Source organism: Lasioglossum baleicum, unplaced genomic scaffold (genome assembly GCF_051020765.1).
Source record: "Lasioglossum baleicum unplaced genomic scaffold, iyLasBale1 scaffold0151, whole genome shotgun sequence".
Lineage (NCBI taxonomy): Eukaryota > Metazoa > Arthropoda > Insecta > Hymenoptera > Halictidae > Lasioglossum > Lasioglossum baleicum.
In genome coordinates, this window is record NW_027469211.1 from 55,845 (window position 1) to 127,933 (window position 72,089).

The window sequence follows — 72,089 nt, forward strand, 5'->3', positions numbered from 1 at the left end:
ATTTTATCGCGCCCCGTTGAGGGGGGGACGATAATTGTTATATTTTTGCGGAGGCTTCGGCCCCGTCTCAGCAGTGAGACGGAGAGCCTCGCAGAATAAATTCCAATTTTCCATTATCAGGTCGTTCTCCGACGAATCGAAATAACCTCCTTTGTGGATGGTTGCGTATTCCTCGAACGCGTCCATCTCTGCTTCGATTGGGGAACGATATCCTGAGCCGTTTCCGCTCTGTGTTGGTGCAATATTGGGCTGCACAGCTTTATTCTCAGGTTTCGCTAGACCTGTGGTGAAAATGCGAGCGTGGAATTCTTCGAATCCAAAAGCTTTCACTTGTGCTTAACAGCAGTGCTCCCCAACCATTTTATAGCCGCGGACCGGGCAACGTTTGATAATTTTACCTCGCCTCGATGAGGGGGGGCGTTAATTGTTCATATTGTTGCGGTGGCTTCGACCACTTCTCGCCGGTGAGACGGAGAGCCTCGCAGAATAAATTCCTATTATAGCCGCGGGCCGTTCAACGTTTGATAATTTTTCCGCGTCCCACAGTGGTCCCAAAGCCCGGAAACGTGGCCAAAACCCCAAAAATGAATTATGAGCTAGAACGTTTTTACCCATTGGGATGGGTACTCTAATAGTGACTCCGTAGTGGGGTAAACGGTAAAAGGCTTGCATTTTTTTACCTGAGTTGCAGTCGTAGTCGAAACTTCGCTTTCGTTCGACAGGCATTTTTCACGCGCGTGAGCGTACGTACGAAATATAAGTGCAAAGTGTATAAGTTATATTGGAAGCTACTGATTTTTATACTACATAATGGATACAGTTTGTGGAGGTAAGTTCAATCGTTTTTAGTGCTGAATTGTTAATGTTAACCGGTTAACAGTTACATGGAAGGGGAACGTAAAATTTGACGCATACATTTTAAAGATGTAGTGATAAGTTAAAACCTCCACACACCTCCAGCAAAGTTCAAAGACAATTTCAAAACAATATAATAACATTATTTTGCGTTAATTTGTTACCGAGATATAAACGTTTTAATAAGAGAGCTAGAGAGGAAGCGACCTATAAAGGAACAGACAGGTCTAAGTAAATTAATTTATAGAAGTAATTAATTAACTTTTTCATTAATTCTTAGACAAAATGTTTCAAATAGTGATTTCTATTATTTATGTTCAGGGTCTCGTGATAGCGAAATCCGATTGACGAGAAAACAGATTTTTCAAATAATTAAGTGTTACTTGAATAGTGATATTACTATAATATCTGAACACCTTCAGAATCAGATATGCGAACAGCACGGGAAATTAATTGATGTAAATCATGAAACAAAGACCGCATTAGGGATTTTAATTTCTAAAATTAAGACAAAATGGCAAAGTGTAAAGAGAACGGAAGATTCCTTTTTAGAAAGTTTGCTACGTGGCTTAATGTATCTGTTGAATTCCGTATACCTGCAGACAGCGACAATCATGCGAACATCATTGGCCGTCCTTCTTTAGAATTTGAAACCTCCAGCGAAAGATCAAAGCGAAGAAAGACAGCAGATATTCGGGCAAATTTTTCAGATGATGCATTATCGTATGCAACTCAAATGAGTTTCCGAGCATCTCCTTGTGCTTTGTGGTCGCAATACGTACGACACACCTCGCAATGCCAATTTTTGAACAGAAGTAACAATTTTTTAACGTATGCGTTCGCCATATTGAATCCGCCATTATGTTTTTTCGAATTTTGAGTCCAGATTTGTAATCAGCGGACCCGGAAACCATAGTATACTAGTTTTTGAACAGAACTAACAATTTTTTAACATACGCGTTCGCCATATTGGATCCGCCATTTTGTTTTTTCGAATTTTGAGTTCAGATTTGTAATCAGCGGACCCGAAAACCATGGGATACCAATTTTTTGAGAAACTGAAGTACGTTTAGGGGTTTTGGCCATCTTTTGGGGATTTGGGACAACTGTGCGTCCCGTTGAGGAGGGGGACGATAATTGTTTATATTTTTGCGAAGGCTTCGGCCCCGTCTCAGCAGTGAGACGGAGAGCCTCGCAGAATAAATTCCAATTTTTCTTTATCAGGTCGTTCTCCGACGAATCGAAATACCCTCCTTTGTGGATGGTTGCATATTCCTCGAACGCGTCCATCTCTGCTTCGATTGGAGAACGATATCCTGCGCGTGGTTCCACTCTGTGTTGGTGCAATATTGGGCTCCAAAGCTTAATTCTCAGGGTTCGCAAGACCTATGGTGATATTAAGAGCTTGCAATTCTTCGAATCCAAAAGCTTTCACTTGTGCTGAACAGCAGTGCTCCCCAACCATTTTATAGCCGCGGACCGTGCAACGTTTGATAATTTTACCTCGCCTCGATGAGGGGGGGCGTTAATTGTTCATATTGTTGCGGTGGCTTCGACCACTTCTCGCTGGTGAGACGGAGAGCCTCGCAGAATAAATTCCTATAATACTTCATCACGTCAGTAGTAAGGTAATGCCGGTTCTGGACCAGGCTGGTTCCCCCCCATGGTGGAGGGGGTTCCCCCTCCACGTACCCCCCCGGGGGGTATTGCACCCCCTGTAATTGCCCCCCTGTAATTGCCCCCCATGTAATTGCCCCCCCCTGTAATTGCCTAGCCCCCTGTAATTGCCCCCCGGGTAATCGTCCGTTTTTTTTACCCCCCCCCCCATTTTTTGGGAGGTCGTGAGGAAGTGACATCAGCTCGCGGGAAGTGACGTCACCAGAGACGTGTTGGCACTTTGTCGACCATACCGACAATGGCGTTTCGTAGCCTACCGCCACCATCTTCACTGGAACCCCCCCCCCCCCCACCACTTCCGTGACGTCACGAGCTGTTGCGAGGCATACCATCACCTTCGCTGGAACCCCCAACACTCCCATGACGTCACAAGCGGTTGCGATTTTTTTTTTAAGAAAAAAACTGTCTTACTCGAACAGGATTCGAACCCCGGTCTGCCGCTTGGTAGACCATCTCATTAGCCGCTTGATCAACCGACGATCTCATAAACATAGCGAACATTTGGTATATATGTCAAAGAATAACTCTTAGCATGCAAATACTGCAGCGACAGCATATTTTCGTCCAAGACGCTATTGGTGCGACAGGAAGATACTGCGAAATATTATGTCGAACGTGTTATAACTAATTCGTGTTACTTGATCAACCTTGACATTTTTTTTTCCAGTAACTGCAGCATTTTTTTTTTTTTCGTTTGTGACGTTATTTGGCCAGTCTTTGATCGACCATTTTTATGAAATATGATACCCCTTAGGAACGAACAGGAATCGCGGCGCATGCATGGTTGACCTTGATACTGCTTAGGAATTTCGCAAAACTGTGGCGACAGGAAGTCACTGCGAAATATTCTAGGCCAGTCTTTGATCGACCATTTTTATGAAATATGATACTCCTTAGGAACGAACAGGAATCGCGGCGCATGCATGGCTGACCTTGATACTGGTTAGGAATTTCGCAAAACTGTGGCGACAGGAAGTCACTGCGAAATATTATACCGAGCGTGCGACTTTTTTTTTTCATTATATCAAGCGTGCAAAAATGCCATGCTGTGTAAGTGTTTCAAGATATTGATGTATCGCGAGCGAATGAGACACCGAAAAATTAGCAGTCGTTTCTGGACTATGTTTTTTTTTCAACACCGATTGGCTTTTTTTTTGCTGAGTCTGCTGTTTTGGGAGGCTATATATGCACTCCACTAAATTAGTTTTGTTCAGTCACTGATTGTGAGGCAAAAAAAATATAACCATGGAAGAAATTCGGAAAATTGAACACGATTTGTGGGACCAATCTGATCGCCTAAGATTGCATGAAGAATACCTTGTCTGGGAGGAAAGATGCAACGAATGCCTCGAGTTGCTTAAAGAACATAATCGAGCAAAACGTCCTCGATTATCGATCGGTATTCAACAATCATTGATCGCCAGTATCGCCGCTCTTGAGAGTTTAAAATATTCTTTACGAAGACGTTTCATACACGAAGGTGCTGGACATACAAGCACAGGACTCATATGGCATGACATAGACTCGGCTTTCAAGGGTCGCATATTAACAGGTGCCGTTATCAATTCCAATTACATTGAACCTCTCAGCTTTCTCCAGGACGCGAGGGAAATTGTGCTTGAAAAAGTACGGAACGCTTTGGGAAAACATAAGTCTTTAAAAGTGAACGCTGTGTTTAATGGTGAATTTGTGACAGGTGATCAACGCTCACGCAAAAGTGTTGGCACAAAGAACTGTGAAATCGTTTACGCAACCGACCTCGAAGAGATGTACGAGCTGTGCATCGTAGGGCCGATCCTAACATCGTTGGAAGAATTTCAGGAACGTGATAGCGGATGGGCATTGTCGCGAATACTCAATCTTACAGTTGGTATCAACAAATTTAACCCGCTGCATGCAGGATGTCAGATCAACATACCGAGAGAAATAGCGTTGAAGAAAGCTACAATTAATGTTCACTCCAAAGACAATGCATGCTTTGCATGGTCGGTGATGGCAGCTCTGTATCCAGCGACTGCTCACAGTAACCGTCAAAGTTCGTACCCGGAATACACAAATGTTTTAAACTTTGAAGACATCGAGTTTCCCATGCTGTTGAATCAAATTACCCGGTTCGAAAAGTTGAATGATATTTCAATCAATGTGTATGGTTTTGAAGACATCTTCGAGAAGAAAAAAAGGGTAAAATCATTTTTTCCACTTCGTATCACCAATCAGAAGAGGAATCGACACGTCAACTTGCTGTACATACAAGACCAGATCGATAGTATTGTGGGGCATTATGTGTGGATTAAGAACCTATCACGACTCGTTAGTGCACAGTTGAGCAAAAACGCTCATATGAAATTCATCTGTGATCAGTATGTACACATTTACAAAAGTATCATGGTATATTATAACACATGAAAATAAATTTTTTTTTCTTTTTTTTCAGGTGTTTGCATTACTTTCCTTCCAACGAAAGATTGCGGGCCCATGAACGAGACTGTGCAGAACTGAATCGCTGCGTCATTGTATTACCTACCGAGGACGACAAATGGCTCTCATTCAGTAACTATATGTGGAAAGAACCGCTTCCATTTGTAGTGTACGCAGACCTAGAATGTACTCTAAAGAAGATGGAAGATTGCGGGGAGGGGAAACTTCAATCACATAACGTATTTAGCATCGCATACTATGTGCATTGTTCATATGATGCATCTCTATCGATATATCGATGTCGTCGCGATGAGAAGTGCGTCTCATGGTTCGTTGGAGAATTGGAAAATTTAGCATATGTTGTTAAATGTGCTTTATCTAATAATGTACCCATGAAGCAGCTAACAAATGAGCAGTGCGAGGCATTTATCAACGCAGCGCATTGCCACATTTGTGAAAAGCCATTTGAGGGAAACGATATACGGGTGCGCGATCATTGCCATCTAACAGGACGATATAGAGGCCCCGCACATCAAGATTGCAATTTAAATTACAAAAATTCGTTTTGTATTCCAATAATTTTCCATAATTTATCCGGGTACGATTCGCATTTTATTATTGAAGAAATCGCTAATGCATTTGAGGGTAATGTCGACGTATTACCAATCACTAAAGAGAAATATATTTCGTTTACCAAAAATGTTAAAGATCGGGAATCAGATTCGCGTAATTCTATTAAATTAAGATTCATCGATTCGTACAAATTTTTGAATACGAGTCTGGACAAATTGGCATCTTTTCTCGAGACAAATAAATTGACAATTTTACGTTCAGAATTTAAAAATCTTTCAATAGAAAATTTCATGCTGTTGACACGAAAGGGTGTCTTTCCGTATGAATACCTGGATTGCGTGGATAAATTAGACGATCTCTGTTTGCCGCCACTCGAGTCATTTTACAGTTCGCTGACATGCGAAACTGTATCGGAACGTGACTATGCGCATGCCGAGAATGTGTGGCAGCGTTTTAACATAAAGACCTTGGGTGAATACAGCGATTTGTATTTGAAGACTGATGTTTTGTTATTGGCTGACATTTTTGAAAATTTTCGTAAAACATGCATTAAGAGCTATGGTTTAGATCCAGCATACTATTACACGTTACCAGGTTTCACGTGGGATGCTATGCTGAAACATACAAAAATTAGGTTTGAATTATTAACTGATATCGATATGGTGATCTTTATCGAACGTGGTATACGCGGCGGTTTGAGCCAATGTTCCGGTAGATATGCTGAAGCCAATAATAAGTACATGCAGTCGTACGATCCATCGAAACCATCATCATACTTGATGTATTTTGATGTAAACAATTTGTATGGATGGGCAATGTGTCAGCCTTTGCCATATGCCGAATTTCAATGGGTTAACAACATTGAAAGTTTTGACATAAGTAGGGTATATAGGCGGGTTCTAAGCCACTTCTCAATTCAGGCGGTTCTGAGGAACTTTCCAATTCACGGGAGAGCGGTACCGCATTGCACAAGCATTACGTCATCTAGGCCAAGGACAAAGCTGTTAGGCACCGCCCCCTTCTTTCTGACGTCATCTAGGTCAAAGGCAGAGCTGCTGAGTCATACCCCCTTCTTTCTTACGTCATCTAGGCCAAGGACAGAGCTGCTGAGTCATCACTTAAGGGGTGGTACCGCAGAGCGGTATTGCACAAGCATATATTGCATCATATTTTTTCGCGGGGAGCGGGGGCAATCCCTCTGAAAGGTGATACTCCTTTGGTATTGCACAAGCATTACATCATCTAGGCCAAGGGCAAAGCTGTTAGGCTCCGCCCCTTCTTTCTTACGTCATCTAGGCCAAGGACAGAGCTGCTGAGTCATCACTTAAGGGGTGGTACCGCAGAGCGGTATTGCGCAAGCATATATTGCATCATATTTTTTCGCGGGGAGCGGGGGCAATCACTCTGAAAGGTGATACTCCTTTGGTATTGCACAAGCATTACGTCATCTAGGCCAAGGACAAAGCTGCTGAGTCATACCCTCCCTCTTTCTTACGTCATCTAGGCCAAGGACAAAGCTGTTAGGCACCGCCCCCTTTCTAAGAAAATGTAAAAAGGTGGGGGCCAATGCATCCTATAAGAACATTGTATTCCAAGCGTTGCGCTTCAGATCGAGACAATCAACACTAAAAAAGCATGATGTATCACAACAATCATCCGCTCACTGAATGTGATCATTCAAGCATCGAGGAGTCACACAAAAAGAGGAGACTAAATAATATGTAAGTAGAAACATAAAAAACTTGTGAAAAAGAAATTTTGAAAAACATCTAATTCTTTAAAAAAAAAAATCTGTTGCAGGAGTTTTGACAACAGTGACTCCATTTCACAATCATCGAGTAGTTTGCACAGAATCTTGAGTCGAAGATATTCCATAGCTGGCAATTATTTTAAATATCTCGAAATTGGTGTACATGTTGGCGATGATATTTGTGTGGAACTAACTATGGGGGATAACCGTGGTAACGAGATCACATTTTCCCGGGATGCATGGACAGAGTTGTTGCGCACGAAGGAGTGTATTTCCAATTTACTTTCTATGCAGAAACAGTGTAGAAAAATGAGTGATGATTTAACATTGCAAATAGTTAATCTCAATGGTATGAATCTAGTGAAATTGTCGAATCAGTTCACAGCTCTATACATCACGGAAAAAACTATGCGTAACTTGTACAATCTCGAATTCTGCATACACAACATGTATTCATGGCTGATCGGCAATGTCCCCACGATTACCGATAAATTTATGAATTTTGTCATTGTGGTGAGGGATACCAACGCGAAGAATATCGTGAAAGCGATTGTCGAGAGCGAATTTTTTGATCAAAGTTCATTGATTGATTGTGAACTGGTGGCTTCATGCACTAATATCATTGCAGTCGAGGCGCAAAAAACGGATAGGTTAAAATATTAATGTTGTGTGAAAATTGTCTTTTGTAACAATACATTATTTTAAAAATAAAATTATTCAAGAATATCTCTTTTATATTTTTTTTATTACAACATTACATACAATTCCTACAGAGAAATGAAGCAGAATTATCACAATATATAATAAGTATAGTCGTTTTACAAAAAATTAATTATCATAACTAAAAATACAAGTAGAAACATATAATTAAAGTATATTCGTTTTAGATATCCACGAATTATGTGACGCATCCATTCCCAGCCATTTCACATATACTTTATTTCCTTTTCTGCGTAATATTTTTTCAACTAAGTATATGTCAGGATATTTTGCCGCACGTATCTCATGTTCATAAAATCCTCCGGCGATAGGTTTGTTCGTAGAGTCGACCAAGAGATATGTGACAGGATTCGTTCGTTTTACCGCGATAATCTTGAATATTTCAGTTGACCAGTTTGGCGTTTATCCTTTGTTGAATAAGGTTTTAAACTTGCTGACACGCACACGATCATCGACCTTGAATTTGGCAGGACCAGCAATCTTCACGTTGCTGTACACGGTGGACAGAAGGTGTCCAACATTTTTACGGCTCACGTCGACGGGTCGCATGCGGATTGTACGATGTTTTCGATTATTGTAGTCCTCAGTTAACGTGGGAAGCGCATCGATCCAGCGATATTTTCCACTCAACGAGAAAAATTTCCACATGCTATTCTTCAGCGTGCGATTGAAACGTTCCACGATGGAAGCTTTCATAGTGCTAAATGTAGAATAATGGTGTATGTTACGACTCTTTAGATAGTCTTAAAACGTTGTATTGTAGAATTCTTTCCCCATGTCGGTCTGCAAGTTGTTCGGGGCTCTACCATCTTTCTTCAACGCTGACGCGAAAGCTTTGCACACGTCGCTCGCATTTTTACTCTTCAAAGGAACCGTCCATGCATATTTGCTAAATACATCGATTATCGTGAGAATATATCGATGCCCTCCATTGTCTCGCGCATATTTTTGAACTTCAACGATATCGGCTTGCCAAAGATCATCGAATCCTCGCACGATCACACGTCTACGCGGGTAAAAACGTCTCGCCGGAGCATGCAGTTCTTCCACCACGTTTTCTTTACTCATCGTCGTTCTTGTAGCGCTCTCTCATTAACCGATTATTCACTTTTCAATCCAACTATTGAAGCGATGACTGATTCAGCTATCCAACTCGTTGAAAGCGACGCGTATCGTCTCTTGCTGTCGCTACTCAACTCGCTTTTCAATAGAGTCTTTACCTCATATATACTTTTCTTAAAATCTTCAGTTATATTTCCATCCCCCTCATTTTTTTCTCTCAAGGTTTATGATTTTTTATGATAACTTGATGACTCGATAAATGCTACTTAATATTGATAATACAGGTACAGGTACAGACAGGTACAGATACAGCTACAGACAGGTACAGACAGGTACAGATACAGCTACAGACAGGTACAGACAGGTACAGACAGGTACAGGAACAGCTACAGGCAGGAACATGAACAGCTACAGACAGGTATGGACAGGTACAGACAGCTATAGACAGGTATAGACAGGTACAGGAACAGCTACAGACAGGTATAGGAACAGCTACAGACAGGTATGGACAGGTACATGAACAGCTACAGACAGGTACAGACAGGAACAGACAGGTACAGGAACAGCTACAGACAGATATAGGAACAGCTACAGACAGGTATGGACAGGTACAGGAACAGCTACAGACAGGTACAGGAACAGCTACAGACAGGTACAGACAGGTACAGGAACAGGTACAGATACATCTTGTACAGTATGTTCATGTATGATGATTGCTATCCATGGATTCCCCTCAAGGACCGTCGACACGTTTCTTGTCAATATTTCAAACTCGTCTTCTTTTTCCTTTCTCCTTCAAGGTCTCGTTGATATCAGTTGATTTCATATTTTCATTTACATCATATCGAATGCCTTGTATCGTAGCCAGTATTTCAGACTTTATCGTTTCTTTCATGGTTTTCAGGTCTTTGATCAGTTTTTCATTCTGTTCAGCTAATATTTCCGACTTTATCGTCTCTTTAGCGGTTTTCAGTTCTTTGACCAGTTTCTTCACAATCTCGGACTCAAGCTTCACATTAAGCGTGTCCACGTATACTTTGGTTGCAACATGATCGTTTGCTTCAGGATTCGCCACGCGTCCGATCCTCATACCTTTCGCATCATACAATTTAGCATCATCATTTAAACATATAGCATTATCATGCACATAACTTTTAAAAACGCCGGGATAGAAAATCGAAGAAACATTTGACTCGGGTTTGTTCGCTTCGCGAAACACCATACCAAATTTGTCGATAGACATTGTTTCACAAGCTAGTGTTTTTCTTCGCTTATCATCAACTCGTACAACTGTTTGATCTGCTCTTCAATCCACAGTATTCGTTGAAATATCTCATCCAGTTTTATCCATAGACTTTGAAATCTCAAGTTCCAGCTTTCACCGTTATCCTCCCCCGAGGATATTGTTTGATTCGTTTTACAACAATTAAGACGAATGCGCATTCTATCGAGCTGTATCAATTGACATTTCATTCATCACTAACTCAATGAATGCACGCGCTTTAATTTATAATTATACCGGCTTCACGAAGTTCTTCAATTATTGACATTATTTCATTGTTATGGCTGGAATGTCCGGCATTCTTCGAAGCGGTTAACAATTTCATACGATCGACGAGTTCGTTTGGATCATCCCAATGCACGTAATCAATCGGATTGTTAGTCACACGCATAGAAGTTGGAAGTTGTATCCCCTTCCCACCACGTGACGAAAACATCGGTCCTATAATTTTCTTATACTTGTAACCTTTGTTTCTCTTTAGCTGATTCCCGCGTCGATGCGCTTGCGTGAGAACGAGAATTCTTTTGTACACATTCTTATCATCCTCGGTGTACAACTACTTGTCGGGTACTCTGTTGAATATTAATTCATAAAGACCATGAGTCCCCTCGTACCTTACTCCGTTAATGATGATATCGTCGTTGCTGTTCACTTCAAACGCTGAATTTCCTAGCATCAGTTTATTGTCCTGGAAATATACCCCGAACACGTTGTCGGAATTTTTCATTGATCCGGTAAAAAATTTTTCTAAATATTCACGCGCCAAAGGTCCGAAATTCTCAGTTAGATGTTGATTTTCCTCTCGATGAGTTTCTGGATTTTCAAAAATATTACGCATCGAAGATTCCAAAGATACCGTGCTCGGTGATTCGAAAGTATCCTGTTGCGGCATCGTTGACTCGATCTCGTCGTCAGCGAGTGTTACTTCATCATTCTTTTTCTTCTTTATTCTTCTTCTTTTTTTCATAGAGGATGATGGTGTCATTCCCCTAATATCCGAGAATCTTCTTTTTTTTTGTATGGGAGACGGTGGTGGTGTTTCCTTAATATCCGAGAACGTGGTGTCACTATCCGGTTCAACAGTAGATGTATTTTGAACTAGCTGTTTCAACGGTTCGACGATTGGCTGTAAAGTCGTTCGCAAATTCGTCTCGGCCATCATTTTCCCAACTTTCAACGCTAAATACTTTTTACGTATGGTATCACTGGTCTTCGCTATTTCATTCACGACTGAAGCTCGCAGCTTTTCATTCTTTTCCTTTTGAGCTGACATATTGGAAGCGCAAGAGAGATTTACAGCCCACGATACAGCACCAACCACCCTTACTGAGCAACTGTACTCGTTACAGTATGACAAACTCGTTAAATCCACGTCTGTAACGACCGCGATTTGTAGGACTGTCTTTATCGATTACGAGAAATCCATACTTCTTTCGCCAACAATTTGCACATAACGCGCTAAACGTTTCAAACGACATATCGGTATTTACATGATCCTGATGAATGTGACGCAAGTTCATGGTATCCTGTTTGAACAAAACCAGTAGATTGGCATTGTCACGAATTAAATGTTTAGGTATTCTCGCATACGACTGACCCAAGTAGAAGCAATCGACGTGTGAATGTCTACCCATCGCAAAATACTCTCTCATGATATCCTGCTCGTCACACGCCACATCGTCGAAGATAAATATCGAATCGGGCCGTACCTCTGCGGGGGGTATTACGTCAGCGTTGTCTGCGAACGCGAAGTAACCTACATCCTTCCCCACGGATAAGAACAGTTTGCTCAAGTATTGATATTTTGGCTGATTCAGCGATTTTGAGTATACATAAACGTTTGCAAATCGTAGTCCGTTCGCACTCTCCAGCAGGCTGATCATAACGTTTGTTTTACCGCATCCTGACGGACCGCTTATGACACATCGTACATTGTCTGGTAACAATGATCCATGTTTTCGCATCGTCTCGTCGCAATCGTCGAACGCGCGACACGTTGGAACACGAATATCCAAAGATTGCCTTACAAAATGCATGATTTGATTGATTCGATGAGGGAGGGGGAGGTAGTATTTATATGAGAGCTCGAACACCGTAGGTATCAGTCACTCCCCTCCCCCGAACGTGTTCTTTTTAAAAGAGATAGTAGGCAAAATAGCTTATGAATCATCATTCACTCGGTTCGCATACGGGCAAGGGGTTTTTAAACAGAGCTATAAACGCGCTACCGTTTGAATTGCATATACCTGGATATCAATTCTGCGGTCCTGGTACGAAACTGACTGCGCGATTAGCTCGTGGGGATCGAGGAATCAATCCGTTGGATACAGCCTGTCGAGAGCATGATATAGCGTATTCGCGATACAAAGATCTTGAAAATCGTCACAAGGCCGATCACGTTTTGGCTGATCGAGCGCTGCATCGGATAACGTCCGGAGACGCGACGTTGGGAGAGAAGGTGTCCGCGACTGCAGTGTTGGCAGCCATGAAAGCTAAAACGAAATTGGGCATGGGTTTGATAAAGAAAAAAGGTGAAAAGAAAAAAAAAACAACGAAACGAATTCTCCCGATCGCCAAACGCGGTGGTTTTCTACCGTTGCTGTTACCCGCTTTGTCGGCTATAGGCGCATTGACGGGTGGTGCCGCGGGAGTAGTCAAAGCTATAAACGCTGCAAAAGCTGCTAAGAAACAATTACAAGAAGCGGAGCGACACAATCGAGCCATGGAGGGTCGTGGGATACATCTCGCACCATATAAGCATGGAAAAGGTTTGAAGGAAAAAAAAACAACGAAGAAGGACAACACGACGACAGATATCGAATTGATGGTCATGTGTAAAGGATTACCGTATTTTCGTGGAGTTTTTATGCGTGACGATTTACCGCTGCGTGCGTGGGTAAACGAGCGAGGTATAGTCAATCTAGATAATAGTCGTGGACCGGGAACGCACTGGGTCGCCTATATAAAACACGGCCCGCGTGTCAAATACTTTGATAGTTTTGGAAATCTTCGACCGCCGATTGAGTTGATTCACTATTTCGGCGTGAACGTGACAATCTTATATAACCACGAACGTTTTCAAAACTACGACGAAAGCGTGTGTGGTCAATTGTGTGCGAAATTTCTCCGAGAATAAAAGACCCTGGAAAGAGTCTCTCTACACGATGTATGCAAAAAAGTCATTTACGTTTACATTGTCGGGAAGAAGCAGCATACTATCATCAAAGTACTTTCCCCCCATAGATCTGAGCAATGGCGAATATGAGCTGGGATTGCTCGATTTGCAAACTTATTATACGATACCGAACATCAGCGCCAACATTGGAAACAATAGATTCTACTTCGGTGAAAAAGATGAGGAGATCATCATCCCCGACGGTTCATACGAATTGGACGCAATCAACGCATACTTGAGGCGAGAAATATGCGCGCGATATCCTCCAAAAAATGTCGATGAGACTGCCGCCTCAGAATATCCGCTGGTCTTACGGGCGAACAACAACACCATGAACAGCGAAATTAAAAGCAACTATCAAATAAACTTTGCAAAGCCTGGCAACGTGGGATCCATCCTAGGATTTTCCATAGATCGTGTTTTACCACCAAACGTGTGGCATACATCGAACACACCAGTGAATATCATCAGCGTGAATATCGTACGAGTGGAATGTAACATAACCACCGGATCGTACGACAATGGTAAACTCGTTCACACGATACATGAGTTCGCGCCTCAGGTACCACCAGGATATAAATTGTCGGAAACGCCTGCGCGAGTCATTTACCTTCCGATCGTTGCACGAGTAATTGACGATTTAACCATTCGCATAGTTGATCAATCCGGACGTTTGATTGATTTTCGAGGTGAAGAAATCACGGTGCGACTACACGCGCGACGAAGCAATGCTAATTCATAATACGGTATTCCATACATTGAACAACAGCATCGACAACAACAGCAAGAAACTAACCGCAGAAAAAAGGTTGACGATTCGTAAGAAATTAACTGTGGAAAACGCAAAGTATCTACAATCTTTGGGCTTTATTGTTAAAAAGTGAGAGATCATGTTTGATGACATTTTGAACATCTCCGAAGCGCCAATCTTCGACAATCGCATAACGAAGATTAAGCTGCACACATACAATCCGTATGCTAACACAACGTTTGAAAACAGCGATGAGATAAGGATACCCATTCAACAACAAGACCTATACACGCTCCCATGTAAAAGCTTCCTATACGTTGAGGGAAAACTTAGTTTACCAGGAAAACTCGAATTACCGGTTGAAGGAGAATCCCACATCGATACGGTAACTCTCGAGAACAATACTGTTGCGTTTATGTTTGAGGAAATACGCTATGAATTGAATGGAGTGGAAATTGATCGGTCCAGAAATCCTGGCGCGACGACAACTTTGAAGAATTATGTGAGTCTGTCTAGAACGAGAAGCAGCGCATTGTCCAACGCTGGTTGGCTGTATGGTGATGATGGACAGAAGCAGACTGCAACGGCCACGGCTGCAATATATTTCAACTTTTGCGTACCTATGAGTGTTTTATTAGGCTTCTGCGAAGACTACGAACGCATCGTGATAAATGCTCGGCACGAATTAATTTTGATTCGCTCGCGTACCGATGCGAATGCGTTGTACAGTCCTTCCAACAACGCGAAACCTATTCTGAATCTATACAAAATTCAATGGCGAATGCCTCACATCACATTGGATGAAGTACATAAGCTGTCCATGCTACAGATTTTAGACAGCGACAGACCGATCGACATGACCTTTCGATCGTGGGATCTGTATGAATATCCTCTACTACAGACAACTACGAAGCATACATGGGCGATAAAAACGGCTCTACAAATGGAAAAACCGCGATACGTGATATTCGCTTTGCAAACCAATGGAAAGAACAATTTAATCAAAACGGCTACACGATTCGATCATTGCGCATTGACAAATATTCGACTTTACTTGAACTCGGAAACCTATCCATACGATGATCTAAATATCGATTTCGAGAAAGGTAAATACGCGTTGCTCTATGACATGTATGCAAAATTCCAAGAATCATACTATGGAAACGGTGAAGCGCTACTCGATGTCACGGATTTCTTGCAATACGGTCCACTCGTCGTTCTCGATTGTTCTCGACAAAACGAAGTGTTAAAAAATGCTACGGTTGACGTGCGAATTGAATTTGAATGTCGAACCGACGTCCCCCCATCGACAACAGCCTACTGCTTAATACTACATGACCGTATCATGGAATACAATCCACTAACGAACATTGTTCGAAAAATTACTTAAAAAACGCTTGTACAAAAAATATATACTTTATCAAATAAAAAATTATGTGAATGATTTTTTATTTAAAAACAATCCTCATCCTTGCAATAGCGCTGTACCACCCCTCGAGAGAGTTTCTACTCCACTTTTTCAGAGTGGTATAGAGTTTCCCCCTTATCATTTTACCGCATGTATGATTGTACCCTCGAACGTGCTTCATGATTCTTATTCATATCATTGCAAGAGGTGCGTTTCATAATCTGTAACAGCATTATTTCGCTGCTGATGCTGAGTTGTCAAGCTGGGGAAACATCTGAACACAATCCTACATCACCGAGAGAATTTCTACTTCACTTTTTTTTTCAGAGTGGTATAGAGTTTCCCCCTTATCTTTTTGCCGCATGTGGAATTGTGTCCCAGATGTTTTACGGTTCTTATCCATATCATTGTAAGAGGAGCGTTTCATAATCTGTAACAGCATCCTTTCGCGGTTGATGTTGACTTGTAAAGTCTGAGGAATTTTGTCTTTCCTCTATGAGACTTTTCTAATCTAGCAAGCTGCAGTAGTGACATTCTTTAACGGTTTGGAGTTACCAGGCCAAAACATCTGGTCACATCAGTTCTCTCGATTAGCACCGATTGAATTTCGCGAGTTCAGATTTCATTATCTACTGCAACGAAACGTCTTTTCTAATCTCACGAGATTTCATTGCATCTTTTCCGGAGGGGGTACATGTATAAAACAATGGGTGTTGACAATGTCCAAGCACATTTCAAGATGTTATACCTAATTATTGAGGCTGAAGTTTCCCTCAGTGGGTATTTGGAGTTGGTGGTAAGTATAAAGAAATAAATAATATTTTATTAAAGATATTTTAATTAATAAATATTATTACAGATTTTCAACACGGAGGAGGAGCGAACAGCGTTCATCAGGGGATGGCAGTATGCCGTGAGGCATAGTGCTGATGAATGGGACGCGTTCACGTCCATTGATATTCCATTAGATATGGTGCGTAAAGTTTTTTATATTTATTAATAATTAACACTTAAAAATAATTTTTATATTTATTAATTTAAAAACAATGATTAATATTAAAAAACTTTTTTTCTTTTCAGGACATCAATGAGCAATAATCGGTACCATAAAAAAAGGAATCCCTCAACCCATTTTGAAGTAATGTTTTAAAAATTTTAAAAATGTAAAAAATTTTTTATAATAAAAATCATTTTTTTAAAATTAAGATTTATTTAAAAACAATCCCTCATACTTCTCAATCTACTACTCAATCCTACTTAATGTAATAAAATTTTCTTTTTATAATAAAAAGCATTTGAATTAAGATGTATTTTTTATTTAAAAAACAATCCTCCTACTTCCCAATCTGAAGCGCATAGAATATAATGTTTTCATAGGATGCGTCTCCATACTTTTTTTTCTTTTTATAGATAAAATTTCTCAATTGATACTGTAATGCCCCCAAGGAAGAGTATTGATCAAATTATTACAAATATATCGCTTATCGTCGTACGGGCTCAATGCTAATTTTATTTCCGACATCGAATACACCTGATGTCGTACAGACGCTATACAATTACTGCTAACACTCTTTTCCGTATGATTATTAAGACATTCGACATAGTCTTCGAAACTTATATCCCGAGCGGTAACGTTTGTCCTAATGCCTTTGATCTTTTTGGTTTCGCAATCATCATGCACGCGAATCGCATACATTTTCGAACGAAGTCCTACGAACTCTGTCATGATTTTACCGCCATTCTCATCCTTCATCAATCCTAGTTGTTTCTTGTTTGCAATCGGAACACAGTAAACGTTGTTCTCTGTATAATTACTGGTGTCATATCGATGGATATCACGTTTCAGCAATGTCTCATACGCGTCATCGCAAGTGATTTCATATATCAGACTATCCGTGTCCGTGTATAAAATCTTACAATTTTGCTGGAATTTTGGATACATGTACTCGTAATGAAAAGTGTATAAATGAAATTTTGATATATCCAATATGGACATGCCTACGTAGATGGGCTTGTAAAATTTAACGAGCAGCTTTTTCATCTGAATTGCGACGAAGTCTTTAGAAAACACTGTATAACTGTGAAAATTTGGTCTAGCTATCAATCGTTCAACTCCGTGTCTACCATTCCATCGAGAAAGTAATTTCACGATCGCATGATTTCGAACGTTCTCCATCGTTTTTCCAAACACAGCATTGTTCATTAATTTGAACAAATTCTTTGAAAAATCGTTAGTTGCGTTGGTGCGTAATTTTGTATTCAAGTCGATATATTCATGCAACCATCGCGACTGTTGAAACTCTAGAATTCGATGAATTTTCTTCAATTTCAGATTATGTTTTAAACTTCGCTGGAGGTATCGATAATGTATAACGTATCGCTCCTTATTGCGAAGTGTTGCCAGCAACTTTCTTTGACTCGAGCTGGTTGCTGCATCATGACTTGGACAAAATGGAAGATCTGCGTGAGCATCGTGAATTTCGCGTGGATACTCTAAATCAACCTCCAAAATGTATCCTACAGGGCTATCGATTGGAATGGATTCAACGTTGAAATTATCAATATCCTCCACCCATCGAAAGTCTCTGTGCGGTAGAGGTTGCGACATGGCCCAACCATACAGATTATTCACGTCAAAATACATTAAGTAGGTGGATGGTTTACTCGAATCGTGCGTAGACAAATATTTGTTGTTTGCATATGCATATCTTTGAGAACATTGGCTCAATCCACCACGTATTCCTCGCTCCACGAACAAAAGCATATCGACGTCGGTGAACAACTCCAATTCAATCTTCGTCATTTTCAACATCACATCCCACGCGAAACCGGGGAGCGTGAAATAATGTGCTGGATCAAGCTTATAATTCTCGAGACAGTCATCGCGAAAATTTTCGAAAACATCTGCCAACAACAATACATCCAATTTTAGATATAAATCACTGTACTCTCCTAGCGTTTGTATGGTGAAACGCGACCAAACAGTATTTGCATGAAGGTAATCGACGTCGGATATCTCACTACCATTTAACCGATTGTAAAATGCTTCGCGCGGTGGTAAACATGTATCATTTAATTTATCGTACGATGCCAGATAGTCGTATGGAAACACACCTTTTCTGGTCAACAGATTGAAATCATCGTTTGAAAGATGTGTAAATTCACCTCGTACGATGCGTAATTTATTTTTGTCCAAATACGATGACAGCTTGTCCAGACTTAAGTTCAAGAACTTGAATGAGTCGATGAAGCGAAATTTTAAGAACTTTACATACTTTCGTTCTTCACCCGGCTGTCTCTCGATGGAAACGCTTTTTGTGAATGAGATATACTTCTCTTTCGTCAATGGTAACACGTCTATCCGTCCCTCGAACGAATTTGCTAATTCTTTTATGATGAAATGTGCATCGTAGCCTGATAAATTATGGAAAACCACTGGTATCACGTACGAAGATTGATAGCTTAAATTGCATTCGTTATGAGCTGGACCACGATATGCGCCCGTGAAATGACAATGATCACGCACTCGTATATCGTTTTCCTCAAACGTTTTCTCACAGACATGACAATGTGTGGCTGTACGAAAATTTAATTTTTCTGCTTCAGTTAGTGGATTCATTGGCACCGTTTTATCAAATAGCGGCTGTAATTTCTGACTCAGCTCGTACAACCTGTTTGCAAACCATGCAGCGCATCCCGCTTTATCACGATAAACCTGATACTCGCACAGCGATTCATCGTAGCGACAATGTATATAGTATCCTATACTAAACGCGTGGTGTTGTTGATATTGTACGCGTGCTGCACGGTCTTCTCCCTCCTGTTCCTCAGGCAGCAGCAGACACTCCAAGTCAGCATAGATAATGAATGGTGTCTGTTCTTTGTTTACAAAATTTTTAAAGAGCAACCACTTATCTTCGCTCGTTGGAAGCGTCAGAGCACAATCATTCATTCGTTCACAGTCGATTGTATGAATGTTTAATCTCTCCAGCGTAGGGAAATATTGCAGGCACCTGTGGGAAGAAAACTTTTCTTGCTTCAAAGAATTTAAAAAAACAAAAAAAACGTGCAACTTACCGATCACAAATATGTTTATGATTTTTCTTCTTGCTAAGCTGTGATGAAACCAATCTTGACAAATTTCGTATACATGCGAAATGGCCGTGCGTCTTTGCAGCATTCTGGATAAACAGCAAATTGACATGTCTTCTCCGTTTCTTCTCAGTCAAATGAAGTGTTACACATTTCTTGCGCACCCATTCGAACACGTTTATGGAAACATCGTTTTTTCGTTCAAATTTTCGAATGTCTTTGAACAGCATAGGCGATTGAAAACCTTCGGTTTGAAGCACTGTTTTGTGGTGTGGATATGATGATGAACGCGATGGATGTGCCTTGGCCGGATAGAGACCCACCACGACCGCCCAAAAAAAGCATGCCTCATCCTTGCTATTCACGTCCACGACCGCTCTTTTCAACTGTATCGTTCGAGGCAAGTGGGTTTCAGTGGTGCAGCCGGCTTGCAATGGCTGGTATTTGCTAAAGTTCACAATCAAATGCAGTATCTTCGACAGTGCCCACCCGCTGTCTCGCTCTTGAAACTCTTCCAACGACGTCAAAAGCGTTGGCACAACGTCTCTCTGATACCACTGTCGTAGATTGCTTGTCCGAAACAATGCAACGTTTCGCGTGCCGAAACTTTTCACGGAAACCTCGTTGGTGTGTTGCATGAATTCTGCCTCCAACGTCACGCTAGCTTTCAGCGATGAATGTACGTTTAAAAATTCTGTAACGCGCCCTGTAACCATTCGTTTCGCATGTTGTAAAAATTGTTTAGGATCGATATGTTCGACGTTGATAACGATGCCGGTCGATATGCGATTTTTAAACGCCGACTCGACATTTTCCCAACGGAGCGTCGAGGCTCTCGCACCGTCGCGATCATATAAACCTCTACCGGTGTGTGGCGAGGAAATACGTTTGTGCAATGAAACGTTCAAAGTTTTCATACGACACATAGTTGATGTTAAACTAGATTTCATGCTCCCCGACAATTCATCCTTTGCACTGGATAGATAATTGATGCAGCATTGCAGAGACTCGATGTACGAACGATGCCATTCGTGATACTCGTCCATAGTTTTCAGCAGCATTGACATGCTGGTCAAACACCTCAACATTTTTTTCCACGTTTCAATCATCTTGCTACCGCACAGTTGTCAACAAAAATAATCCTTTCAACTTTAATTTGCTAATTTCCAGTTCTCAAAATATAATTGCACTTTGCAATGTAACGGTGGCACCGTTTTTAACTATGAATATTAAATAACTTTTTTTGTCACGGCAAACGTTTGCAAAGACTACAATTCACATTCCATCGTGTCCTATTTATTCATTGCTACCCTTAGAGATAAGGGTGATGTCTAGATGACGTAAGAAAGAAGGGGGCGGTGCCTAACAGCTTTGTCCTTGGCCTCGATGACGTAATGCTTGTGCAATACCAAAGCAGTATAATCTTTCAGAGGGATTGTCCCCCTCCCCGCGAAAAAATATGATGTAATATATGCTTGCACAATACCGCTCTGCGGTACCACCCCTTAAGTGATGACTCAGCAGCTCTGTCCTTGGCCTAGATGACGTCAGAAAGAAGGGGCGGAGCCTAACAGCTTTGTCCTTGGGCCTAGATGACGTAATGCTTGTGCAATACCAAAGGAGTATCACCTTTCAGAGGGATTGCCCCCGCTCCCCGCGAAAAAATATGATGCAATATATGCTTGCGCAATACCGCTCTGCGGTACCACCCCTTAAGTGATGACTCAGCAGCTCTGTCCTTGGCCTAGATGACGTAAGAAAGAAGGGGGTATGACTCAGCAGCTCTGCCTTTGACCTAGATGACGTCAGAAAGAAGGGGGCGGTGCCTAACAGCTTTGTCCTTGGCCTAGATGACGTAATGCTTGTGCAATACCATTAAGTGATGACTCAGCAGCTCTGTCCTTGGCCTAGATGACGTCAGAAAGAAGGGGGCGGTGCCTAACAGCTTTGTCCTTGGCCTAGATGACGTAATGCTTGTGCAATACCAAAGGAGTATCACCTTTCAGAGGGATTGCCCCCGCTCCCCGCGAAAAAATATGATGCAATATATGCTTGCGCAATACCGCTCTGCGGTACCACCCCTTAAGTGATGACTCAGCAGCTCTGTCCTTGGCCTAGATGACGTAAGAAAGAAGGGGGTATGACTCAGCAGCTCTGCCTTTGACCTAGATGACGTCAGAAAGAAGGGGGCGGTGCCTAACAGCTTTGTCCTTGGCCTAGATGACGTAATGCTTGTGCAATACCATTAAGTGATGACTCAGCAGCTCTGTCCTTGGCCTAGATGACGTCAGAAAGAAGGGGGCGGTGCCTAACAGCTTTGTCCTTGGCCTAGATGACGTAATGCTTATGCAATGCGGTACCGCTCTCCCGTGAAAAAATATGATGCAATATATGCTTGCGCAATACCGCTCTGCGTTACCACCCCTTAAGTGATGACTCAGCAGCTCTGTCCTTGGCCTAGATGACGTAAGAAAGAAGGGGGCGGTGCCTAACAGCTTTGTCCTTGGCCTAGATGACGTAATGCTTGTGCAATGCGGTACCGCTCTCCCGTGAATTGGAAAGTTCCTCAGCACCGCCTGGATTGAGAAGTGGCTTAGAACCCGCCTATATACCCTACTGACATATCTTTGATTGCTGCTGATTCACCCATAGGCTACATTCTCGAGGTGGATCTAGAATATCCGCAAAGTCTGCATGATGCTCACGCTGACCTACCATTCTGTCCAACACGTGCTAAACCACCTGGTAAAAGAGAGGCCAAGTTGCTTGCAACGTTACATGATAAGCAGCGTTACGTGATACACTATTATAACCTGCAGCAGTGCACACGCCACGGTCTTCGTATTACAAAGATTCATCGCATCCTCCAATTCGCACAGTCACCGCGAATACATAGAATTAAATACCCTGTTTAGAACAAATGCCAGTAACGATTTTGAAAAGAATTTGTACAAATTGATGAACAACGCGGTATTCGGTAAAACTATGGAAAATGTTCGGAATCATGTAGACGTAAAACTCGTGACACATTGGGATGGGCGGTATGGTGCAGAGGCAATGATCGCGAAACCAAATTTCCACAGCCGCTGTGTATTTTCCGAAAACTTGGCTGCTGTGGAGTTGCGTAAAGTCATGGTGAAATTCAACAAGCCAATCTATGTGGGTATGTGCATATTAGATATATCCAAAACCTGCTTGTACGAATTTCATCATGAGTATATGGTTCCTCAATATGGTAAAACTTGTAAGGTAATGTACACAGACACCGACAGCTTAATTTATCATATTATGTGTGAGGACATTTATGAAACCATGAGGCGCCATATTAACCGTTTCGACACAAGCGATTATCCGATAGAGAATAAGTATAATATCCCACTTGTAAATAAAAAGGTTCCCGGCTTGATGAAAGACGAGAACAATGGGATGATAATGACAGACTTTGTTGGGCTAAGAGCAAAAATGTATACATTGCGTGTTGATGGAAAATCTGATACAAAAAAAGCAAAAGGTGTAAAGACTAGCGTTGTAAGGACAACCATAACGTTTGATGATTACATGCGATGTTTGCAAGATGAAATTGCTATGAGTCGTACACAGACATGTATACGATCGAAATTGCACAAAGTGTATACTATATCAGAGCGCAAAATTGCTCTCAGTCCATTGTGACGTGGCAGCTTTGCCGACGTCTGTCCGAATCCTCTTAACCGAGACCGGGTCACTCGCGAGCCGATACGAATCGAAGCGAGCGTAGCGATCGATCTCCCTGGAGACAACCGGCCTCCAGCGGCGGAAAATTTATCGCATTTGAATGTCGCGCCGCTGGGCGCGACACGAAGTTTCAGGACCTGCTCCCTTGCAAGGGGAGCCGACACCTATCCGCAGCTGCTAATTGGCGAAAGCCATTACGGGAAGACGCCCGGCCGACCTATCACGCAACGGCGCGAACGAGGAAGACAACGGGGATTGGACCGAGCTCGGATTCACCAACCCGGAGATGCCGACGAGGAAATGACTTCGTAGGGACGTTCACCTGCCCAACCTTGCCGACTCTCACCCGGGAAAAGCCACGAGAGCTCACCTGGAATAGCTCGGGTCCATCCCATCGCCCCCGCAGCGTTATCGGACGCGGCCCCGGGAAAATGAACAATTGTCGGAGGCCCGGGTCCGAATTCCCTGAATTCGGCCCTGTAGCGAGGAGCCACGCGATAGGTCCGGCCGTCGTAGCGGCGAGGATAGATGAGGAAGTAGTGGGGGACGCCCCGTTTCCGCGTACCGAGCCGACGCGAAGTGTGTCACTAGGACGAAGGACCCGGTTAGCATCACGTGTTCTCTAACCGCGTTGTTGTCAAAAAGTTCTGTGCTACGACCGCCATTGTCGGGCTTGAGCCGTGCCGTTTGGTAAGTACCGGTCATAATACTGCGACTAAAGTTCTGTGAGTGCTCGTGTTGGCTCGGGACGTCGTTTGGAAGGTTCTGTAACCTATTTTGCGCGGGCTAAGTGCTTCGGCGCGTCCGGGGTCCGAGACGAGTGTTCTCGTGCCGGCGCCGAAGCAGTGTGTCGTAGCGATCCCGAGTGGTTTTGCGGGACGTACGAATTTCGATTGCGGCCTTGTAGATTCACGATCCTCGGAAGTTCCACGGTGGGACGACGCGACGCGCCCGCTTCGATCTCGCTACGTGTTTGCCGTTCTCGCCTAGTCTCTTCGCATTGCGACGCGTATTCTATCGGGGCTCGGCGGAAATCGTGCCTTTCCAGGCTTGTATCATTCACGCGGAATCCTGTGACCGCCGAGTCCGACGCGAACCGGGAATATTACGCGCGATCGACCGAACAACCGTCGAAATCGATCGAGATCGCGCCGGCAGCCATCTTGTTTGCCACCGGCTCTCGCCGGTGGCCTGTCAACGTTAATTCCCGAGATAATAAACGATCTTTGTCTGCCGTAAATGTCTCGATTCATTCTTTCCCTGTGAGAAACGTTCCCGTCGCGGGGAATGCCCCGTCCTTCATACCACGTGTAACCTTGGGCCCTTCTACCGCTATCCCAGGTCGCGCAATCCTCGTGTGTTCGGAAAAGTGATCCCTCGGGTTTGAATCCCGATTGCTATCGTGTGGCACGTGTGCGTGCCTGGCGCCCGTAGGTTCCATTTCGAACGCTCGAGGGAGGACGATTTCGAATACGCGAGTGATTCTTTGTCCCGGGAGGACCACGTGTCGCGCGACCGAGCGTGGCCCGGCCGTCAGGCCATAATTTCCCGAGTCCGGTCACCGGTCCTGTCGAGAAACGGTGAACGGCGTGACAAATTGGCGCCCGAACAGTTCAAATCTCTCGCAGAAGAAGCGATTTGAGAAAAGGCTTGTTCGTGGAGACACGGGGAGAAGCGCGGGGCTCTCGCAGGAGAAAATATATTATCAGCGAGGAAAGGCGAATCGCAGAGACGAAGCGAGCCGCGGCGTAATAGAGACACGCGACCCGTGTAAACATTTTTTTTCTCTCTCGTTCATTCAGTCGGGAGAATCGAGCCAGCACGGAATTGTATTACAATTTGATATTTACTGTCTGCAAGGTTCACCTTGTAATTGTTTCGTGTGCCATTCCAGCGGCTGAGCGTAAATACCGGGTGACCAAAATTACATTGATTAAATATTGGATTATTTAACAGATTACTATTTTGGGAAATTTAATAGTTTATGGATCGCAGTATTTATTTATTTAATGGTTGAATAAGTTATTTATTTATTTATTTATCAATTTATTTATTTATTGTAAAAGTTCTAGTCAGTTAATTTATTCAAATTATTTATTTATTAATTTATTTAATAATTTATTTATTGTAGACGGATTTTATTATTTATTAATTTTTTTTAACGTCTCCAAAGAGGTTTAGGGGGGGCAACCTTCGTAGTTTGTGGGGTCTCGCGGTCGGTTGCGTGGTACGGGCGACTATCGCACTTGCTGGTACGGGACGCGCCAACGAGTGCGACCCACCAGCAAGTCCAGGGTGCCCCTCGCAGACCGGCACGCGGGATATAGCACGCGGAGGTTGTGCCGCTAAATCTCGCCCGAGGAGACACAAATTAATCAAACAATTATTTTGTTTTGTCGGGGTCACACGCTAGAAAGGGAATTAGTTATCGAGGCCCGGAATGACACACGACTGAGTTAATTGATGAAAAATTGATTGAAATTTACTGTGTATTTTCCCCATAAATTTTGTCGCCCACCCACATGTTTTTTTTTATGATGTTTTTTTTTATGTGTGGTGTTGGGGGAAAGTATGGTGTTTGAGATGTCAATGTGGTAGCCTAGACGAGTGCCGTCTTAACCTCGATTAGATTCGTTCGGGTTGTATTTGTGATTATCGAATTGAATTGGCGAAATATCGTACACCCCTCAAGTATGGATTACGACGGCTAGCGCTGGCCGAGAAAAGGAGGAGGGGGTACGACGGTTAGTTACAGAAAACGCGTATTAACACTGTCGACGGGCAGTAGAACGCGATTAGATTACTCGATAGGAGACTTACTCTTTCCTGCCGCGAAGATAAGAAAGATGAATTGCCGGGGGAAGGCCGCGTAAAGAAAATCGGATTTTTCGCTTGCTCGCGGGTACGAAATAGATACGCGTTCTCTCTCTCGAATAATTTCCGCAATTAGCGGGGCGGTCATTCGTGTATCGCGGCCGGCGAACCCGATCCCTATCCATCATATCGTACGATACACCCGCAACCAGAGTAGTCAGGTACCGAAACCCCGGACAAATGAGAAGCCTACTTAATATACCGAAAAGGGAACGGTCCAACTCGGAAGAGCGATCAGTTTACGGAGACGCGATGGAACAGGAATGGGTATCCGAAGCGGGCCCCTCGGGGTACGTAAGGGGCAACAGAGAGAGGTCACCCCCCCACGAAGTAATCCTCCCAGTCCCCACATCCCGAGTACCGAGCGGAGCGAGTCCTCGAGACCTTTATTACCAGGGAACACCCATCGTCGACATAATGCGACGATGGAAATTGAAATTCACCGGAGAACCGGAAGAGGACCCTGAGGAGTTCTTAGAAGATCTAGAGCTACAACGGGAGTACTGTAATATCGCAAGAAGCGATTTGTTACGTTGTTTAGCGGTATGTCTCGGGGGAACCGCAAAGCATTGGTACAAGGAGGAGGGGGCGGAGTGTACAACCTGGGAGGAATTCGCGGAGGCTTTTAGGGAATTTTTCGGGGAAACGGATTACCAGGACACTCTGGTACGCAGAATAAAAGATAATTATCAGGAGAGGGATGAACCGGTGCGCGAATACATTATGAAAATGTCGGTCTTGTTTAAGAGATTACAGCCACCGTGGCCGGAACAGAAAAAAGCGAAGCGGTTATATTGGGGCGCGAAACCATCCCTGCAGCGTTCCGTAGCGATCGGTTCGATAGCTACGGTGAGAGAACTGCGCAAACAGTTAATTGAAGCTGAACGGGAGATAGAGCAAAGGAACAAGAATGGGCTGAAATCCTCGCGGGAGGATCGCCCCGGTTCCGCTTCAGATTCCCCCCGATACTCGCGCTCTAGATCGGAAACGCGGAATAGATCAGTCCGTTTCGAGTATGCGAACGCGGTAGCAACCACCAGCGGGGACGAGACGGGAGATTCGGACGCAAGTTCATTTAAATCTGCCGGGGGGAGCTCGAGATCTGGATCGGGAACTCGCGAACCCAAGGCGGCGCTTAGGAAGAGTTTTCCACAAGCCACGCCGAAGGGAAACGAAAAATCCCGACCCGGTAAAACAGCACGGGACCTCTCGCGTGAGCCCCGCCCTCGTGCGGCGGAGATGACCGCAGCCGTAACAACAGACCAATGGGATTCGCACGATAAACAACGTGCGAGCGGAGGGATTCGGCTGCAATGTTGGAATTGCCGTAAGACCGGTCACCTCTCACGCCATTGCCGAGAAGAACGTCGGTTACATTGTTACGGTTGCGGGGCGGGAGGTGTCACGATGAAACGTTGCCAAAGGTGTCGACCGCGATCGGGAAACGACAGGGGGAGTCAATCGGAGCGGCCGGAGAGACTCCACCCGAATTGATATCGGCCCGCGTAGTAACTGTCGGGGACAAATACCGCCCTCCTTTGCTAACCGTAGACGCGTTTATCGGCAAAATGGCTACGCGCGCCCTAATCGATTCGGGGTCGTCCCTGACATTTATTAGTCGGGACGTCCTCGGTAAAGTTAAGGGCACTAGTATCGAGCTCATTAAAGCAGAAAAACCGTGCTATTTCCTTCTTGCCACGGGGGCTTTAGATCGTGCCGAAGACGAGGCACATTTTCAGTTAAGAATAGGCGAAGAGAGACGCGTGATAGCCGCGAAGGTCCTAGACAATCTCGTGACCCCCCTACTGCTAGGTACGGATTCGATAGCGAAGTTCGGCATAATAGCGGAATACCATAACGCTGTCTGGTATTTCGCGTCGCGGCCCGGTGATAGGTTCCGTTTCGAAGACACCCCCCCTAGCGCGGTATGTTGTGGTCTGCAGATTTTAACGGAAAGCGAAAAGAGTCGCTTAGACGCCTTCCTCGAGTCCACGTTGCCGGAATTTGACAAAATGACGGGTATAACGGACTTGATCAGCCACAGAATCGATGTGGGTGACCATCAACCTATTAAACAGCGATATTATGCCGTCTCCCCGAAAGTACAGGAGGCCATATACGAGGAAGTAGATAAACTACTGGCCGACGGCATAATAGAGCCATCGCAGAGTGCCTGGTCAAGTCCGATAGTGATGGTCAAGAAGGCCAATGGTACGTACCGCTTCTGTCTCGATTTTCGGAAAGTTAACGAGGTCTCGAGGAAAGACGCGTATCCGCTGCCGCTCATGACACAGATTCTCGATAAATTACGTTCGGCGAAATACATTTCGACAATCGACCTCAGTCAGGCGTATTTTCAAATTCCCCTGGAAGAGAAAAGCCGGGAAATAACAGCTTTCACGGTCCCGGGGAAGGGCCTATTCCATTTCCGCCGCATGCCGTACGGACTGTCAGGCGCTCCCGCAACTTTTCAGAGATTATTAGACCGATTAATAGGGCCGGAAATGGAGCCGCACGCGTTTTCGTATTTAGACGATATTATTATCGTCACCAAGACGTTCACGGAACATCTCGTGTGGCTCGATAGAGTGTTGAATAAGATCAAAAAGGCTGGTCTAATAATCAATGCGAAAAAGTGCGAGTTTTGCCGACAGGAAGTCCGGTATTTGGGCTTCGTGGTGAGCCGAGAGGGACTAAAGGTAGATGCGGAGAAAGTGCAACCCGTATTATCGTTCCCTCCGCCGAAAAAGGTGAAGCAGGTGCGACGTTTCCTTGGAATGGCTTCTTGGTATAGAAGATTCATCCCGGGATTCGCCACGCTTGCCGAACCATTAAATGGCCTTTTACGGAAAGATCGCGCATGGGAATGGAAGGACGATCAACAAACCGCCTTCGAATCCCTTCGAGACGCGATAGCCTCAGCACCTACCCTCTCGTGCCCAAATTTCGAAGTCCCCTTCACAGTACAGACGGACGCAAGTACGGTGGGATTAGGCGCCGTATTAACGCAGGAGGTCGATGAAGTCGAAAGAGTTATCGCATTCGCGAGTAGGTCTCTATCGGTACCGGAGAGGAAATATTCCGCCACGGAATTGGAATGCCTCGCGATCGTCTGGGCGGTAGAGAAGTTTCGACCCTACTTGGAGGGGTACGCGTTCACGGTGGTGACGGACCACAACAGCCTGCGTTGGCTTAGAACGTTGAAAAACCCTACGGGGAGATTAGCACGGTGGGCCCTGCAGCTAATGGAATACGATTTTAAAGTAGTATATCGGCAGGGAGCCCTGAATAAAGTGCCGGATGCACTATCGCGAGCATTCGAGGGGGAGGGGGTCGAAGAAAACGGGACACACGTTGTGGCAACAATTCGAGCGAATTGGTACGAGGGGAAGTTCGCGGAAGTAGAGCGGAACCCGAATAAAAATAAGGACTGGTCCATTCGGGACGGGGAACTATTTTGCCGCCGTACCGATCTCCTCATCGCGGAAACATTAGGTTCAGATGGGGGTGAATGGAAACTGGTGATACCGGAGGAGCGCAGAACCGAGATCCTGCAGGAGGCGCATGACAATCCGCAAGCAGGGCATCTGGGCGTCGAAAAGACGTACCAGCGTATCGCGTCCCGCTATTACTGGCCTGGCATGTATAGGACAGTGGTTGAATACGTGAGACGCTGTAATACCTGTCAACTCACGAAGGTGGAGCAAGCACTTCCACCAGGGTTGATGGGTCGGCGCCGTGTTGACACGCCATGGTCAGTGGTAGCGGCGGACATAATGGGCCCGTTTCCGCCTAGCAGGACCGGCAATGTGTACCTCCTAGTGATCCAGGATCTATTCACAAAATGGATCGAGTGTACCCCGCTCCGAAAAGCGACCGGCCAGAAGATTGCCGAGGCACTCGAGGCGTTAATCTTTTCGCGTTGGGGGACGCCGGACGTCCTATTAACGGATAACGGTACGGAGTTCGCCAACAAAAGTATCCGGGAGCTCGCGAAAGAATACGGAATCCGACTCACTACGACCCCCCCGTACCACCCGCAAGCCAACCCGATAGAGCGTGTTAATCGAATCCTGAAGACAATGATTGTAGCATATATTGGTAGGGATCACCGAGATTGGGACCTCAATTTACCGCAATTCAGGTTCGCATATAATACCGCGCATCATTCCGTACTACAGGCCTCTCCCGCGTTTCTGAATTTCGGGCGAGAGCCACGACCGGCGAAGTGCGTTAGGGCAAGCGTAGACCCTCCTGTCGACCTCGAGGTGACCTCCAACGATACGTGGAAGAAGAGAGTGTCACAGTTGCCGTCGTTGAGGCACTGGATGTTGGAGAACCTCGAGGACGCGTATAAAAGACAGGCGCACTATTATAATTTACGACGTAGGGATAAGGAATTTAACGTCGGGGATAGGGTGATGAAGCGACAGAGAGTTCTTTCCTCGGCGGCAAATTATGTAGCGGCAAAATTAGTGCCGAAATTTATCGGCCCCGTCACGGTCACACAGAAGTTATCGCCGGGGGTGTACGTCCTAACCGCGGAGGACGGACGCAGCCTCGGCAAAGCCCACATTGAGGATCTCAAGCCATACTTCCCTCCACAGCCACCAACAAACACAAATTGATACCGTAGGATCTTCCCACTTTACAGAATATTGTTCATTCCTAAGAAGAAGATCAAGGGGCATGGACACCTACGAGTGGGTGGAAGCCTGGGTTCGGGCGTTGACGGGACTCCCGAATGTGGAGGACGGGCCCACCATGGAGGAGAACGTGCTCAGGGAAACCCCCGAGGAGGAGGAAGACCCGGCCCAGCGAAGTCAAGAGGAAACATCGGGATCGTCAAGCGAGGAAGAGGAGGACCGGAGGGAAACGGAGGAAGTAAAAGACGTAATCCGGCTAGGACTCCTTACCGCCCTGAGGGCCCTATATCCGTCACAAACGGGCCTGGACGCAGAACCGTCCCTCCAGGACGAAGTGGAACTACCGGGGGGAGCCTCAGTAAGACCCCTCCCGGTAAACAAGCCAACTTCCCGGCCAAGAAGCAAACCGGAGGAGGAAGACATGATTACAGCTTGGGCACGAGCATTCGGCAGAGGGGGACCTCAAGGCCGGGAAAGGTGGGCCAAACTGCTAGACCCGACCTTCAGGGGAATACCGGCCAACGAGCCAGAAGTCAGGCCGGGACCAGCCCCGAAAACACTGCCGACGGCCGTCGTGCCACCCGCGCAGGAGAGGGGACGGCAGCACGAAAGCGTGGCGGCACGTATGCAGCGCATACAGCAGCAAATCCGCCAAGCAGTTGACCTACCGGCCCCGGGAAGACGGGAAGACGTAGCCCGGGGGCCGAATGAGGGAAGGCGAGAGGGAGATCAGGTTCCGAGGGGCGGACCCAAATGGCGGGGAGCCGCGAAGAAAAAGCGCGAGGCGGAGGTGGAGTTCGGCTGCTGGCGATGCCTCAGCATGTTACACACACACACGGAATGCCGGGCACCCCAAAAGTGGGATTATTGTTTCCGGTGTGGGCGACCGTTTTACACGGTAAAGACCTGCCCGGAGTGCGCGGCCTCGTGGAAAACGGGGGGACCGCGACACGACCGGCGGGCAAGACGGTGAACGGCCGCCCAACACTAGAAAGGGGGGACCCCGATATCACGAAGAGAAAACAAGACTGAATCGCAATAAGAGTACATTTTTTTTTTATTATTTATTCTTCTCTTCGTATTACTCCCGCAAGACTATTTCTTTTTGTTTGTTTGCCGCACAAAGGGGAGTGTAGCGGGAATACCCCGTTTTCTTTTTGTACTGACGTAGTGCAGGCATTGCCGCACCGAGTAAAATAATATTGGTTCTTTGTATCGAAAGGGGAATACCCGACACTACCGCGCCCAGGCGCGTATTAAATACTCATAATAAGACAAACAGGAGTCGCTTCATTAACACCTACCCCGCCGTCGTTAGGCGTCCGGGCCAAGCGGGGCCCGGCAAGAGCGTTGGTTTCGTTTCAGATACGGGCCAGTAAAGTCAATAGGCCTCGTCACCAGGAAAGAAGTAAGGAGGTTAAGATTGCAGGTACTTGTCTGGGACTGCAGTTGTCGGGTTCGTACATGTCTCTATGTTGGTTTTGGGTACACCACGGAACTCTGAGGATGATCGATCGTCACCGAGCCCACGAATGAAATGACCGGTAACTGCCAAGCGGTGTGCCCCGGTCTCCTTTAGGGGGAGAGGAGTTGTGACGTGGCAGCTTTGCCGACGTCTGTCCGAATCCTCTTAACCGAGACCGGGTCACTCGCGAGCCGATACGAATCGAAGCGAGCGTAGCGATCGATCTCCCTGGAGACAACCGGCCTCCAGCGGCGGAAAATTTATCGCATTCGAATGTCGCGCCGCTGGGCGCGACACGAAGTTTCAGGACCTGCTCCCTTGCAAGGGGAGCCGACACATATCCGCAGCTGCTAATTGGCGAAAGCCATTACGGGAAGACGCCCGGCCGACCTATCACGCAACGGCGCGAACGAGGAAGGCAACGGGGATTGGACCGAGCTCGGATTCACCAACCCGGAGATGCCGACGAGGAAATGACTTCGTAGGGACGTTCACCTGCCCAACCTTGCCGACTCTCACCCGGGAAAAGCCACGAGAGCTCACCTGGAATAGCTCGGGTCCATCCCATCGCCCCCGCAGCGTTATCGGACGCGGCCCCGAGAAAATGAACAATTGTCGGAGGCCCGGGTCCGAATTCCCTGAATTCGGCCCTGTAGCGAGGAGCCACGCGATAGGTCCGGCCGTCGTAGCGGCGAGGATAGATGAGGAAGTAGTGTGGGACGCCCCGTTTCCGCGTACCGAGCCGACGCGAAGTGTGTCAGTAGGACGAAGGACCCGGTTAGCATCACGTGTTCTCTAACCGCGTTGTTGTCAAAAAGTTCTGTGCTACGACCGCCATTGTCGGGCTTGAGCCGTGCCGTTTGGTAAGTACCGGTCATAATACTGCGACTAAAGTTCTGTGAGTGCTCGTGTTGGCTCGGGACGTCGTTTGGAAGGTTCTGTAACCTATTTTGCGCGGGCTAAGTGCTTCGGCGCGTCCGGGGTCCGAGACGAGTGTTCTCGTGCCGGCGCCGAAGCAGTGTGTCGTAGCGATCCCGAGTGGTTTTGCGGGACGTACGAATTTCGATTGCGGCCTTGTAGATTCACGATCCTCGGAAGTTCCACGGTGGGACGACGCGACGCGCCCGCTTCGATCTCGCTACGTGTTTGCCGTTCTCGCCTAGTCTCTTCGCATTGCGACGCGTATTCTATCGGGGCTCGGCGGAAATCGTGCCTTTCCAGGCTTGTATCATTCACGCGGAATCCTGTGACCGCCGAGTCCGACGCGAACCGGGAATATTACGCGCGATCGACCGAACAACCGTCGAAATCGATCGAGATCGCGCCGGCAGCCATCTTGTTTGCCACCGGCTCTCGCCGGTGGCCTGTCAACGTTAATTCCCGAGATAATAAACGATCTTTGTCTGCCGTAAATGTCTCGATTCATTCTTTCCCTGTGAGAAACGTTCCCGTCGCGGGGAATGCCCCGTCCTTCATACCACGTGTAACCTTGGGCCCTTCTACCGCTATCCCAGGTCGCGCAATCCTCGTGTGTTCGGAAAAGTGATCCCTCGGGTTTGAATCCCGATTGCTTTCGTGTGGCACGTGTGCGTGCCTGGCGCCCGTAGGTTCCATTTCGAACGCTCGAGGGAGGACGATTTCGAATACGCGAGTGATTCTTTGTCCCGGGAGGACCACGTGTCGCGCGACCGAGCGTGGCCCGGCCGTCAGGCCATAATTTCCCGAGTCCGGTCACCGGTCCTGTCGAGAAACGGTGAACGGCGTGACACCATATGATGACAAACGGTATATCATACCCAACTCAACAGAAACATTGCCGTGGGATCATTATCAAATTCCTTCGCAGCTATAAAATTGTTTATATTAAATGTAAATAGAAGATTTTTTTTTTTTCATTAAATAGGTTAAATTGTTTATAATAAATATTCATAATAAATATAAAATTGTTTATATTCAATGTAAATAGAAGATTATATATTTTTTTTCATTAAATAGGTTAAATTGTTTATAATAAGTGTTCATAATAAATGTTTATAATACATTGTCTTTATTTATCCATGAATTATTTACATTACTCAATCCTAACCATTTTACATACACCTTATTTCCTTTTCTACGCAATACTTTCTCCACTAGGTATACATCTGGATTGGCAACGCGATGCAATTCGTGTTCATAGAATCCTCCAGCAACGGGGTTTCCACAGGAATCTTGCAGTAGGTAAGTTACCGGATTAGTTGCTTGTACCTTGACTATCTCAAACACCTCAGTGGTCCAATTTGGTGTGTAACCTTTATCGAAAATGGTCTTAAATTTGCTGATGCGTACAGACTGCCCCACGTTGAATTTCGCTGGTGCAGCAATCTTTATGTTATTATACGCTGTGTATAAGAGTCTGTTGGAAATGGTAGGGGTGACATCACACGGTCGCATTCCAATAGTTCTATGCTTTTGTGCATTGTACTTTGCAACTAGATGAGGTAGCACATTGATCCATTTATAGGTTCCATTAAGTGTAAACTCTTTCCACATGCTATTCTTCAATGTGCGATTGAACCGTTCTACGATGGAAGCTTTCATAACCGAATATGTAGAATAATGATTAATGCCATGTCTCGTCAAAAGTTTATGCATCTCACTGTTGTAAAATTCCTTTCCCTGATCGGTTTGTAAATTTTTCGGACATCGATTTCGAAATATCATTCTGAACGCTGCAGCTACCTCGCCCCCACTTTTAGTCTTGAGCGGTACGCCCCATGCATATTTGGATAACACATCGATAATGGTTACTATGTACTTATTACCACCATTTATGCTTGCGTGAGGCTGCATATCTACGAGATCGGCTTGCCATAGATCGTCATACCCATGGACTAAAACTCGACGTCGTGGAAAAATCCGTCTGGCGGGGGCATGCAGTTCCTCCACTAATTGCATCTTCTCTTAGCTCATGTTCAAGATTTAGGATTAAACAAAAAGAAATTTAAAATGCATAAAAATAATCGCATGATCCGATCCATAAACTTTACATTGACATTGCGATTGGTATCTTGCGAATGCATTCTCGCTGGAAACTGACATCTTTCAAAATATGTAAATATATTTATATCATTCGATGTAGCATATGAACTTTAACCATTATTTCTTTCAAACGTTTCAGAAAAAATTGGTCCCTCATTTCTGTTCAATGATGTCATTCTTACAATTGTATCATGCATCATCTCGAGTATGTGTTCACGTAAGAATTTGAGTTTGGTTAGTATTTCTTCCCGCAGCTTGGAACTCTTGGCATCACATGCTTTCAAAATATGTATCATTTTTTTGTCCATGTATACCTTATTCACAGCATCGGCATCATTCGTCGGGCTTGCTAAACATCTTATCTTTCGATCTCTCGCGTCGAAAGCATCGCCATCGAGGCAAAGTGCGCTCGATCGCACATAATTCTTGCATGTTTCACCATCTTTATTTGACTCGTTTCGGATGAAAAGGTACTGATGAACATGATCAGAATGGTCTTCAATTTATAATCAAACCCGCTTCTCGGAGCTCCTCGATTATTGAAACAATTTCATTATCATGTCCGGTATGCCCAGCAGCTCGCGATGACACCAGTAATCTTATTCTATCCACTAATTCATTCGGATCATCCCAATGTACATAATCAATCACATTATCGGTAACCGCCATGTTCTCTGGTAATGTTGCCATGTTCTCCGGTAATGTATTCATCAAAAATGACTTGGAGGCAAACCCTCTTTCAGTGCGAGGTCGTATTTCAAGCAGCGGTGCAATTATATGTTTATACTTGTATCCCCTGTTACTCAATAGGGGATTTTCAGCGTTATGGTTGCGCCTGTGCGCATTTGTTGTCAACAGAATACTCTTATATTTCTGTTTGTCTGCATCGGTGTATATCGTATCGTCGGGGATTCTCTTGAAAATTAGTTCGAAAAGACCAGGTGTTCCTTTGTATTTTATATTATTAATAATTATATTATCTTCCATGTCTACGTCGAAATTCTTATCCCCAAGCATCATTGCATTTTTATCATAGTACACACCATACACATGGTCAACCTGTTTTTTCTTATCTGTGAAAAAGAAGTTCAAATATTCCTGTGACAGCGGTCCGAGATTCTGAGTCAAATATGTATTGGCTTCTTCATGCTGTTCAGGATTCTCCACAATCTCACGCATTGTCGTTTCGAGAATATTTTGGTCAAGTGGTTCTGTTTCGTCTGTCCATACTTCTTCTGCAGGATGTTCGGAATCTGGACAAAGTCGTTTCGGTAATCGATGAGGTGTTGGTCTTAAAGGTGTTTCCACACGTACTCTTTTCAATCCGCGATACCGAGGTGTGGCGTTTAGCACAGGCGGCTTCAATCCACAATATTGGGATGCAGCGTTAGGCATAGGTGATGTTGAAGATGGTTCTCCATGATATCCAGGCGTAGCATTAAAGACAGGTGATTGCTGCTGATACAATGAGGATGTTGGCTCCGAAGATGTCTCTTGAGGAATTGGATTGGGAATCGGTTTTGTGTTTTCAATCAATTCTTTCAGGGGTCTTATCACAGGTTGCAAGCTATGTTCCAACACCGCATCGGTATCCATTTTTCCAGCTTTTATTGCCAAATATTTTTTTCGTATAGCTTCACTCGTATTGGCAATCTCTTTCGTTAACACTTCTTTTTTCCTCTTTTCCTGTTTTTGTTTAGCAGAATTTTGCCCCATGTTCAATTGGAAGCGTTTTCAATATCGTTCAATAGCCGTTCAGCCGTTCAGCCGTTCAACATCGAACGTGTACGTTCGACAATCCGTTCAACACCTGTTCGACACCCGTTCAATATCCGTTTGATGCCGTTCAACGTCGAACGTGTACGTTCGACAACCCGTTCGACACCCGTTTAATACACCGTTCGACACCTGTTCGATACACCGTTCGACAACTGTTCAATGTTCCGTTCACAACGCGGGTTTGTCGCCAAATGATACCATTATACTATGACATAGTCATTAAATCCATGTCGATAACGACCTCTGTGCATAGGACTGTCTATAACGACAAATCCATAGTTTTGCTGCCAACATTTTGCACACAGTTCGTTAAATTGTCCAAACGTCATATCGGTATTTACATGATCATTATACACATGGCGCAAATTCATACTATCCTGTTTGAATAGTAGTAGGAGATTGGTATTATCGCGAATCAGGTGCTTTGGAATTCTTGCATATGATTGACAAAGATACAGACTGTCCACTTTTGAATGTCGACCCATGGAAAAGTACTCTCTAATCACATCTTGCTTGTCACATGCTACATCATCAAATATAAATATAGAATTCGGTAAAGCTTCGTTAGGTGGAACGACATCGGTATTGTGTGAAAAAGGAAAGTAGCCAATATTTTCTACGGATGAGAGCAGCTTTTCCAAATACTGATATTTTGGCTGCTGCAACGACTTTGAATATACGTATACGTTCTCAAATCGCATACCGTTGGGACTTTCCAACATGCTAATGACTACATTAGTCTTCCCGCAATTGGAAGGACCGCACACTATACCGCGTACAGTGTTAGGTAATAACGGTCCATGTCGTAGAATATTTTTGGTAGTTTGATCAAACTTTCTGTCTGAGATTACTCGAATTTTCACAGGTTGCCTAATGATCTGCATCGCGACTGTTGTAATAATAACAGATAAGTGTGGGCATGGGGAATATTTATACAAACGTTGCCCAGAGATATCAATCAGTCTAGAAATGACTTCCATACTTGTAACACATACATATGCTCTGTGACGTTGCAACGTTTGCGACGTTGCAACGGTGCCGCCATCAAGGATCGTCGTTCGCTTGTTCTGTCTGTGTTTGTTGTAGGGTATTCGTAGGGCGTGGTTGTCGCTTCGTGGTGAAGGCTCCGTTTTGTAAAGGACATCTCTTAGGGAGGAACGCTCTCTCACCTGTCGAGCCGCGGATCACGGGGGCCACGAAACCGTGTCGGTCCGGTCCATTTTAAGGGGGGGGGGGGGGAGTTGTGACGTTGCAACGTTTGCGACGTCACTTCTCCGTTAATTCCGCGCATATTTTCGAGAGCGATAAAGGACCGGACCGCCCTCTAACGGGACACGTACCGAGACAGGATTCGAGAGCGCTCCTTTAAGAGATCCCGATATTATCGAGGACCTCCTAATGACATCTGTCGCGCGTGCCGAGAACGGCAAGTTTCAGGGCCGTATATGGAACGCGCAGAAGGAACCACCGACCGTCCGAATTATCACGGGAAATGAACAATCGCCCCAAGGCCAGGAAGCGCCCGACGGAAAAGCGAATGGCCGTTTCGAGAAATTAGAGCTTGGTGCGAGGACACTCGGCAAGCAAACCGGAGGCGCCGCCAGGACAGCAGCTTGCGAACATCTCGTCCGATACGGACCGACGGAACACCCTGACGTCGTCTCGCCCCATCAAGGGAGAGCTGCCCCGGGGTCGGTGCCCTCGTAGCCAAGAAGAGGAAGCCCCTCCGCTGGTCAAGTAGAGCGATAGGCTCCTTGACCAATTTCGTGATTGCCCGGGGCCCTAGGGCGCGAAGAGGGTACGCTCCTGTGCCGTCGAGTCACGCCGTGGAAACACGCCATAGGCAATTCGGAAAAGCGGTCGAGTGGGGGGAACCGCGTTCGATCCGCTAGGCGGCCGAAAATCGATGGATCACTGTCGCGCTGGCTATCGTAGACCGCACACGTGTCTGCCCTTGAAAACGCGTTGCGAATCACAAAGTAATACTTGCGCCGCGAGAGATTGCGTGTCCTGTTGAGGGTTTCCGTGCGCCTAGGACTACGTCCACCCGAGCCCAGGCTTGCTGTACGCTCTATCGGGAGCCGTTCAATTGAATCGGAACGACAAACAGCACGAGAAACGGTAAGTCGCACTTGTGATCCATTCGATATTTTCGTTGCGCGCCGGCTCGACCTTCGTCGTGCGAGGACGAACGCTTCCCGTTCGGGCCTCGATACTTCGCTCGCATTCCTCTCGGAATGCTTTGAGATTTTCGTGAATATTTCGGGAGAGTGTTCCTCTGTAAATTGCGTGCGGAAGAGTGTCTTCCGAGGAGTCGCGTTCGGGAGAGTAATTCAATTCGGTATCTTCGCGTTTCTCGAATCCTGTGTCTCCTGTCGAAGCGCGTATTCTGTCCGTCGGCGTTCGATCGCGTAATCGATAACGTACGCGTCGGGGCGATTCACGTGCGGAAGTCATCGCGGCAGTGTCGCAGTTCGCCGGTCATCTGCGCCTCGCGTTTCCGAAGTTCGTTGCGAACGAAACGGCGATAATTGTCAGCGGTATCGTTGCGAGCGAAATCGGTAGGACAACCGCGCGGCGAACGGCCATCTTTTCGCTATCTTGTATGAAGAGCGCGGGCTCTCGGGTCGCGGCCACGTGGCCGCTGATTTTGTAAACCAACGACTGCTACAATAAATAGCTCGAGACCATATCGTAGTCGAATTATTCGATTCCCTATGAGATCCGTCCTGCCGAGAGGGCTGTCCTAGTCATCCCGTGTTCGAACCATCTGGCCTAGTCGCGACGTCATTTTCGATCCGCGTATCTCGAAGATTCGGCTCTCGACCTCGGCGTCTCCGAGCTCGAGCAGAGTTTTGCGTTTCGTGTGGCATCCTTGCGGTGTCTGGCGCCCGAACCTTTAGCTTTCGTGCGGGAATCGCCGAATCTTCGAGTCTCGTATTGTCTCGGGCGGACCGCGTGCACTCGGCTTGCTCGCGGCCTGGTCTCAGCGCCTGCAAGGCCCGAAGGTAACCGGCTTCCGCGGGTCTAACAGCTCGTCGGAAAAAGGTTAACGTGACAGCTCATCCATAGATAACATATGAAAAAAGATTGTTACTCATGCATACGCCGACGTGGAGCAGGGCTTCTAAATACCCTGATAAATAAATTGCCGTTTGAGTTACATATGTCTGGATATCAATTTTGTGGACCTGGCACACGGTTGCGCAAACGCTTGGCTCGCGGTGATCGCGGTATAAATCCATTAGACTCGGCCTGTAGAGAACACGACATCACATACTCTCGTAACAAAGATTTGACGAATCGTCACAAGGTAGATCACATTTTAGCTGATCGAGCACATCGTCGCATATTTGCGAAGAACGCTACGTTAGGTGAGAAGATAGCTGCGTCAACTGTTTGGGCTGCGATGAAAGCTAAGACGATGCTTGGGATGGGGATCAAGAAAAAGAAGAACAGTGGTAAGAAGAGGCGAACTCTACCTATAGCAAAGCGGGGCGGTTTCCTCCCGTTCCTCTTACCTGCATTGGCTGCTATAGGGTCGTTAACTGGTGGTGCTGCCGGCATCGCGAAGGTTGTGAATGACGCTAAGGCTGCACGAAAACAGTTGGAGGAAATGCAGCGTCATAATCATGCTATGGAAGGTCATGGACTTTATCTCACACCTCATAAGAAGGGTACCGGTTTAAAGAAAAAAAAAAAAACAACAAAAAAATTCACTCTATGAAAAACTAGGGATAAAACCAATGACAAATGGGCAGCTTGAGGATATAGGAAGGAAAAATATACCACATTTTCGCGGAGTATACATGCGCGATAGTCTTCCGACAAGAGCAAATGTAAATGAGAGTGGTATAGTAAACTTGGATGAAAGCATCGGTCCCGGTACACATTGGGTCGCATACGTGAAACACAATCATAGTGTAAAATACTTTGATAGTTTTGGTAATCTACGACCACCTGTGGAACTTATTGCATACTTCGGATCCTCAGCAAAAATTACTTACAATCATACACGTTTTCAAAATTTCAATCAAACCATATGCGGGCAACTGTGTGTAAAATTTCTTGAGGAAAACTCATTATAAATGCACATTATCGATACATACAATTTCATTATGTGCATTAAACCTTTCGTATAAACATGACACCTTCGTCGTTGACACTAACGTTAACGGGTAAGAACAGTACGCTCGCAGTTTAGTACTTTCCCTCGATAGATTTGAGCAGTCATGAATATGAATTGGGCCTCGTGGATTTTGAAACGTTTAACACAATACCGAATGTCGATGTTCGCAATAATAAATTTTATTTCGGAGAAAATGATGAAGAAATTGTAATTCCCGAAGGATCCTACGAACTGGATGCAATCAATAAGTACCTGAAACGGGAAATATTGCGACGATATCCCACCAGACATGATTCGGGGAACAACGACGAATACCCTCTCATCATACGTGCTAACAATAATACGATGAAGAGTGAAATATACTGTTCCTATAAGATTAATTTTGAAAAACCCAATAACATAGGATCACTACTTGGATTTTCTACAAACCGTATTCTTCCACCAGAAATGTGGTATGAATCTGACGCTCCTGTGAATATTATAAGCATCAACGTGATTAGAGTGGAATGTAGCATAACAGCTGGATCATATAGTAATGATAAACCCGTACACATTATTCATGAATTTTCACCTAGGGTTCCTCCTGGATATAAGATCTTAGAAACTCCATCTCGAATCATTTATCTTCCGATCGTCGTGCGAAGAATAGATGATTTAGAAATACGTTTGGTGGACCAAAACAATCGTCTGATTGATTTTCGTGGAGAAGAAATCACGGTTAGACTGCATGTAAAACGGCGAGATCCACGCATCTACGAATAAGTGCTGTATTATGCTTGTGTATAACAAAACGGACGAACCTCTAATCGCAGCCGCTACAAAAAATACGTTCATCGACACAGTAAGTCGAACAAATTATCACACAGCACCATCGTCGAGGAAGAAGAACCTGAGCTTGCAGAACATACGTTTTCTACAATCGTTGGGATTTATTGTAAAGCAATAATGTCCGACATTTTGGCCATTGGCAATACGCCAACCTCTGATAATCGTATAACTAAGATAGAAGTGCACACATATAATCCCTATGCAAATACTACTCTCGGAAATAGTGATGAAATAAGGATACCGATACATCAGCAGGATCTGTATACGCTACCGTGTGAGAGTTTCTTGTACATTGAAGGAAAAATCATTTTAGCAGAGGCTCCACCTCAAGGAACAAGCAACAATGTTATTCTCGATACCAATTGTGCTGCTTTCATGTTTGATGAAATTCGATATGAACTGAATGGAGTTGAAATAGACCGCTGTAGAAATCCTGGAATAACGACCTCGTTAAAAACACATGTATCCATCTCTCCTGGAAAAAGTAAAGCATTGGCCACCGCAGGCTGGCATCGTAAACTGGATGGCACAGATTTCAATTTCTGCATACCATTCAATATGCTATTTGGCTTCGGTGAAGATTATAACAAGATTACCGTTAACGTGCGTCAAGAGTTGGTCTTAATTCGATCACGAAACGATCTAAACGCGTTGAATGGTTCTAGTACTTTAAGACCTAAAATCGAATTATTCAAAGTTCAGTGGCGTATGCCACACATAAGTCTGGAAGAAGTAACCAAATTGTCATTACTACGCATTCTCGAGAGAGGACAAATGATACCTATGAGTTTTCGCTCTTGGGATCTATACGAATATCCACATTTGCAAACAACTACGAAGCATACGTGGGCGATAAAGACTGTAACACAATTGGAGAAACCCCGTTTCATCATATTCGCATTGCAGAACGATAGCAAGAATAAATTGCAGAAGAGTGCTAATCAATTCGACGATTGTAAACTGTTAAACATACGGTTGTACCTAAATTCCGAATCGTACCCATACGACGACCTAAACTTGGACTTTGAAAAGAATAAGTATGCGATACTTTATGACATGTACACAAGATTTCAAAACTCATATTATGGTAATCGATCCAGTGAGCCGCTATTGGATGAATTACAGTTCTTATCACAGGGTCCATTTGTGGTCATAGACTGCTCTCGTCAAAACGAGTCTGTCAAAAGTGCAACCATTGATGTGCGCATAGATTTCGAGTGCAGAGATAATGTGCCTGTGAACACAGCTGCTTACTGTTTAATCATACAGGATCGTATAGTCGAGTACAGCCCGTTGACCAACGTCGTGCGCAGAATACTTTAACAAGCGGTGGGTGCATGATGACCCATGTAACATTCGTCGATCTACAAGGTTTCAAGTCAGGGGCAAACGGTTTCATTGTAAAAGAAGCAGCCATTTTACGAGATGGAAATAAACTATTGCACTGGATATTCAAGCCACCATTTGAATTCCATCGATTAACTGCTACTGAAGCACGTCAGGTTCGATGGTTAACGCACAAACATCATGGAATAGGTTGGGCAGATGGATATGTTCCATACAAAACAGCCGGAAGTTGTTTGAAACTGGCTCTGGAAAATACGCAGCAGGTCATTGTCAGGGGTTTGGAAAAGAAAAAATGGTTATGGAAATTAACTGGAATAGAAGCTCTTGATGTGGATCTGGAGGATGTGCCAAGATTATCGTTAATGCAAAAGGGATTGCATAGATGTGCATTCCATACTGGCGTATGTGCCATGGAAAATGTATTTAAACTGTGTAAATTATATACTGATCGACAAGAACCATGTTTTTGAATAAAATGTATTATTTAACAAATTTTTTTTACTAGAACTTCGTTTATTTCTTCCCATATACCAAATAGCGTCTTGAATGCTGACACTACAATTTTTGCGAGTTTCCTGTTCGTTTCTAAGGGGTATCATATTTCACCTATTCGTTGCTGAGGGGTATTAAGGTCAACCAAATAGCGTCTTAAATGTTGACACTACAATTTCTGCGAGATTCCTGTTCGTTCCTAAGGGGTATCATAAAAAAAATATCAAGGTCAACTAAATAGCATCTTAAATGCTAACACCGCAGTTTTTTGCATGCGCCGAGATTCCTGTTCATTCCTAAGGATTATCATATTTCATAAAAAAAAATATCACACATCCTGTGGTCTCCAAAAAATGTTGACACTGCAGTTTCTGCATGCCTGTTGTCCTAAAGCTGTGAGAATTAGCGCGATGCCCCCCCCCCTCCCCACCACCACATGAATTTGCTATGTTTGCACTTTAAAAAACTGAAAAGAACGAGGGGATAGCGAGAGGCTATGAAACGCCATTGTTGGTTCGATCGGCAAAGTATCAACTATGTGGTCCGCAACCGTCAACTCTCGAGCAACGCGGCAGAATAATGAGTCTAATCCGTAAGTACTCCGGCAACCGCTAAAAAAATGCATTATTGTTTCTTTGCAACTGAAAAAAAAATCTTTCCTAATTGTTTCATTTAATATCAGTGCAGATAATTCGGAACAGAGTATCACGCACACAGTGCGTATATTGGGCCGGAGATATCCCTTGACGAATACATACTACAAATATCTTGACATTGGGGTTCGAATTGGTGGTTGCTGTCATGTTGAGTTGGCTATAGGAGACAATCACGGCAATGAAATTCAATTTTCTATGGCTACGTGGAAAGATTTTCTACGAAAGAGAGAAGACATTCTGCGGAACATTGCCAACTCAGGGAATGCTGTGCATGTTGATGATATAACTGTGGAATTCTATCAGTTAAACGATTATGTGAAGCTTGCAAAATTATCAACTTCGACTAAGTGCATACAGATTACTCAGAAAACGATGAGAAGATTGTTTGATTTGGAATATTGTGTCGACCACATGTACTCATGGCTATCTGAGAACCTATATTCTGTACAAACAAAATATTGTAAGTTTATGCAAATAATTTCTAATGTTACCGATGATTTTGCAAAAGCAATTGTGGAACATGAAGATTTTGAACGCAATTCATTAATAGACACCGAATTGTTAGCTTTAGGCTTAGATGTAATGCTAATAAAATAAATCAAAAAGTTTATTCCAAATTATGATATTTTATGTGTGATTTCCTGTCCCAAGATTCCTACCAAAAATGCTAACGCTGCAGTTTTTTTGCGAGATTCCTGTTCGTTCCTAAGGGGTATCATATTTCATAAAAATGGTCGATCAAAGACCGACCTATAATATTTCGCAGTGACTTCCTGTCGCCACAGTTTTTGCGAAATTCCTAACCAGTATCAAGGTCAGCCATGCATGCGTCGCGATTCCTGTTCGTTCCTAAGGAGTATCATATTTCATAAAAATGGTCGATCAAAGACTGGCCTAGAATATTTCGCAGTGACTTCCTGTCGCCACAGTTTTGCGAAATTCCTAAGCAGTATCAAGGTCAACCATGCATGCGCCGCGATTCCTGTTCGTTCCTAAGGGGTATCATATTTCATAAAAATGGTCGATCAAAGACTGGCCAAATAACGTCATAAACGAAAAAAAAAAAATGCTGCAGTTACTGGAAAAAAAAATGTCAAGGTTGATCAAGTAACACGAATTAGTTATAACACGTTCGACATAATATTTCGCAGTATCTTCCTGTCGCACCAATAGCGTCTTGGACGAAAATATGCTGTCGCTGCAGTATTTGCATGCCCAGAGTTATTCTTTGACTTATATATACCAAATGTTCGCTATGTTTATGAGATCGTCGGTTGGTCAAGCGGCTAATGAGTTGGTCTACCAAGCGGTAGACCGGGGTTCGAATCCTGTTCGAGTAAGACAGTTTTTTTCTTAAAAAAAAAAAATCGCAACCGCTTGTGACGTCATGGAAGTGGTGGGGGTTCCAGCGAAGGTGGTGGTATGCCTCGCAACAGCTCGTGACGTCACGGAAGTGGTGGGGGGGGGGTTCCAGTGAAGATGGCGGCGGTAGGCTACGAAACGCCATTGTCGGTATGGTCGACAAAGTGCCAACACGTCTCTGGTGACGTCACTTCCCGCGAGCTGATGTCACTTCCTCATGACCTCCCAAAAAAATGGGGGGGGGGGGTAAAAAACGGACAATTACCCGGGGGGCAATTACAGGAGGGGCAATTACAGGGGGGGCAATTACAGGGGGGGCAATTGCAGGGGGGCAATTACAGGGGGGCAATTGCAGGGGGGCAATTACAGGGGGAGGGCAATTACAGGGGGGCAATACCCCGGGGGGTAGGTGGAGGGGGAACCCCCTCCACCATGGGGGGGAACCACCCTGGTCCAGAACCGGCATTACCTTACTACACACGTCGTCCTCCGACGAATCGAAATACCCTTTGTTGATGGCCGCGTATTCTTCGAACGCGTCCATCTCTGCTTCGGTTGGAGAACGAAATCCTGCGCGGTTTCCACTCTGTGTTGGTGCAATATTGGGCTGCACAGCTTTATTCTCAGGTTTTGCTAGACCTGTGGTGAAAATGCGAGCGTGGAATTCTTCGAATCCAAAAGCTTCCACTTGTGCTTAACAGCAGTGCTCCCCAACCATTTTATAGCCGCTGACCGGGCAACGTTTGATAGTTTTACCTCGCCTCGATAAGGGGGGGCGTTAATTGTTCATATTGTTGCGGTGGCTTCGACCACTTCTCGCCGGTGAGACGGAGAGCCTCGCAGAATAAATTCCTATAATACTTCATCACGTCGTCCTCCAACGAATCGAAATACCCTTTGTTGATGGCCGCGTATTCTTCGAACGCGTCCATCTCTGCTTCGGTTGGAGAACGAAATCCTGCGCGGTTTCCACTCTGTGTTGGTGCAATATTGGGCTGCACAGCTTTATTCTCAGGTTTTGCTAGACCTGTGGTGAAAATGCGAGCGTGGAATTCTTCGAATCCAAAAGCTTCCACTTGTGCTTAACAGCAGTGCTCCCCTACCATTTTATAGCCGCTGACCGGGCAACGTTTGATAGTTTTACCTCGCCTCGATAAGGGGGGGCGTTAATTGTTCATATTGTTGCGGTGGCTTCGACCACTTCTCGCCGGTGAGACGGAGAGCCTCGCAGAATAAATTCCTATAATACTTCATCACGTCGTCCTCCAACGAATCGAAATACCCTTTGTTGATGGCCGCGTATTCTTCGAACGCGTCCATCTCTGCTTCGGTTGGAGAACGAAATCCTGCTCGGGTTCCACTCTGTGTTGGTGCAATATTGGATTGTACAGCTTAATTCTCGGGTTTCGCTAGACCTGCGGTGAAAATGCGAGCGTGGAATTCTTCGAATCCAAAAGCTTTCACTTGTGCTTAACAGCAGTGCTCCCCAAAATTTTTATAGTCGCGAACCGGTCACCGTTTGATAATTTTACCGCGCCCCGTTGAGGGGGGGACGATAATTGTTTATATTTTTGCGGAGGCTTCGGCCCCGTCTCAGCAGTGAGACGGAGAGCCTCGCAGAATAAATACCAATTTTTCTTTATCAGGTCGTTCTCCGACGAATCGAAATACCCTCCTTTGTGGATGGTTGCGTATTCCTCGAACGCGTCCATCTCTGCTTCGATTGGAGAACGATATCCTGCGCGGTTTCCACTCTGTGTTGGTGCAATATTGGGTTGCACAGCTTTATTCTCGGGTTTCGCTAGACCTGTTGTGATAATACGAGCTTGTAATTCGTCGAATCCAAAAGCTTTCACTTGTGCTTTACAGCAGTGCTCCCCAAAATTTTTATAGTCGCGAACCGGTCAACGTTTGATAATTTTACCGCGCCCCGTTGAGGGAGGGACGATAATTGTTATATTTTTGCGAAGGCTTCGGCCCCGTCTCAGCAGTGAGACGGAGAGCCTCGCAGAATAAATTCCAATTTTCCATTATCAGGTCGTTCTCCGACGAATCGAAATACCCTCCTTTGTGGATGGTTGCGTATTCCTCGAACGCGTCCATCTCTGCTTCGATTGGAGAACGATATCCAGCGCGTGGTTCCACTGTGTGTTGGTGCAATATTGGGCTCCAAAGCTTAATTCTCAGGGTTCGCAAGACCTATGGTGATATTAAGAGCTTGCAATTCTTCGAATCCAAAAGCTTTCACTTGTGCTGAACAGCAGTGCTCCCCAACCATTTTATAGCCGCGGACCGGGCAACGTTTGATAATTTTACCTCGCCTCGATGAGGGGGGGCGTTAATTGTTTACATTGTTGCGGTGGCTTCGACCACTTCTCGCCAGTGGGACGGTGAGCCTCGCAGAACAAATTACTACTTTTCTTTATCACGTCGTCAACCGACGAATCGAAATACCCTTTGAGGATGATCGCGTATTCTTCGAACGCGTCCATCACTGCTTCGGTTGAAGAACGAGATCCCGCGCGTGGTTCAACTCTGTGTTGGTGCAAGATTGGATTGTACAGCTTAATTCTCACGTTTCGCTGGACCAGTGGTGATAATAAGAGCTTGCAATTCGTCGAATCCAAAAGCTTTCACTTGTGCTTTACAGCAGTCCTCCCCAAAATTTTTATACTCGCGAACCGGTCAACGTTTGATAATTTTACCGCTCCCCGTTGAGGTGGGGACGATAATTGTTATATTTGTGCGGAGGCTTCGGCCCCGACTCAGCAGTGAGACGAAGAGCCTCGCAGAATAAATACCAATTTTCCATTACCATGTCGTTCTACGACGGATCGAAATACCCTCCTTTGTGGATGGTTGCGTATTCCTCGAACGCGTCCATCTCTGCTTCGATTGGGGAACGATATGCTGCGCGGTTTCCGCTCTGTGTTGGTGCGATATTGGGCTGCACAGCTTTATTCTCAGGTTTCGCTAGACCTGTGGTGAAAATGCGAGCGTGGAATTCTTCGAATCCAAAAGCTTTCATTTGTGCTTAACAGCAGTGCTCCCCAACCATTTTATAGCCGCGGACCGGGCAACGTTTGATAATTTTACCTCGCCTCGATGAGGGGGGGACGATAATTGTTTATATTTTTGCGAAGGCTTCGGCCCCGTCTCAGCAGTGAGACGGAGAGCCTCGCAGAATAAATTCCAATTTTTCTTTATCAGGTCGTTCTCCGACGAATCGACATACCCTCCTTTGTGGATGGTTGCGTATTCCTCGAACGCGTCCATCTCTGCTTCGATTGGAGAACGATATCCAGCGCGTGGTTCCACTGTGTGTTGGTGCAATATTGGGCTCCAAAGCTTAATTCTCAGGGTTCGCAAGACCTATGGTGATATTAAGAGCTTGCAATTCTTCGAATCCAAAAGCTTTCACTTGTGCTGAACAGCAGTGCTCCCCAACCATTTTATAGCCGCGGACCGGGCAACGTTTGATAATTTTACCTCGCCTCGATGAGGGGGGGCGTTAATTGTTTACATTGTTGCGGTGGCTTCGACCACTTCTCGCCAGTGGGACGGTGAGCCTCGCAGAACAAATTACAACTTTTCTTTATCACGTCGTCAACCGACGAATCGAAATACCCTTTGAGGATGATCGCGTATTCTTCGAACGCGTCCATCACTGCTTCGGTTGAAGAACGAGATCCTGCGCGTGGTTCAACTCTGTGTTGGTGCAAGATTGGGTTGTACAGCTTAATTCTCACGTTTCGCTGGACCAGTGGTGAAAATGCGAGCGTGGAATTCTTCGAATCCAAAAGCTTCCACTTGTGCTTAACAGCAGTGCTCCCCAAAATTTTTATAGTCGCGAACCGGTCAACGTTTGATAATTTTACCGCGCCCCGTTGAGGGAGGGACGATAATTGTTATATTTTTGCGGAGGCTTCGGCCCCGTCTCAGCAGTGAGACGGAGAGCCTCGCAGAATAAATTCCAATTTTCCATTATCAGGTCGTTCTCCGACGAATCGAAATACCCTCCTTTGTGGATGGTTGCGTATTCCTCGAACGCGTCCATCTCTGCTTCGATTGGGGAACGATATCCTGCTCCGTTTCCGCTCTGTGTTGGTGCAATATTGGGCTGCACAGCTTTATTCTGAGGTGTCGCTAGACCTGTGGTGAAAATGCGAGCGTGGAATTCTTCGAATCCAAAAGCTTTCACTTGTGCTTAATAGCAGTGCTCCCCAACCATTTTATAGCCGCGGACCGGGCAACGTTTGATAATTTTACCGCGCCCCGTTGAGGGAGGGACGATAATTGTTATATTTTTGCGGAGGCTTCGGCCCCGTCTCAGCAGTGAGACGGAGAGCCTCGCAGAATAAATTCCAATTTTCCATTATCAGGTCGTTCTCCGACGAATCGAAATACCCTCCTTTGTGGATGGTTGCGTATTCCTCGAACGCGTCCATCTCTGCTTCGATTGGGGAACGATATCCTGCTCCGTTTCCGCTCTGTGTTGGTGCAATATTGGGCTGCACAGCTTTATTCTCAGGGTTCGCAAGACCTATGGTGATATTAAGAGCTTGCAATTCTTCGAATCCAAAAGCTTTCACTTGTGCTTTACAGCAGTGCGCACCAACCTTTTTTATAGCCGCGGGCCGTTCAACGTTTGATAATTTTTCCGCGTCCCACAGTGGTCCCAAAGCCCGGAAACGTGGCCAAAACCCCAAAAATGAATTATGAGCTAGAACGTTTTTACCCATTGGGATGGGTACTCTAATAGTGACTCCGTAGTGGGGTAAACGGGAAAATGCTTGCATTTTTTTACCTGAGTTGCAGTCGTAGTCGAAACTTCGCTTTCGTTCGACAGGCATTTTTCACGCGCGTGAGCGTACGTACGAAATATAAGTGCAAAGTGTATAAGTTATATTGGAAGCTACTGATTTTTATACTACATAATGGATACAGTTTGTGGAGGTAAGTTCAATCGTTTTTAGTGCTGAATTGTTAATGTTAACCGGTTAACAGTTACATGGAAGGGGAACGTAAAATTTGACGCATACATTTTAAAGATGTAGTGATAAGTTAAAACCTCCACACACCTCCAGCAAATTTCAAAGACAATTTCAAAACAATATAATAACATTATTTTGCGTTAATTTGTTACCGAGATATAAACGTTTTAATAAGAGAGCTAGAGAGGAAGCGACCTATAAAGGAACAGACAGGTCTAAGTAAATTAATTTATAGAAGTAATTAATTAACTTTTTCATTAATTCTTAGACAAAATGTTTCAAATAGTGATTTCTATTATTTATGTTCAGGGTCTCGTGATAGCGAAATCCGATTGACGAGAAAACAGATTTTTCAAATAATTAAGTGTTATTTGAATAGTGATATTACTATAATATCTGAACACCTTCAGAATCAGATATGCGAACAGCACGGGAAATTAATTGATGTAAATCATGAAACAAAGACCGGCCAACAACCGTAGTCCCGTTGAAAGCACCGGTTCTCGTTAGATCACCGAAGTTAAACAACGTGGAACGTGACCGGCATTAGGATGGGTGACCGTCTGGTCAAAAACCGGAAAGTGACCCACCCGGGGTGTTTTTCACGTGTTGTTGGCAAAAGGTGGTTCGGAACCCACCATAAACAGTAGGTCCCGCTGAAAAGGCGATGGTGAGAGTGGAAAGAGGAGAGGATTGGTAAATGAATTTGAAACCCTGAGGGGACCAAATATCATGTCCATACCATACCATGAAACAAAGACCGCATTAGGGATTTTATTTTCTAAAATTAAGACAAAATGGCAAAGTGTAAAGAGAACGGAAGATTTCTTTTTTAGAAAGTTTGCTACGTGGCTTAATGTATCTGTTGCATTCCGTATACCTGCAGACAGCGACAATCATGCGAACATTATCGGCCGTCCTTCTTTAGAATTTGAAACCTCCAGCGAAAGATCAAAGCGAAGAAAGACAGCAGATATTCGGGCAAATTTTTCAGATGTTGCATTATCATATGCAACTCAAATGAGTTTCCGAGCATCTCCTTGTGCTTTGTGGTCGCAATACGTACGACACACCTCGCAATGCCAATTTTTGAACAGAAGTAACAATTTTTTAACGTATGCGTTCGCCATATTGGATCCGCCATTATGTTTTTTCGAATTTTGAGTCCAGATTTGTAATCACCGGACCCGAAAACCATAGTATACTAGTTTTTGAACAGAACTAACAATTTTTTAACATACGCGTCCGCCATATGGGATCCGCCATTTTGTTTTTTCGAATTTTGAGTTCAGATTTGTAATCAGCGGACCCGAAAACCATGGGATACCAATTTTTTGAGAAATTGAAGTACGTTTAGGGGTTTTGGCCATCTTTTGGGGATTTGGGACAACTGTGCGTCCCGTTGAGGAGGGGGACGATAATTGTTTATATTTTTGCGAAGGCTTCGGCCCCGTCTCAGCAGTGAGACGGAGAGCCTCGCAGAATTAATTCCAATTTTTCTTTATCAGGTCGTTCTCCGACGAATCGAAATACCCTCCTTTGTGGATGGTTGCGTATTCCTCGAACGCGTCCATCTCTGCTTCGATTGGAGAACGATATCCTGCGCGTGGTTCCACTCTGTGTTGGTGCAATATTGGGCTGCACAGCTTTATTCTCGGGTTTCGCTAGACCTGTTGTGATAATACGAGCTTGCAATTCGTCGAATCCAAAAGCTTCCACTTGTGCTGAACAGCAGTGCTCCCCAACCATTTTATAGCCGCGGACCGGGCAACGTTTGATAATTTTACCTCGCCTCGATGAGGGGGGGGCGTTAATTGTTTATATTGTTGCGGTGGCTTCGACCACTTCTCGCCAGTGGAACGGTGAACCTCGCAGAACAAATTCCAACTTTTCTTTATCACGTCGTCAACCGACGAATCGAAATACCCTTTGAGGATGATCGCGTATTCTTCGAACGCGTCCATCACTGCTTCGGTTGGAGAACGAGATCCCGCGCGTGGTTCCACTCTGTGTTGGTGCAAGATTGGGTTGTACAGCTTAATTCTCACGTTTCGCTGGACCAGTGGTGATAATAAGAGCTTGCAATTCGTCGAATCCAAAAGCTTTCACTTGTGCATTACAGCAGTGCTCCCCAAAATTTTTATAGTCGCGAACCGGTCAACGTTTGATAATTTTACCGCGTCCCGTTGAGGAGGGGGACGATAATTGTTTATATTTTTGCGAAGGCTTCGGCCCCGTCTCAACAGTGAGACGGAGAGCCTCGCAGAATAAATTCCAATTTTTCTTTATCAGGTCGTTCTCCGACGAATCGAAATACCCTCCTTTGTGGATGGTTGCGTATTCCTCGAACGCGTCCATCTCTGCTTCGATTGGAGAACGATATCCTGCGCGTGGTTCCACTCTGTGTTGGTGCAATATTGGGCTGCACAGCTTTATTCTCGGGTTTCGCTAGACCTGTTGTGATAATACGAGCTTGCAATTCGTCGAATCCAAAAGCTTCCACTTGTGCTGAACAGCAGTGCTCCCCAACCATTTTATAGCCGCGGACCGGGCAACGTTTGATAATTTTACCTCGCCTCGATGAGGGGGGGGCGTTAATTGTTTATATTGTTGCGGTGGCTTCGACCACTTCTCGCCAGTGGAACGGTGAACCTCGCAGAACAAATTCCAACTTTTCTTTATCACGTCGTCAACCGACGAATCGAAATACCCTTTGAGGATGATCGCGTATTCTTCGAACGCGTCCATCACTGCTTCGGTTGGAGAACGAGATCCCGCGCGTGGTTCCACTCTGTGTTGGTGCAAGATTGGGTTGTACAGCTTAATTCTCACGTTTCGCTGGACCAGTGGTGATAATAAGAGCTTGCAATTCGTCGAATCCAAAAGCTTTCACTTGTGCATTACAGCAGTGCTCCCCAAAATTTTTATAGTCGCGAACCGGTCAACGTTTGATAATTTTACCGCGACCCGTTGAGGAGGGGGACGATAATTGTTTATATTTTTGCGAAGGCTTCGGCCCCGTCTCAACAGTGAGACGGAGAGCCTCGCAGAATAAATTCCAATTTTTCTTTATCAGGTCGTTCTCCGACGAATCGAAATACCCTCCTTTGTGGATGGTTGCGTATTCCTCGAACGCGTCCATCTCTGCTTCGATTGGAGAACGATATCCTGCGCGTGGTTCCACTCTGTGTTGGTGCAATATTGGGCTGCACAGCTTTATTCTCAGGTTTTGCTAGACCTGTGGTGAAAATGCGAGCGTGGAATTCTTCGAATCCAAAAGCTTCCACTTGTGCTGAACAGCAGTGCTCCCCAACCATTTTATAGCCGCGGACCGGGCAACGTTTGATAATTTTACCTCGCCTCGATGAGGGGGGGCGTTAATTGTTTATATTGTTGCGGTGGCTTCGACCACTTCTCGCCAGTGGAACGGTGAACCTCGCAGAACAAATTCCAACTTTTCTTTATCACGTCGTCAACCGACGAATCGAAATACCCTTTGAGGATGATCGCGTATTCTTCGAACGCGTCCATCTCTGCTTCGGTTGGAGAACGAGATCCCGCGCGTGGTTCCACTCTGTGTTGGTGCAAGATTGGGTTGTACAGCTTAATTCTCACGTTTCGCTGGAGCAGTGGTGATAATAAGAGCTTGCAATTCGTCGAATCCAAAAGCTTTCACTTGTGCATTACAGCAGTGCTCCCCAAAATTTTTATAGTCGCGAACCGGTCAACGTTTGATAATTTTACCGCGCCCCGTTGAGGGGGGGACGATAATTGTTTATATTTTTGCGGAGACTTCGGCCCCGTCTCAGCAGTGAGGCGGAGAGCCTCGCAGAATAAATACCAATTTTTCTTTATCAGGTCGTTCTCCGACGAATCGAAATACCCTCCTTTGTGGATGGTTGCGTATTCCTCGAACGCGTCCATCTCTGCTTCGATTGGAGAACGATATCCTGCGCGGTTTCCACTCTGTGTTGGTGCAATATTCGGTTGCACAGCTTTATTCTCGGGTTTCGCTAGACCTGTTGTGATAATACGAGCTTGTAATTCGTCGAATCCAAAAGCTTTCACTTGTGCTTTACAGCAGTGCTCCCCAAAATTTTTATAGTCGCGAACCGGTCAACGTTTGATAATTTTACCGCGCCCCGTTGAGGGAGGGACGATAATTGTTATATTTTTGCGGAGGCTTCGGCCCGTCTCAGCAGTGAGACGGAGAGCCTCGCAGAATAAATTCCAATTTTCCATTATCAGGTCGTTCTCAGACGAATCGAAATACCCTCCTTTGTGGATGGTTGCGTATTCCTCGAACGCGTCCATCTCTGCTTCGATTGGGGAATGATATCCTACGCGGTTCCCGCTCTGTGTTGGTGCAATATTGGGCTGCACAGCTTTATTCTCAGGTTTCGCTAGACCTGTGGTGAAAATGCGAGCGTGGAATTCTTCGAATCCAAAAGCTTTCACTTGTGCTTAACTAGCAGTGCTCCCCAAAATTTTTATAGTCGCGAACCGGTCAACGTTTGATAATTTTACCGCGCCCCGTTGAGGGGGGGACGATAATTGTTATATTTTTGCGGAGGCTTCGGCCCCGTCCAGCAGTGAGACGGAGAGCCTCGCAGAATAAATTCCAATTTTCCATTATCACGTCGTCAACCGACGAATCGAAATACCCTTTGAGGATGATCGCGTATTCTTCGAACGCGTCCATCTCTGCTTCGGTTGGAGAACGAGATCCCGCGCGTGGTTCCACTCTGTGTTGGTGCAAGATTGGGTTGTACAGCTTAATTCTCACGTTTCGCTGGACCAGTGGTGATAATAAGAGCTTGCAATTAGTCGAATCCAAAAGCTTTCACTTGTGCTTTACAGCAGTGCTCCCCAAAATTTTTATAGTCGCGAACCGGTCAACGTTTGATAGTTTTACCGCGCCCCGTTGAGGGGGGGCCGATAATTGATTATAGTTTTGCGGAGGCTTCGGCCCCATCTCAGCAGTGAGACGGAGAGCCTCGCAGAATAAATTCCAATTTTTCTTTATCAGGTCGTTCTCCGACGAATCGAAATACCCTCCTTTGTGGATGGTTGCGTATTCCTCGAACGCGTCCATCTCTGCTTCGATTGGAGAACGATATCCTGCGCGTGGTTCCACTCTGTGTTGGTGCAATATTGGGCTCCAAAGCTTAATTCTCAGGGTTCGCAAGACCTATGGTGATATTAAGAGCTTGCAATTCTTCGAATCCAAAAGCTTTCACTTGTGCTGAACAGCAGTGCTCCCCAACCATTTTATAGCCGCGGACCGGGCAACGTTTGATAATTTTACCTCGCCTCGATGAGGGGGGGCGTTAATTGTTTATATTGTTGCGGTGGCTTCGACCACTTCTCGCCAGTGGGACGGTGAGCCTCGCAGAACAAATTCCATCTTTTCTTTATCACGTCGTCAACCGACGAATCGAAATACCCTTTGAGGATGATCGCGTATTCTTCGAACGCGTCCATCTCTGCTTCGGTTGGAGAACGAGATCCCGCGCGTGGTTCCACTCTGTGTTGGTGCAAGATTGGGTTGTACCGCTTAATTCTCACGTTTCGCTGGACCAGTGGTGATAATAAGAGCTTGCAATTCGTCGAATCCAAAAGCTTTCACTTGTGCATTACAGCAGTGCTCCCCAAAATTTTTATAGTCGCGAACCGGTCAACGTTTGATAATTTCACCGCGACCCGTTGAGGGGGGGACGATAATTGTTATATTTATGCGGAGGCTTCGGCCCCGTCCCAGCAGTGAGACGGAGAGCCTCGCAGAATAAATTCCAATTTTCCATTATCAGGTCGTTCTCCGACGAATCGAAATACCCTCCTTTGTGGATGGTTGCGTATTCCTCGAACGCGTCCATCTCTGCTTAGATTGGGGAACGATATCCTGCGCCGTTTCCGCTCTGTGTTGGTGCAATATTGGGCTGCTCAGCTTTATTCTCAGGTTTCGCTAGACCTGTGGTGAAAATGCGAGCGTGGAATTCTTCGAATCCAAAAGCTTTCACTTGTGCTTAACAGCAGTGCTCCCCAACCATTTTATAGCCGCGGACCGGGCAACGTTTGATAATTTTACCTCGCCTCGATGAGGGGGGGCGTTAATTGTTCATATTGTTGCGGTGGCTTCGACCACTTCTCGCCGGTGAGACGGAGAGCCTCGCAGAATAAATTCCTATTATACTTCATCACGTCGTCCTCCGACGAATCGAAATACCCTTTGTTGATGGCCGCGTATTCTTCGAACGCGTCCATCTCTGCTTCGGTTGGAGAACGAAATCCTGCGCGGTTTCCACTCTGTGTTGGTGCAATATTGGGCTGCACAGCTTTATTCTCAGGTTTTGCTAGACCTGTGGTGAAAATGCGAGCGTGGAATTCTTCGAATCCAAAAGGTTCCACTTGTGCTTAACAGCAGTGCTCCCCAACCATTTTATAGCCGCGGACCGGGCAACGTTTGATAATTTTACCTCGCCTCGATGAGGGGGGGCGTTAATTGTTCATATTGTTGCGGTGGCTTCGACCACTTCTCGCCGGTGAGACGGAGAGCCTCGCAGAATAAATTCCTATTATACTTCATCACGTCGTCAACCGACGAATCGAAATACCCTTTGAGGATGATCGCGTATTCTTCGAACGCGTCCATCTCTGCTTCGGTTGGAGAACGAGATCCCGCGCGTGGTTCCACTCTGTGTTGGTGCAAGATTGGGTTGTACAGCTTAATTCTCACGTTTCGCTGGAGCAGTGGTGATAATGAGAGCTTGCAATTCGTCGAATCCAAAAGCTTTCACTTGTGCATTACAGCAGTGCTCCCCAAAATTTTTATAGTCGCGAACCGGTCAACGTTTGATAATTTTACCGCGCCCCGTTGAGGGGGGGACGATAATTGTTTATATTTTTGCGGAGACTTCGGCCCCGTCTCAGCAGTGAGGCGGAGAGCCTCGCAGAATAAATACCAATTTTTCTTTATCAGGTCGTTCTCCGACAAATAGAAATACCCTCCTTTGTGGATGGTTGCGTATTCCTCGAACGCGTCCATCTCTGCTTCGATTGGAGAACGATATCCTGCGCGTGGTTCCACTCTGTGTTGGTGCAATATTGGGCTCCAAAGCTTAATTCTCAGGGTTCGCAAGACCTATGGTGATATTAAGAGCTTGCAATTCTTCGAATCCAAAAGCTTTCACTTGTGCTGAACAGCAGTGCTCCCCAACCATTTTATAGCCGCGGACCGGGCAACGTTTGATAATTTTACCTCGCCTCGATGAGGGGGGGCGTTAATTGTTTATATTGTTGCGGTGGCTTCGACCACTTCTCGCCAGTGGGACGGTGAGCCTCGCAGAACAAATTCCAACTTTTCTTTATCACGTCGTCAACCGACGAATCGAAATACCCTTTGAGGATGATCGCGTATTCTTCGAACGCGTCCATCTCTGCTTCGGTTGGAGAACGAGATCCCGCGCGTGGTTCCACTCTGTGTTGGTGCAAGATTGGGTTGTACAGCTTAATTCTCACGTTTCGCTGGACCAGTGGTGATAATAAGAGCTTGCAATTCGTCGAATCAGTGCATTACAGCAGTGCTCCCCAAAATTTTTATAGTCGCGAACCGGTCAACGTTTGATAATTTTACCGCGTCCCGTTGAGGAGGGGGACGATAATTGTTTATATTTTTGCGAAGGCTTCGGCCCCGTCTCAACAGTGAGACGGAGAGCCTCGCAGAATAAATTCCAATTTTTCTTTATCAGGTCGTTCTCCGACGAATCGAAATACCCTCCTTTGTGGATGGTTGCGTATTCCTCGAACGCGTCCATCTCTGCTTCGATTGGAGAACGATATCCTGCGCGTGGTTCCACTCTGTGTTGGTGCAATATTGGGCTGCACAGCTTTATTCTCGGGTTTCGCTAGACCTGTTGTGATAATACGAGCTTGCAATTCGTCGAATCCAAAAGCTTCCACTTGTGCTGAACAGCAGTGCTCCCCAACCATTTTATAGCCGCGGACCGGGCAACGTTTGATAATTTTACCTCGCCTCGATGAGGGGGGGGCGTTAATTGTTTATATTGTTGCGGTGGCTTCGACCACTTCTCGCCAGTGGAACGGTGAACCTCGCAGAACAAATTCCAACTTTTCTTTATCACGTCGTCAACCGACGAATCGAAATACCCTTTGAGGATGATCGCGTATTCTTCGAACGCGTCCATCACTGCTTCGGTTGGAGAACGAGATCCCGCGCGTGGTTCCACTCTGTGTTGGTGCAAGATTGGGTTGTACAGCTTAATTCTCACGTTTCGCTGGACCAGTGGTGATAATAAGAGCTTGCAATTCGTCGAATCCAAAAGCTTTCACTTGTGCATTACAGCAGTGCTCCCCAAAATTTTTATAGTCGCGAACCGGTCAACGTTTGATAATTTTACCGCGACCCGTTGAGGAGGGGGACGATAATTGTTTATATTTTTGCGAAGGCTTCGGCCCCGTCTCAACAGTGAGACGGAGAGCCTCGCAGAATAAATTCCAATTTTTCTTTATCAGGTCGTTCTCCGACGAATCGAAATACCCTCCTTTGTGGATGGTTGCGTATTCCTCGAACGCGTCCATCTCTGCTTCGATTGGAGAACGATATCCTGCGCGTGGTTCCACTCTGTGTTGGTGCAATATTGGGCTGCACAGCTTTATTCTCAGGTTTTGCTAGACCTGTGGTGAAAATGCGAGCGTGGAATTCTTCGAATCCAAAAGCTTCCACTTGTGCTGAACAGCAGTGCTCCCCAACCATTTTATAGCCGCGGACCGGGCAACGTTTGATAATTTTACCTCGCCTCGATGAGGGGGGGCGTTAATTGTTTATATTGTTGCGGTGGCTTCGACCACTTCTCGCCAGTGGAACGGTGAACCTCGCAGAACAAATTCCAACTTTTCTTTATCACGTCGTCAACCGACGAATCGAAATACCCTTTGAGGATGATCGCGTATTCTTCGAACGCGTCCATCTCTGCTTCGGTTGGAGAACGAGATCCCGCGCGTGGTTCCACTCTGTGTTGGTGCAAGATTGGGTTGTACAGCTTAATTCTCACGTTTCGCTGGAGCAGTGGTGATAATAAGAGCTTGCAATTCGTCGAATCCAAAAGCTTTCACTTGTGCATTACAGCAGTGCTCCCCAAAATTTTTATAGTCGCGAACCGGTCAACGTTTGATAATTTTACCGCGCCCCGTTGAGGGGGGGACGATAATTGTTTATATTTTTGCGGAGACTTCGGCCCCGTCTCAGCAGTGAGGCGGAGAGCCTCGCAGAATAAATACCAATTTTTCTTTATCAGGTCGTTCTCCGACGAATCGAAATACCCTCCTTTGTGGATGGTTGCGTATTCCTCGAACGCGTCCATCTCTGCTTCGATTGGAGAACGATATCCTGCGCGGTTTCCACTCTGTGTTGGTGCAATATTCGGTTGCACAGCTTTATTCTCGGGTTTCGCTAGACCTGTTGTGATAATACGAGCTTGTAATTCGTCGAATCCAAAAGCTTTCACTTGTGCTTTACAGCAGTGCTCCCCAAAATTTTTATAGTCGCGAACCGGTCAACGTTTGATAATTTTACCGCGCCCCGTTGAGGGAGGGACGATAATTGTTATATTTTTGCGGAGGCTTCGGCCCGTCTCAGCAGTGAGACGGAGAGCCTCGCAGAATAAATTCCAATTTTCCATTATCAGGTCGTTCTCAGACGAATCGAAATACCCTCCTTTGTGGATGGTTGCGTATTCCTCGAACGCGTCCATCTCTGCTTCGATTGGGGAATGATATCCTACGCGGTTCCCGCTCTGTGTTGGTGCAATATTGGGCTGCACAGCTTTATTCTCAGGTTTCGCTAGACCTGTGGTGAAAATGCGAGCGTGGAATTCTTCGAATCCAAAAGCTTTCACTTGTGCTTAACTAGCAGTGCTCCCCAAAATTTTTATAGTCGCGAACCGGTCAACGTTTGATAATTTTACCGCGCCCCGTTGAGGGGGGGACGATAATTGTTATATTTTTGCGGAGGCTTCGGCCCCGTCCAGCAGTGAGACGGAGAGCCTCGCAGAATAAATTCCAATTTTCCATTATCACGTCGTCAACCGACGAATCGAAATACCCTTTGAGGATGATCGCGTATTCTTCGAACGCGTCCATCTCTGCTTCGGTTGGAGAACGAGATCCCGCGCGTGGTTCCACTCTGTGTTGGTGCAAGATTGGGTTGTACAGCTTAATTCTCACGTTTCGCTGGACCAGTGGTGATAATAAGAGCTTGCAATTAGTCGAATCCAAAAGCTTTCACTTGTGCTTTACAGCAGTGCTCCCCAAAATTTTTATAGTCGCGAACCGGTCAACGTTTGATAGTTTTACCGCGCCCCGTTGAGGGGGGGCCGATAATTGATTATAGTTTTGCGGAGGCTTCGGCCCCATCTCAGCAGTGAGACGGAGAGCCTCGCAGAATAAATTCCAATTTTTCTTTATCAGGTCGTTCTCCGACGAATCGAAATACCCTCCTTTGTGGATGGTTGCGTATTCCTCGAACGCGTCCATCTCTGCTTCGATTGGAGAACGATATCCTGCGCGTGGTTCCACTCTGTGTTGGTGCAATATTGGGCTCCAAAGCTTAATTCTCAGGGTTCGCAAGACCTATGGTGATATTAAGAGCTTGCAATTCTTCGAATCCAAAAGCTTTCACTTGTGCTGAACAGCAGTGCTCCCCAACCATTTTATAGCCGCGGACCGGGCAACGTTTGATAATTTTACCTCGCCTCGATGAGGGGGGGCGTTAATTGTTTATATTGTTGCGGTGGCTTCGACCACTTCTCGCCAGTGGGACGGTGAGCCTCGCAGAACAAATTCCATCTTTTCTTTATCACGTCGTCAACCGACGAATCGAAATACCCTTTGAGGATGATCGCGTATTCTTCGAACGCGTCCATCTCTGCTTCGGTTGGAGAACGAGATCCCGCGCGTGGTTCCACTCTGTGTTGGTGCAAGATTGGGTTGTACCGCTTAATTCTCACGTTTCGCTGGACCAGTGGTGATAATAAGAGCTTGCAATTCGTCGAATCCAAAAGCTTTCACTTGTGCATTACAGCAGTGCTCCCCAAAATTTTTATAGTCGCGAACCGGTCAACGTTTGATAATTTCACCGCGACCCGTTGAGGGGGGGACGATAATTGTTATATTTATGCGGAGGCTTCGGCCCCGTCCCAGCAGTGAGACGGAGAGCCTCGCAGAATAAATTCCAATTTTCCATTATCAGGTCGTTCTCCGACGAATCGAAATACCCTCCTTTGTGGATGGTTGCGTATTCCTCGAACGCGTCCATCTCTGCTTAGATTGGGGAACGATATCCTGCGCCGTTTCCGCTCTGTGTTGGTGCAATATTGGGCTGCTCAGCTTTATTCTCAGGTTTCGCTAGACCTGTGGTGAAAATGCGAGCGTGGAATTCTTCGAATCCAAAAGCTTTCACTTGTGCTTAACAGCAGTGCTCCCCAACCATTTTATAGCCGCGGACCGGGCAACGTTTGATAATTTTACCTCGCCTCGATGAGGGGGGGCGTTAATTGTTCATATTGTTGCGGTGGCTTCGACCACTTCTCGCCGGTGAGACGGAGAGCCTCGCAGAATAAATTCCTATTATACTTCATCACGTCGTCCTCCGACGAATCGAAATACCCTTTGTTGATGGCCGCGTATTCTTCGAACGCGTCCATCTCTGCTTCGGTTGGAGAACGAAATCCTGCGCGGTTTCCACTCTGTGTTGGTGCAATATTGGGCTGCACAGCTTTATTCTCAGGTTTTGCTAGACCTGTGGTGAAAATGCGAGCGTGGAATTCTTCGAATCCAAAAGGTTCCACTTGTGCTTAACAGCAGTGCTCCCCAACCATTTTATAGCCGCGGACCGGGCAACGTTTGATAATTTTACCTCGCCTCGATGAGGGGGGGCGTTAATTGTTCATATTGTTGCGGTGGCTTCGACCACTTCTCGCCGGTGAGACGGAGAGCCTCGCAGAATAAATTCCTATTATACTTCATCACGTCGTCAACCGACGAATCGAAATACCCTTTGAGGATGATCGCGTATTCTTCGAACGCGTCCATCTCTGCTTCGGTTGGAGAACGAGATCCCGCGCGTGGTTCCACTCTGTGTTGGTGCAAGATTGGGTTGTACAGCTTAATTCTCACGTTTCGCTGGAGCAGTGGTGATAATGAGAGCTTGCAATTCGTCGAATCCAAAAGCTTTCACTTGTGCATTACAGCAGTGCTCCCCAAAATTTTTATAGTCGCGAACCGGTCAACGTTTGATAATTTTACCGCGCCCCGTTGAGGGGGGGACGATAATTGTTTATATTTTTGCGGAGACTTCGGCCCCGTCTCAGCAGTGAGGCGGAGAGCCTCGCAGAATAAATACCAATTTTTCTTTATCAGGTCGTTCTCCGACAAATAGAAATACCCTCCTTTGTGGATGGTTGCGTATTCCTCGAACGCGTCCATCTCTGCTTCGATTGGAGAACGATATCCTGCGCGTGGTTCCACTCTGTGTTGGTGCAATATTGGGCTCCAAAGCTTAATTCTCAGGGTTCGCAAGACCTATGGTGATATTAAGAGCTTGCAATTCTTCGAATCCAAAAGCTTTCACTTGTGCTGAACAGCAGTGCTCCCCAACCATTTTATAGCCGCGGACCGGGCAACGTTTGATAATTTTACCTCGCCTCGATGAGGGGGGGCGTTAATTGTTTATATTGTTGCGGTGGCTTCGACCACTTCTCGCCAGTGGGACGGTGAGCCTCGCAGAACAAATTCCAACTTTTCTTTATCACGTCGTCAACCGACGAATCGAAATACCCTTTGAGGATGATCGCGTATTCTTCGAACGCGTCCATCTCTGCTTCGGTTGGAGAACGAGATCCCGCGCGTGGTTCCACTCTGTGTTGGTGCAAGATTGGGTTGTACAGCTTAATTCTCACGTTTCGCTGGACCAGTGGTGATAATAAGAGCTTGCAATTCGTCGAATCAGTGCATTACAGCAGTGCTCCCCAAAATTTTTATAGTCGCGAACCGGTCAACGTTTGATAATTTTACCGCGTCCCGTTGAGGAGGGGGACGATAATTGTTTATATTTTTGCGAAGGCTTCGGCCCCGTCTCAACAGTGAGACGGAGAGCCTCGCAGAATAAATTCCAATTTTTCTTTATCAGGTCGTTCTCCGACGAATCGAAATACCCTCCTTTGTGGATGGTTGCGTATTCCTCGAACGCGTCCATCTCTGCTTCGATTGGAGAACGATATCCTGCGCGTGGTTCCACTCTGTGTTGGTGCAATATTGGGCTGCACAGCTTTATTCTCGGGTTTCGCTAGACCTGTTGTGATAATACGAGCTTGCAATTCGTCGAATCCAAAAGCTTCCACTTGTGCTGAACAGCAGTGCTCCCCAACCATTTTATAGCCGCGGACCGGGCAACGTTTGATAATTTTACCTCGCCTCGATGAGGGGGGGGCGTTAATTGTTTATATTGTTGCGGTGGCTTCGACCACTTCTCGCCAGTGGAACGGTGAACCTCGCAGAACAAATTCCAACTTTTCTTTATCACGTCGTCAACCGACGAATCGAAATACCCTTTGAGGATGATCGCGTATTCTTCGAACGCGTCCATCACTGCTTCGGTTGGAGAACGAGATCCCGCGCGTGGTTCCACTCTGTGTTGGTGCAAGATTGGGTTGTACAGCTTAATTCTCACGTTTCGCTGGACCAGTGGTGATAATAAGAGCTTGCAATTCGTCGAATCCAAAAGCTTTCACTTGTGCATTACAGCAGTGCTCCCCAAAATTTTTATAGTCGCGAACCGGTCAACGTTTGATAATTTTACCGCGACCCGTTGAGGAGGGGGACGATAATTGTTTATATTTTTGCGAAGGCTTCGGCCCCGTCTCAACAGTGAGACGGAGAGCCTCGCAGAATAAATTCCAATTTTTCTTTATCAGGTCGTTCTCCGACGAATCGAAATACCCTCCTTTGTGGATGGTTGCGTATTCCTCGAACGCGTCCATCTCTGCTTCGATTGGAGAACGATATCCTGCGCGTGGTTCCACTCTGTGTTGGTGCAATATTGGGCTGCACAGCTTTATTCTCAGGTTTTGCTAGACCTGTGGTGAAAATGCGAGCGTGGAATTCTTCGAATCCAAAAGCTTCCACTTGTGCTGAACAGCAGTGCTCCCCAACCATTTTATAGCCGCGGACCGGGCAACGTTTGATAATTTTACCTCGCCTCGATGAGGGGGGGCGTTAATTGTTTATATTGTTGCGGTGGCTTCGACCACTTCTCGCCAGTGGAACGGTGAACCTCGCAGAACAAATTCCAACTTTTCTTTATCACGTCGTCAACCGACGAATCGAAATACCCTTTGAGGATGATCGCGTATTCTTCGAACGCGTCCATCTCTGCTTCGGTTGGAGAACGAGATCCCGCGCGTGGTTCCACTCTGTGTTGGTGCAAGATTGGGTTGTACAGCTTAATTCTCACGTTTCGCTGGAGCAGTGGTGATAATAAGAGCTTGCAATTCGTCGAATCCAAAAGCTTTCACTTGTGCATTACAGCAGTGCTCCCCAAAATTTTTATAGTCGCGAACCGGTCAACGTTTGATAATTTTACCGCGCCCCGTTGAGGGGGGGACGATAATTGTTTATATTTTTGCGGAGACTTCGGCCCCGTCTCAGCAGTGAGGCGGAGAGCCTCGCAGAATAAATACCAATTTTTCTTTATCAGGTCGTTCTCCGACGAATCGAAATACCCTCCTTTGTGGATGGTTGCGTATTCCTCGAACGCGTCCATCTCTGCTTCGATTGGAGAACGATATCCTGCGCGGTTTCCACTCTGTGTTGGTGCAATATTCGGTTGCACAGCTTTATTCTCGGGTTTCGCTAGACCTGTTGTGATAATACGAGCTTGTAATTCGTCGAATCCAAAAGCTTTCACTTGTGCTTTACAGCAGTGCTCCCCAAAATTTTTATAGTCGCGAACCGGTCAACGTTTGATAATTTTACCGCGCCCCGTTGAGGGAGGGACGATAATTGTTATATTTTTGCGGAGGCTTCGGCCCGTCTCAGCAGTGAGACGGAGAGCCTCGCAGAATAAATTCCAATTTTCCATTATCAGGTCGTTCTCAGACGAATCGAAATACCCTCCTTTGTGGATGGTTGCGTATTCCTCGAACGCGTCCATCTCTGCTTCGATTGGGGAATGATATCCTACGCGGTTCCCGCTCTGTGTTGGTGCAATATTGGGCTGCACAGCTTTATTCTCAGGTTTCGCTAGACCTGTGGTGAAAATGCGAGCGTGGAATTCTTCGAATCCAAAAGCTTTCACTTGTGCTTAACTAGCAGTGCTCCCCAAAATTTTTATAGTCGCGAACCGGTCAACGTTTGATAATTTTACCGCGCCCCGTTGAGGGGGGGACGATAATTGTTATATTTTTGCGGAGGCTTCGGCCCCGTCCAGCAGTGAGACGGAGAGCCTCGCAGAATAAATTCCAATTTTCCATTATCACGTCGTCAACCGACGAATCGAAATACCCTTTGAGGATGATCGCGTATTCTTCGAACGCGTCCATCTCTGCTTCGGTTGGAGAACGAGATCCCGCGCGTGGTTCCACTCTGTGTTGGTGCAAGATTGGGTTGTACAGCTTAATTCTCACGTTTCGCTGGACCAGTGGTGATAATAAGAGCTTGCAATTAGTCGAATCCAAAAGCTTTCACTTGTGCTTTACAGCAGTGCTCCCCAAAATTTTTATAGTCGCGAACCGGTCAACGTTTGATAGTTTTACCGCGCCCCGTTGAGGGGGGGCCGATAATTGATTATAGTTTTGCGGAGGCTTCGGCCCCATCTCAGCAGTGAGACGGAGAGCCTCGCAGAATAAATTCCAATTTTTCTTTATCAGGTCGTTCTCCGACGAATCGAAATACCCTCCTTTGTGGATGGTTGCGTATTCCTCGAACGCGTCCATCTCTGCTTCGATTGGAGAACGATATCCTGCGCGTGGTTCCACTCTGTGTTGGTGCAATATTGGGCTCCAAAGCTTAATTCTCAGGGTTCGCAAGACCTATGGTGATATTAAGAGCTTGCAATTCTTCGAATCCAAAAGCTTTCACTTGTGCTGAACAGCAGTGCTCCCCAACCATTTTATAGCCGCGGACCGGGCAACGTTTGATAATTTTACCTCGCCTCGATGAGGGGGGGCGTTAATTGTTTATATTGTTGCGGTGGCTTCGACCACTTCTCGCCAGTGGGACGGTGAGCCTCGCAGAACAAATTCCATCTTTTCTTTATCACGTCGTCAACCGACGAATCGAAATACCCTTTGAGGATGATCGCGTATTCTTCGAACGCGTCCATCTCTGCTTCGGTTGGAGAACGAGATCCCGCGCGTGGTTCCACTCTGTGTTGGTGCAAGATTGGGTTGTACCGCTTAATTCTCACGTTTCGCTGGACCAGTGGTGATAATAAGAGCTTGCAATTCGTCGAATCCAAAAGCTTTCACTTGTGCATTACAGCAGTGCTCCCCAAAATTTTTATAGTCGCGAACCGGTCAACGTTTGATAATTTCACCGCGACCCGTTGAGGGGGGGACGATAATTGTTATATTTATGCGGAGGCTTCGGCCCCGTCCCAGCAGTGAGACGGAGAGCCTCGCAGAATAAATTCCAATTTTCCATTATCAGGTCGTTCTCCGACGAATCGAAATACCCTCCTTTGTGGATGGTTGCGTATTCCTCGAACGCGTCCATCTCTGCTTAGATTGGGGAACGATATCCTGCGCCGTTTCCGCTCTGTGTTGGTGCAATATTGGGCTGCTCAGCTTTATTCTCAGGTTTCGCTAGACCTGTGGTGAAAATGCGAGCGTGGAATTCTTCGAATCCAAAAGCTTTCACTTGTGCTTAACAGCAGTGCTCCCCAACCATTTTATAGCCGCGGACCGGGCAACGTTTGATAATTTTACCTCGCCTCGATGAGGGGGGGCGTTAATTGTTCATATTGTTGCGGTGGCTTCGACCACTTCTCGCCGGTGAGACGGAGAGCCTCGCAGAATAAATTCCTATTATACTTCATCACGTCGTCCTCCGACGAATCGAAATACCCTTTGTTGATGGCCGCGTATTCTTCGAACGCGTCCATCTCTGCTTCGGTTGGAGAACGAAATCCTGCGCGGTTTCCACTCTGTGTTGGTGCAATATTGGGCTGCACAGCTTTATTCTCAGGTTTTGCTAGACCTGTGGTGAAAATGCGAGCGTGGAATTCTTCGAATCCAAAAGGTTCCACTTGTGCTTAACAGCAGTGCTCCCCAACCATTTTATAGCCGCGGACCGGGCAACGTTTGATAATTTTACCTCGCCTCGATGAGGGGGGGCGTTAATTGTTCATATTGTTGCGGTGGCTTCGACCACTTCTCGCCGGTGAGACGGAGAGCCTCGCAGAATAAATTCCTATTATACTTCATCACGTCGTCAACCGACGAATCGAAATACCCTTTGAGGATGATCGCGTATTCTTCGAACGCGTCCATCTCTGCTTCGGTTGGAGAACGAGATCCCGCGCGTGGTTCCACTCTGTGTTGGTGCAAGATTGGGTTGTACAGCTTAATTCTCACGTTTCGCTGGAGCAGTGGTGATAATGAGAGCTTGCAATTCGTCGAATCCAAAAGCTTTCACTTGTGCATTACAGCAGTGCTCCCCAAAATTTTTATAGTCGCGAACCGGTCAACGTTTGATAATTTTACCGCGCCCCGTTGAGGGGGGGACGATAATTGTTTATATTTTTGCGGAGACTTCGGCCCCGTCTCAGCAGTGAGGCGGAGAGCCTCGCAGAATAAATACCAATTTTTCTTTATCAGGTCGTTCTCCGACAAATAGAAATACCCTCCTTTGTGGATGGTTGCGTATTCCTCGAACGCGTCCATCTCTGCTTCGATTGGAGAACGATATCCTGCGCGTGGTTCCACTCTGTGTTGGTGCAATATTGGGCTCCAAAGCTTAATTCTCAGGGTTCGCAAGACCTATGGTGATATTAAGAGCTTGCAATTCTTCGAATCCAAAAGCTTTCACTTGTGCTGAACAGCAGTGCTCCCCAACCATTTTATAGCCGCGGACCGGGCAACGTTTGATAATTTTACCTCGCCTCGATGAGGGGGGGCGTTAATTGTTTATATTGTTGCGGTGGCTTCGACCACTTCTCGCCAGTGGGACGGTGAGCCTCGCAGAACAAATTCCAACTTTTCTTTATCACGTCGTCAACCGACGAATCGAAATACCCTTTGAGGATGATCGCGTATTCTTCGAACGCGTCCATCTCTGCTTCGGTTGGAGAACGAGATCCCGCGCGTGGTTCCACTCTGTGTTGGTGCAAGATTGGGTTGTACAGCTTAATTCTCACGTTTCGCTGGACCAGTGGTGATAATAAGAGCTTGCAATTCGTCGAATCAGTGCATTACAGCAGTGCTCCCCAAAATTTTTATAGTCGCGAACCGGTCAACGTTTGATAATTTTACCGCGCCCCGTTGAGGGGGGGACGATAATTGTTATATTTTTGCGGAGGCTTCGGCCCCGTCCCAGCAGTGAGACGGAGAGCCTCGCAGAATAAATTCCAATTTTCCATTATCAGGTCGTTCTCCGACAAATAGAAATACCCTCCTTTGTGGATGGTTGCGTATTCCTCGAACGCGTCCATCTCTGCTTCGATTGGGGAATGATATCCTACGCGGTTTCCGCTCTGTGTTGGTGCAATATTGGGCTGCACAGCTTTATTCTCAGGTTTCGCTAGACCTGTGGTGAAAATGCGAGCGTGGAATTCTTCGAATCCAAAAGCTTTCACTTGTGCTTAACTAGCAGTGCTCCCCAAAATTTTTATAGTCGCGAACCGGTCAACGTTTGATAATTTTACCGCGCCCCGTTGAGGGAGGGACGATAATTGTTATATTTTTGCGGAGGCTTCGGCCCCGTCTCAGCAGTGAGACGGAGAGCCTCGCAGAATAAATTCCAATTTTCCATTATCAGGTCGTTCTCCGACGAATCGAAATACCCTCCTTTGTGGATGGTTGCGTATTCCTCGAACGCGTCCATCTCTGCTTCGATTGGGGAACGAGATCCCGCGCGTGGTTCCACTCTGTGTTGGTGCAAGATTGGGTTGTACCGCTTAATTCTCACGTTTCGCTGGACCAGTGGTGATAATAAGAGCTTGCAATTCGTCGAATCCAAAAGCTTTCACTTGTGCATTACAGCAGTGCTCCCCAAAATTTTTATAGTCGCGAACCGGTCAACGTTTGATAATTTCACCGCGACCCGTTGAGGGGGGGACGATAATTGTTATATTTATGCGGAGGCTTCGGCCCCGTCCCAGCAGTGAGACGGAGAGCCTCGCAGAATAAATTCCAATTTTCCATTATCAGGTCGTTCTCCGACGAATCGAAATACCCTCCTTTGTGGATGGTTGCGTATTCCTCGAACGCGTCCATCTCTGCTTAGATTGGGGAACGATATCCTGCGCCGTTTCCGCTCTGTGTTGGTGCAATATTGGGCTGCTCAGCTTTATTCTCAGGTTTCGCTAGACCTGTGGTGAAAATGCGAGCGTGGAATTCTTCGAATCCAAAAGCTTTCACTTGTGCTTAACAGCAGTGCTCCCCAACCATTTTATAGCCGCGGACCGGGCAACGTTTGATAATTTTACCTCGCCTCGATGAGGGGGGGCGTTAATTGTTCATATTGTTGCGGTGGCTTCGACCACTTCTCGCCGGTGAGACGGAGAGCCTCGCAGAATAAATTCCTATTATACTTCATCACGTCGTCCTCCGACGAATCGAAATACCCTTTGTTGATGGCCGCGTATTCTTCGAACGCGTCCATCTCTGCTTCGGTTGTAGAACGAAATCCTGCGCGGTTTCCACTCTGTGTTGGTGCAATATTGGGCTGCACAGCTTTATTCTCAGGTTTTGCTAGACCTGTGGTGAAAATGCGAGCGTGGAATTCTTCGAATCCAAAAGGTTCCACTTGTGCTTAACAGCAGTGCTCCCCAACCATTTTATAGCCGCGGACCGGGCAACGTTTGATAATTTTACCTCGCCTCGATGAGGGGGGGCGTTAATTGTTCATATTGTTGCGGTGGCTTCGACCACTTCTCGCCGGTGAGACGGAGAGCCTCGCAGAATAAATTCCTATTATACTTCATCACGTCGTCAACCGACGAATCGAAATACCCTTTGAGGATGATCGCGTATTCTTCGAACGCGTCCATCTCTGCTTCGGTTGGAGAACGAGATCCCGCGCGTGGTTCCACTCTGTGTTGGTGCAAGATTGGGTTGTACAGCTTAATTCTCACGTTTCGCTGGAGCAGTGGTGATAATGAGAGCTTGCAATTCGTCGAATCCAAAAGCTTTCACTTGTGCATTACAGCAGTGCTCCCCAAAATTTTTATAGTCGCGAACCGGTCAACGTTTGATAATTTTACCGCGCCCCGTTGAGGGGGGGACGATAATTGTTTATATTTTTGCGGAGACTTCGGCCCCGTCTCAGCAGTGAGGCGGAGAGCCTCGCAGAATAAATACCAATTTTTCTTTATCAGGTCGTTCTCCGACAAATAGAAATACCCTCCTTTGTGGATGGTTGCGTATTCCTCGAACGCGTCCATCTCTGCTTCGATTGGAGAACGATATCCTGCGCGTGGTTCCACTCTGTGTTGGTGCAATATTGGGCTCCAAAGCTTAATTCTCAGGGTTCGCAAGACCTATGGTGATATTAAGAGCTTGCAATTCTTCGAATCCAAAAGCTTTCACTTGTGCTGAACAGCAGTGCTCCCCAACCATTTTATAGCCGCGGACCGGGCAACGTTTGATAATTTTACCTCGCCTCGATGAGGGGGGGCGTTAATTGTTTATATTGTTGCGGTGGCTTCGACCACTTCTCGCCAGTGGGACGGTGAGCCTCGCAGAACAAATTCCAACTTTTCTTTATCACGTCGTCAACCGACGAA

General features: G+C 45.9%; 3 protein-coding genes across 3 annotated transcripts; all 3 read left to right on the forward strand.

The window, feature by feature from the left end:
* Window positions 1–3,777: 3,777 nt before the first annotated feature.
* Window positions 3,778–6,018, forward strand: LOC143220056 (uncharacterized). Its single transcript, XM_076445802.1, has 3 exons — window positions 3,778–4,892; window positions 4,967–5,595; window positions 6,005–6,018. The coding sequence occupies exons 1-3, from the start codon at window positions 3,778–3,780 to the stop codon at window positions 6,016–6,018; spliced, it is 1,758 nt and encodes a 585-aa protein (XP_076301917.1).
* Window positions 6,019–22,748: 16,730 nt separating this feature from the next.
* LOC143220061 (uncharacterized) lies at window positions 22,749–34,314 on the forward strand. Its single transcript, XM_076445807.1, has 2 exons — window positions 22,749–23,424; window positions 34,211–34,314. Exons 1-2 carry the CDS (start codon window positions 22,749–22,751, stop codon window positions 34,312–34,314), a joined length of 780 nt encoding a protein of 259 aa, XP_076301922.1.
* Window positions 34,315–42,336: 8,022 nt separating this feature from the next.
* On the forward strand, window positions 42,337–43,542 carry LOC143220057 (uncharacterized). Its single transcript, XM_076445803.1, has one exon. The coding sequence runs from the start codon at window positions 42,337–42,339 to the stop codon at window positions 43,540–43,542; it is 1,206 nt and encodes a 401-aa protein (XP_076301918.1).
* The last annotated feature ends 28,547 nt before the right edge of the window (window positions 43,543–72,089 follow it).

What these genes read in the sequence shown, in the direction of transcription:
- LOC143220061 (XM_076445807.1), top strand. Translation starts at nt 22,749, where the DNA reads ATGGAAAATGTTCGGAATCATGTAGACGTAAAACTCGTGACACATTGG. An exon ending in AGAGCGCAAAATTGCTCTCA is followed by an intron (nt 23,425 to 34,210) that starts GTCCATTGTGAC and finishes GGTCCTGTCGAG; the next exon opens with AAACGGTGAACGGCGTGACA.
- LOC143220057 (XM_076445803.1), top strand. Translation starts at nt 42,337, where the DNA reads ATGTCCGACATTTTGGCCATTGGCAATACGCCAACCTCTGATAATCGT.
- LOC143220056 (XM_076445802.1), top strand. Translation starts at nt 3,778, where the DNA reads ATGGAAGAAATTCGGAAAATTGAACACGATTTGTGGGACCAATCTGAT. An exon ending in ATGAAATTCATCTGTGATCA is followed by an intron (nt 4,893 to 4,966) that starts GTATGTACACAT and finishes CTTTTTTTTCAG; the next exon opens with GTGTTTGCATTACTTTCCTT.